The sequence below is a fragment of the Adiantum capillus-veneris genome, chromosome 8, assembly GCF_014529385.1.
Source record: "Adiantum capillus-veneris isolate H3 chromosome 8, ASM1452938v2, whole genome shotgun sequence".
NCBI lineage: Eukaryota > Viridiplantae > Streptophyta > Polypodiopsida > Polypodiales > Pteridaceae > Adiantum > Adiantum capillus-veneris.
The window spans coordinates 140,424,937-140,497,025 of NC_140938.1; the positions used below are offsets into that span (position 1 = coordinate 140,424,937).

Sequence of the window (72,089 nt, forward strand, 5' to 3'; positions counted from 1 at the left end):
AATGGGCAAACGGAGGTAGCCATATACCACTACCTAGCCTTGAGGGTGGATCTGTATGAACAAGATCAGGCAAACCAAGGTAGCCACAAACCACTACATGACCTTGAGGATAGCTATGAATAAACAAAGATCTGTAGAGGGACATAAGCGTTCAAGTAGATACGGATCATTCTCAATGTGAACAAGGGTGGAGCAAACAAAGGTAGCCATAGACCAATGTGTGGCCTTGAGGACAGGTAAAGACCGAGGGACATAGGCATTCAAGTAGACAAGGATGGGCATGCGAGTGCTGCTAAGTAGACACGGATGGGCTTGAGCCATGGACACCTAGACATGGGCCACTCCAACAAAATAGACAAGGATAGACAAACACGGGCAACAAATGAGCAAAGATAGACGGATGTGGTCGTTAATGGTCACATGGATCACCCCGATCATTCTGAGGAAATAAACAAGGGCAAGTAAACGGGGCCATCGAGAGACACAAGCACGGGAACAAGGGCAGCCACGGATAAGTAGACACCAGTAGGCAAATGCTGGCAATGAATAAGGGAGAGGCAAGCAATTAGGCATCCATGGACCACTTTGAGAACATGAGGAAAACTTTGAACCAGCAAAGACGTCTGAGATGGACATAAATGGTCAAGTAAAACAACATGCAAACAAGGAAACCTAGAAGCAAGCAAAGTAGCCCTATAGCAAACACGAGAAGTATGCATAATCCACAATAGCTCAAGGCAAACAAACACACCATATGCAAACACAAAATTATACATGTCAAACTACGAAATTGACCTAGGTGAATCCAGGATATGTTGGGATTCACCTTTAAAGAAGGGAAGTGCAAAGTGTGAACCCCTGGTAGTCATACACAAGTCAATGTAGCCATTGGCTCTATCTTGTGTAGTTTGACTAAATACCACAACAACCATTAATCTAGCATCATCTTGGCCCAATAGTTGGTGTAGAACTAGGTATTAACATATAGGCGAGCATACATCAATATAAAGATCTGCATACTAAGTTTTAGTCATGGCTCTAGACATGCAAGCTAGACTCAGCCAGGATGAAGGGGATCACTAAAAGAGACATGAAAGTTAGCACAAAGATAGGGTAGTTGATAGGGCATGCGTACCTTGTATGGTAGAAGAATTAATGCATTTTCAACTGATCATAACTCGAGCAAAAACCTCACAATGTGAAGTGTGCATGTTTGCAGGGTCTAGGAAATAAACCTAGGTGAATCCAACAAATGTTTAGTGTTGCAAAAAACCATTTTCTTGACCATATATTTCAAGGAAACACAAGGCAAACAAGCAGAGATTGTGTCAAAATCTAGGGTATTCACCAAAAATTACCCGATTTTCGACATTGAAAATCAAGCCCCATGCTTACATTCACCATTAAAGGAAAGTGCAAGAAGGTATAGAATCATGGTAGTCATCCACATGTCCATATGACCATCAACTTCATCATGCATGGTATTTACTAAATACTACGACATCTCCTCTAACATTTCCAAGTACTCAATAGCGGGTGTATAACTAGGTTTGAATATTTTCTCCATCATGCATGGTATTTACTAAATACTATGACATCTCCACTAACATTTCCAAGTGCTCAATAGTGGGTGTATAACTAGGTTCCAATATATGCTCTCTCAAACGCACACTAAGCATGCATGGACACACACACACATGATTATACATCCATACAAAAATTTGCATGCCGTGTTTTTGTCATAGCTCTAGTTAGATTCTATCACAATGCAGCCTAGCACTGAAAGAAGCATAAAATAGATGTATGTCTAGAGGAGAGAGCCAGAGAGAGAACTCCAACTAGAGTTCCTAGTGGGGATTATGATGCTAGAAATGCCCTCCATAGGAACCATCTAGTGGGGCTACTAATGAGCTCTCGCCGATGCTTAACTTTCTCTTTAGTTCTATGACTAAGCCACAAAGTTTGGGGACCTGCGCAATAGATACAACACCCCTTCTAGATACTAGGATAATAGGCATATGAGGCCCAAGATTTGAAGACAAATCTGTCATGCTCCATGGAAATCCCTGAGCAGGCAATGTCCTTACAAGTGTCCTTCCACTTGTCGCTTTAGAATCCTCCTCTTGGAATCGTCTAAAAGCTTCTAGAACCTTCCTTCTTTGGAAAACTCCTAGCAAAAATAAATATCAATATGGGTATCAAATGAAAGTTCTTTCCGAGCACAACATGATTCTAGCTTTAGAATATCAATCCAAGATGCTCATAGTGGGCATAAAGTGAGTTGCTATTAGAGGTTATAGCCACTAAACCCAAACACGTGTGAAAGTGATGATGGTTCCTTTTCCTGTTTGGGGAATAATTTCGAAATGGTTTCAAAAATCTCATGTGGAAGTATTCTAACCTTGGAAAGTCCTTTTAGACATGAACTAGGGTCGTGTCATACAAGATAAACAATCACCACAATGCAACTAGGCACTAATGAAGCAAATGGTTACCTTCAAATTTTGATCATCCATTCCCATTTTATATATTAGATACCATGGGAAGACCTAACAACATAGAAGGTTCTCTAGATTTAATGGCTTGGCATATCTTCTACTTTCGCATGTGTAGCATGCCTTTGGGACTTCTCACCTTGTTTACAAGGTAATTGTTGGCACCATAACTCCACATCCCATTACAACAGTTTATGGCTCACAAGAGCGCGTAATTAGTTAACATACACTAGCTCACATGGCCATCTAGTACAGATAACAAAAATGAGGTAGTTGATAGGGCATGTGCACCATAGAAGATAGAAAGACTTAACACAATATTATCTGGAAACACAATTGCAAACTTTGTATGTGAAGCCTACGACTGTTATACAACCAATAAATATATCTAGTTGAATCCAAGACATGCCTAGATTCTCCTTTAAGGGGAAGTGAGGAAAGGGAAATGCAAGGTATAGACTAATGATAGTCATCCACATGTTGATATAACCATAAGATCCATCATGCACTGTATTCAATAAACACTACAACATTGTCAATTTCCCTATAGTGTGTGTTAAACTAGGTTCCAATATATACTCTTACACAACCACACCACACGCATGCATGCATGCATGCACACACACACACACAAGCATACGTAGATACAAAGGTCTGCATATTAATTTTTTATGATAGCGCTAGAGATGCACAGCAAACTTAGCCACAATGAAGCCTAGGACAAAAAATGAAAACAAAGTACAATGAGGTGCTATGCCCACAAAAAAGGAGTAGTGATAGGCAAACATAAACAAAAGAAATAAGCCAAACAACAAAATTGGAGAAAGAGTTGTAGAGCAATTTACATGCTTCTCATACCTTCGTCGGTTTGCTTTTGGCTGCGGGCAAGGCGTTGCAACACTGGAATGGTAGGCTTTCATGCTGTCCTCCACAATCTTGTTAACAAATTCATCTTGGGGCATTGTTCTAAACTCAGCATTCAACTTATCCCATTTTTTCTCCACTGGCAAGGGATGGAGTTTCTCAGACGTCTGCACATTCAATGACCATTTTCTTTCTTTGTTTGCAAAACATGCCTCCGTGCTCTTTTATCGTTGATGCTTGTCATGCCGTGTTTCGGGTGCTTTGCCTCTTGAACCCATTGGCACATTCAAATCACGGCCTGCCTTTTGTAATGGGATCTGTACATCCAAGCCTTGCTCTCTTTTGAGGTGCCTCTCTATCCGCCACCTAACAAGCTCAAAATGGAAGTGATTTGGGCACTCCTTGCTCGCTCTACATTGTCATGCAAGCTGTCCATCCGGCAAAAAACCTCCACATATGGCAATGGCAGTATATTTTCATGGCTTGCTTGAAATGTTTTCCCATTTCCGCCTTCATTCACAACAAAATTATCTTTTTGTGCATCTCAATTGTTGGGCTTCACACCATGACTTTCATAGGGATTCTTGTCTTCCTCCAAGAGTTGCTAGGATTTTTCCAAGGGTCAATCTCCTCCCCTTCATCCATCAAGCCCTCCTTGAAAAGGCCCTCTAGCTTTTCGCAAGGCTAGACATTGGTTGTAGACTTAGACAAATTTTTGTCACGCAACCGCAGGCTGCTTCTTGTGGTCGATGGAGAGGACATACCATGAGGATGTAGCCTTGGTCTGCTTTGAGTGATCTATGCCTTGGGATATAGCCCTTCCATTCTTGGATCTATGCTCCTTGCTCAATTGTGATAGGCTTTGAGCTCATCATCTCTACTCATCTTGCAAGCTTCACTTTTTGCTCTCCGTCAAGTGTCACAAGCCACCCTGCCATATTGCTCTCTTCCTACTCTCGGCACCTAGCTTCACCTACATCCCCGACTGCCTGTGCAACCACCACCCAATTCTTCACTATTGAACCTACAATGAACAAGCCGTATATTCTTGTCTGCTCACCAATACGGCGCCCTTAGGTTGCTGGAGGAAGCCCACCTTGCCTGGTCCAAATCCTATTAAACCTCAACTCTCGCATAAGGCTCGTATTCAAAAAGGCATCCAATCCCTCTTAGATTGTTGGTACAAAACAACCCGTGCTTCTCAAGTGATTGTCTTCCAAGCAATCACCACTTTGACTTGATTCGAAATTTCTTTTTACCGCCTCTCACCTCCAAATTCGTAAGGGTACTTTCACATGAAATTTTAGAAAAAAGCTTTATTTTCTTTGTGCAAACCAATATTGTATGCTCTATTTCTAGAGCCTTAATCCTTGCCAAGTACATCATGAACACTACAGAACTTATAAGCCTTGTAACGCAATTACATGCTATGTATGCTCTCCTATTTCAAGTTGATGTTGTAATTGTATGCCTCGGAGATTTAGACATTGCCCTGCAAGATTCAAGTAAGACCTTTCTTGAGGATATTAACACACAAGACAAGACCACCAAATCCCATTCCGCTATGCAGGGCATGATATGCCTATTAAGGCACTAGCACTCACTAGAAGGTGATTTTATCATGAGCTAACTCCGAGGCCAAGCTCAAGGGGAGGAGATTTAGGGAGGACTAAAAGGGTTATGTCAAACTACGGCCATGAACGATAAGATCAAATGACCAAGACAACCATGAAGATGCTACATCAACATAAAGAGAACCACAAAGATCAAGATTAAGATGATGACGACAAGGATGAATCAAGACTCCAAGACAACAACACGAAGAAGGTCAATCAAACATGAAGATCCAAGCACAATCAAATGAATGATTAAGTGTACAATTAGGCATTAGTTGAACCTAGGCACTAAGTAATCACCTTGTGAACCTAGAGAGGTGAATCAAAAGAGCATCCTAGATGTATCAGTGAATCACATCCTAGATGAATCATAATCCTAGCCATGGGTACTCACTTTAACTCCGAACACATGATACATGCACCACATATTAATGAGGTCAACACCATGATCCATGTGAGTCTAGGAACATGAGGATGGCCCATCAACACTTGTGAGACATCATAGATGATACATGCACCACATATTAATGAGGTCAACACCATGATCCATGTGAGTCTAGGAACATGAGGATGGGCCATCAACGCTTGTGAGACATCATAGATGACGTCACTCAAAACCTCTCAAGCTCTATACAAGGGCTACGTCACTCAAAACCTCTCCCAAGCTCTATACAAGGGCTAGCTTGTATGCACTTCCATGAGTTGAGTTAATCAAAGTCTACTTTGCGTTCCAGATCTTGTAAAGTGTATTAGTGTTATTACATCTAGTATGACTAATCATGAATGCATCTAACCCTAATCCACCCTAGCCTTATCTTTAAAACCTAAAATTGAAACCCATTTATAATTTTTTCATGAATAAAACACCCCCTTCCCTATTCAATCTATAACTACACCCTTTCAATGAATCCCTCTTGTATATTAAAACACTACATAATATGGAATTAAAAAAACTCCTCTCCTATTCAATCTATAACTACACCCTTTAGATGAATCCCTTTTGTATATTAAAAGACTACATAATAAGAATTTTAAAAATTCCTTTTGCTGAACTCTCATGTCGTATTTACATATTAAAATGATCCCCCCTCCCCTCTTGCAATAATGTAGATACAAGAGCATGAAAATTGTTTTCTCTATACCACAAGTTTGATGAGAATTTCGCAACCAATCAAGAATAGTCTCCATATGTGAATTGTTGTCGTCCTCTTGTATAATCTTCAATTCTAACTTCTTATGCCGATAAGCTACTTTGACCTCCTCGTGGCTTGCGACAAAACAGCTACTACATCCCATTATTATTTTGTTATTTTTTTTGAGAGAGTGTAAGAAGTGTTAGAACGCTTAAAACACAATCAATGCATGAGCATGCACTTATCTCCTATCCCAATCATGTCTACACAAAAGTGGACACTATCATCAATAGACTCAATATCCATAGAAGTTGAATGTGCCCTTGCACAATGTTCCATACCCCATTTGGAACAAGTACATGTTGATCATATAATCTTACGGTGCGTAGTTATCCTTATTTAATATGTCCTCAATAGACAATATGCAAAAAATTGTATTGTTGTCATCCATGGCACCAACTCCAATGATGCAAAAGTTGCTTTGTGTAGGAAAAAAAACACACAAAACCAACATCTACTATATAGCAGAACTTATAAAAGAATACAAAACCCCATTTTGTAGATCTTTGCAGTGTCACAAACCTACACAAAAGGATCAAATTGCTTACACGATATTGTATGGAGTGGAAATGGAGGTCAAAATGAGCCCAAATCACAATCCAAAACCCACTCCACCAGTTTTCTTGAAGGATGTGTCCCCTTGCAAATGCTCACCAAATATTACCTCAATCTAGACTTTTGCCATTGTTTATTTGTTCTCTCTCTCTCTCTCTCTCTCTCTCTCTCTCTCTCTCTATATATATATATATATATATATATATATATATATATATATATATTGTCTCTCTAGTTTTGAGGAGAGAATCATTCTTGAAATGGAGGGGAAACCATTTTCAAGATATCTTGATAGCACACCTAGCAACCCATTTGATGCAAGAGTATTTAGTGGACATTTGTCTCTAGGTGGGGTAGCTACCTGTTCGTAAAGCCTAAACTATAGATTATGTTCATTGTGAGTTTAAAGAAAATTCTTTCAAAAATGTACTTCATTGGAGATTCCTACGAATTATGATTCATAGTATAAGTTTCAAATTATGAGCTATGATACATTGACCCTTGTTTGTCGTAAAGTACAAGATGCTTGGTTTTGATCGAAATTGTATGGTATGTACCTTTGTAATGTGGTCATTCATTAAGTATATGGCTAAAGGAGAAGGCATAAGCCAAGATGCTTGGTTTAATCAAAATTGTATGGTATGTACCTTCGTAATGTGGTCACTTATTAGGCATATGGATAAAGGAGAAGGCCCAAGCCAAAAGACATATGGTGCACAAGATTGCATATGGATGTATTTCAGTGATCTCAAAAACATTCATGAGATAAAGTCCCTAAATGTTGTGCCTTGTAGCCATTTCCCAAGAAAATCTATAATCACAAAGAAAAAAAATTACAATATGTTTTGACCTCAAATGTTTAAGACAGGGGTTATTTCATGACGCATGTAACAATGCACATTTGCTGGTTCTAGTTGTATTAGAACTCGATCAAACATTAAGAGCACACAATAGAGATTGGGTGTTGATAGAGGTAAGGGCACACATAATAGATTATCATAGGTGATTAGGCTAGTGTGAATAGGTAGGCCACAATTGTAAAGACAAGCCATGAGAAGTTCTTCTCACGAGATTCCCTCTACAATCGGATAGCATCATGGTGTCTAGGATGTCAAGAATAAAACAATTGCACATGGTAGCTATGATCAATCAAATGGGCATATTGTGTATTAATGATATAAACAATAAGTATAATTCTAGACATTCTAGTAATATGCATTGGAGTGTAATGATCTTTTGGAAAAACAAAAACAAGAAGCTCCTGATAAGGACATAGCGAAAGTGGCCATAATTGACAAACCTTCTTAATTGGTAGTGATCACCCGGACATAGGTTTGAAGAAGAAACTTTTAAATAGGGGCCGACTTGCTAATGTATACATAGGATAAGAAAATTGACTAGTAACATAGGATAAGAAAATTTTCTTGAATCCGTCATGATATGTATGTGGGATGGCTTTTGTGAGAGTAGTTTTTGTGAGGACATGAGATTTGAGAAGCACCAATGGTATTAGCTCCATGTAGCTTTAGTGACTAGTCTTAAAAAAGGATATCTGGTTATCTAATGTGTTAATGATGAAGACAGTGTTAGTGTCAATGAATAGATGAAGGTGAAAGCTCGGTTTCTTTTGCAAGAGGCTAGTGGGGTTGGATTAGCTTCTTGGAGTTTTCTTTAGGGGTATGAGGATTGTTTGTCAAACATCTAGAAGACTTAAAAGGTGCTTTGTGTGAATTTGAGTGATGGGTGGTCGAAAAGATGGAGGGACAAGAGAGGTACCATGATTCCCTGATTGAGCTTCCATATTGCACATTCACGCCTTTTTTTGCCTCCCTGTTCTTTATGGAAGCCAAATGTGTGTTTTAACATATGTTCTTTGTGAGAGAAAAGAGTCTTTAAGAGATAGCTCTTTCTTTCCGATACTAATGCCAAATAGGAGAGGGCATGAAGAGTAGGGTAATAGGAAGAAGTGTTTTGATTAGGTTGAGAGCTCCTCAACTAAAGAGTAATAATTCTCTATCTATCCCTTAGGGTTCTCAATTTACTTGAGTGAGAGCATTGGTGCAGTCCCAAGTCACAATAAATGTTAAGGATTGTGAGTTTGTTATCAGGACTTGGCTATCTTCCAGATGGAGCACTTTTGAGTCTTTCTCATAATGTAAATATGTTATAATAACAAGAATTTTCAAGTGAAAATAAATCATATGTTAAAATATCGATGATAAATTAAATTGATTGAATTTTTCACATTTACCTGCAACTTTTTTAACCTTTTCTTTTCACTCTATAAAGAGAGATTGATATTCAAATATATAAAGACCATATTCCTAGTTTTCGTGCACATCACAACCCATAAGCAAAAAGTAGTTGCCATGAAAACGCCAACAAGTAGGCAAACTTTATTTGTTATTAATTTAATCCCATTTATTATTTTTTTATGCATAACTAGACGAGACTTTCCAAATCTCTTTATGCTGTTGTGAAGAGAAATTATACGTGACATTGTGTCCTTGTGAAGGGATTAGCAATGATTCATTTATAATCACAAAAAATCCTCGAGCTAAATAGCTATGCGATAGATGACAGCTCTCAAATATGAAGGACAAGTTTTTAAGATGTAGAATTATATTCAAGCAGCTCAAATCATCCATCTAAAGAACAGTTTTCTCTTTTGTTATGACACAATGCTGAAATCTGCATATCAGACCCACATATCGGACGTTATTTGATATATTCTCAATACAGTTTTACGTTATTCACTATTCTTTGCTGGCAAAGAGGCAACCTTGCACATTGATTCCTTCAATTTGGCCCCGTCTTTGTGATCTTTATTGTCGTTGCATCGCTTTTCTTGTTTTATTTTTTTCCTTTTCTACTTCCAACAAGTCTTCCTAGTGTGGCTAGTTTTCAAGAAACGTATCTCGGCTTGCTTAGCCTTCAACCGGTTGACAAATTAAAACAGGCAATTGGGAGCAGAGGGAGAAAGGAAAAATTTTGGACGAAAATTCAAACAAATATATTCTTACCAGGAAAATGGTTTCTTTTGCAAAATATTACCATCCACAAAATGCCTTCGTTTACCACAAGCATGTGCTGCTTACCGTCAAGCTGGGTGATTAGACCGCTGTTGACATTTTGGTGATGACATGATGGACTTCATAGCCATGCAAAAAAAGGCAGCGAGTTGGTGGACCCGCATTGTTACACCATGGTCATGCCATTACTGAAGTTCACCATGGCCATTGGAGAACAGATAGTGCATCTCACAATCATAAATAATGAAGATAAAACAAGACCTGGTTATCCTCGCTACAACCCGGGCACGATCACCTCTAAACCCCTAGTTATTCATCAGTCATCTTTTTCAATCTACAATTGGGACCATGTGCATAAGGTCTCCCATAAATCAGACTTGTAAATCTCCTCGCCATACTGAGACCAAGAATCCAGCACCTGGCCTCCAAACATATGCATGTCATACAAATAAGTTCATAGAGATTCACCTGTATGTACATTAATCCAACACATATACGTATTAATCTCAAGTACATCTTTGCTGGAGGATAGATCCTTTCGTAGTAGTACTATACACATCCTGTGTATACAACAAAAAAGCCTGTCAACCCATTCGGTAAAATCACCTAGACATCCCAAATCCAACGATTGCAATGCGCCTGCTGGAGATACCATATATACAAAAAAGTATCTGGAAACATTGCAGACTACAAAACCATTACCCATTCCATGAGCAAAAAAACAAGATTCTTAACAATCTGTAATACTAGTGTGTTACAATTGTGCGCCCATTCATGCTATAATGAGGGAAAAATGTTCTCAAATATACAAAACTGCCCGTATAGATGGGAGCCACTATAAGCAGCATCACAAAGATGAATGCATCACGTGTCCTTAATCCACGCTCAGATTGTCAGTCCTTTTCGTAACACGTCCTTAATCCACACTCAAATTGTCAGTCCTTTAAGGGCTGCACAAGCACAAATCCTAGACTGAAGATCGGCAGCCAGGTTGTCTCTTCTCACCTCTTCCTCCTGCTTTGCTGCCATATCTCTAAGTTTGACTATCCCCTGATTTAACTCATCTTGCCCAACCAAAACCACCCATGGTATGCCATCCTTCTCTGACGCATCTGAAAGCTGTTTTTTAATCTTTCCTGGAGCCACGCATCTAAATTCAGTTGCTATTTCCAGTTCCCATAGCTCGCTAGCAATGCCAATGGCCACATTCCAAAGTGATTTCCCAATTCCAAGCACCAAAACTTGCGTTTGAGTCTTCCGAACAGTAAGCTGTAAAAGCAAACAATGTCCGGCTAAGAGAATACTTGGACAACAACTGAAATCACAAAGCTTAAAGACACTGCCAGGAAAAAATGCATGTTCCTTAAGAATCCTCACCTGGCCAGCTTGCCCCTCCATGATTGCAAATACTCGTTCAATACCCAAACTCATCCCAACAGATGGCACTTGCACTCCGCTGAACATGCCCACCAAGTCATCATACCTACCCCCAGCAGCAATCGATCCCATCTGCAGTCTCGAAGGTAACAACTTATGAGTGCCGTTGAGTGTTTTTACTAGAAGAAAAAAAGCAGAACCAAAGAGCATTTAATTTGTGTTACTATCTATATGTACTTGTGGAACTTAATGCAAGCACATAGGAACAAACAATTAATTATGTATTACTATGTGTAAACGCGTGCGTGTGTGTGTGCGTGTGTGTGTGTGTCACGAGGACGTGGCAATTGCTAACTCGAGTTATTGGTTTCTTTCCGATAATTTTTGTTTAATTTTTGGGACCTCTTTTTGAAGTTGCAAATGGTCGGACATTGTATGGCCAATGTGAACAATAGTTTCACCCGCAGATGGGAAGTTGGTCGGCACTCAAATTCTAGTAGTAAAAGGGTGTCTAGGCTCAATTCAAAGTCATCTAGGTCCCCTCCCCGCACTTAATTAGTTGGTGGATACTAGGAAATTAACTCCATAGAGACACAGTGACAAGGTGGGGTCACCCAAAGAAAATCACCTGAGAACTGGGTTACATTGCATTTTTGGACATGGTCCCAGTGGTGAAAGATGGCCAGATGACCAATGAGAGTCCAATGGAAGCATTTCCTAAAATTTAGGGAACTACTATTTTGGGCCACAAAATCTGTTCGTGTCATTAGCTTCAAAATGACAAGGGGAACATTTTATTACTCTGTTGCAAAGTCAACTAATGCACCAATTGAGAGATTTTTAAGGAGTCGTCCCAATGCGAGAAAATTGCATGCATGAGTGCCAAGTGGGACTTTTTGGCCAATTTACCAAATCTAGGAGAACAAAACTCGTAACTGACTTTTTGGAGCAGTTTTGGAGGTTGATAACTCTAATTTCAACCATTTCTCTCCATTTTTGAGCTTCTCATGACTTTTACCTAGGACCAAGGAGCTCATTTTCAGCATTGGAAGGCATTAGATGCATGTTTACGAGGCTGTTTTGCTGCGTTTTCAGCGATACGCAAGTTTTGGCAGCAATGGAACTCTTCCCCTTTTGCATCTATTTGTTCACAGATGGATTACAGGTCAAGCACATAAGAGGGGACGTGTAACAGACTTGGAAACTCCAAGTCAAGGATCAACCGCAACACGACAAGGATTTGCTTCAAAACAGTTCACAATTTGATTCGACACCAACCCGACAGAGTTCCGTGCCAAGAGGTATTGGCCCCAAAGACTTGCGCTTCTTTCGGTATTTCTTTTTATAGTAAATCTGTTACACAAAGTACAAGGGAGTGGGTGGGTCTCACTCTCAGACTCTCCGTCCAGATGCTCTGAGAAGTGGGAGCCCAATCCACACTTATAAAGGTTTACAAGGGATACCAAAAGCAGAGCCCCAAAAGCTGCCAATTTAAAAGCATACAAAAATAAAGCAAATCCTCTCACAAGCTTGCTTAGTAAAATAAAGCAACTTGCGTAGATTTTCAGCCAGCTTTGTGTAGAAAATTCCTTGCATTGCTTTTTCTCTCGCCAGCCAGCCGCGTCAGCATTCCGTACGGTTTTCCGTGTTTTCCGCCGTGAAGTGCGCCACAAACTGCGGGGGTCCGTACGCTGCTGCCATGTCAGCCCTAACAACGGATTTTCCGGGAGCTGTCACCACCAAAAGGGAGGGTGAGTGTGTGAATACAGGATGCCACGTCACTAGACTGTGACATACCCCCCTATTGAAAGCATTGTAATCGCCCTCAATTACGCCTGCAAAACAAACAGAGACCATAAACTGTCTTAGCAGACACTGACTGCTAGTACCAACGCACTAGGAACAACACATCTAGCACATGTACCAATCGACACACATCACAAGACATCACTTGACATCACATGACAAATCACATTCAAAAATTCAGTCGGATCTCAGACCATGATTAATCGGCAACGTATTTAGCAATCGCATCTAGATCCACTCGGGACCTCATAGATGCCCGATTGACTAATCCTTTTTGTAACCATGTCTATCGAGATCTTTCAAACCGAAATGTTGCAGTCATTTCGTCTATCAGTTCCTGCACTTAAACAAGTCCAGAACAAATCAGTATCCTATTATCGGGAATTCCAGTTCATAAAGTCATACAGCAGAGTACTATCAGCTCACAGTGTCCCTGAAACTCAAAAGAGACATCAATATCTTTAGTATCAAAATGAGGGCAATCTGTTGACAAAGAAGTGGAGCGACTCCCCTCTTGTACATATCCACTGCACCAAATTCCGCCCAAGCTGAGTTCGGGGTTCCATTTGGAATAGACTATGCTAAACCACATGCTTCGAGGTAAAGATTCACAATGCGAGGAGTATTTGCCAGGTCCTCCTCCTCCATTCACTTCGCATCCAATGCGGAGTAGGTCTTGAATTTAACCAATAACCGTCTTATCGCTTTACCTTTTATCTTTCTATCTTTCTGTGCCACTATCTGTTCTGGAACGAGTATCTGCTCGGTTTCCTCCAATTCGGGTTGCTCATCTAGCTCCCCATCATCGGGCACATCGCCTTTTAAAAGGCTTCAAGAGACTCGCATGAAAACATTGTGAAGTCTCCAAGTGTCAGGCAGCTTCAGTCTAAAGGAGACATCATTTATCTTTTCGGAAATCTGGAAAGGTCCATAGTATCTCATGCTAAGCTTTCGAGAAAGCCGCTCCTTTCCCTTTTTCTTTCTCAGGCGTGCCTTCTCAAAATGTAATAGCACCCAATCATTCTCCTTCAATTTCAAATCGCGACGATGTCGATCTGCCGCCTTTTTTTGAGATTTCTGCAATGCCTTCCGGACCAAGTCGAAGTCCTTTGTGAACTGGTCGGCTTCAAAGAAAAATCTTATATTTCGTGCTAAGGAAGGGTGGAACCTTCGTAGCAAATTCAATAATCTCAAATGGCACCTTCCCCATCAAAGAGTTGATCGTGTTTCTGTAGGCATATTCCACCAAAGGTAAAGACCCTTTTCCCATGAAGTCTTAAGATTCTAAGAAGAAGACTTCAACAAATCCAGTACCACTGAATTAGCAATCTTTGATTGCCCGTCAGTCTGCGGGTGGAACGATGACGACAACTGCAACCGCATGCCAATGTTCTCCCAACTAGCCTTCCAAAACATACTCGTGAATCTGCCATGTAATCTAAATATCTAAGCAATAAACAATCGTGCCCACGATGTGTTTTCAAGAGATCAAAAATGAAATCCATTGCAATCTTTTCCAGGGGCGGTTGGGTATGGGTAAAGGCTGTAACAATCCCTGTGCTTTATGCCTGTCAAAACTTGACCTTCTGGCATACCAAGCAACTGCGTACAAAATCGTCCACGCCCTTCTTGAGTCTCGGCCAAACAAAAGTATCTCTGCACACCTTTCAAGGTGGTAGCAATGCCGCTGTGACCCATAAAAGGTGGACAATGGCATTCGGTTCGAACCTTTTCCTTCAACGGCTGTGTAACACACAACATCGTTTTCTTCATCAAGTAGCCATCCCGAATGGAATATTCCGCTACTACCTCCCCATTCCGTATAAAATTGAATATATCCGCAAAAATCGGTATCTGTGGCGTATTGACCGACCATATCCTCGAAGCTTCTATGATGTATCGTGGAAATAGCGAGAACCAACGGCTTCCGGGACAAAGTATCTCCCACCAATTTCTTATGTCACTGCATTATGTCCCTACACATGGACAATCCGGAAGTAAAAGTGTGACCAGATGTTTGCCCACCGCATCTGCTTTTTCGATAGCTGCTTCTGTGACAAGAAGTAGCGTAAACTCCAACCATCTGTGAAAACCGTAAAATTGGCTCCGAGTAGGTAATGTCGCCACTGAGTAAGAGCATGGATAACCACCAAAAGCTCTCTCTCATATCTGTACTGTCAATTCCAACCTTGAAAACAATCGGCTCTCATAGGCAATGACAAGGCCTTCATGCATTAAGACCACATCCAAACTACGACCTCAAGTATCACAATATACTTCAAACGACTTCTGCAAATCCGGCAAAGTCAAAATTGGTCCTGTAGTCAAATTATGTTTCAATTTCTGAAAGGCAGTCACCTTTGTGGGTCCCCACGAGAAAGGGACTCCTTTCTGTGTCCACATAGGCAAAGGGGTAAGCAACCTCTGCAAACTTTCTGATGAACCGACGATAACTAAGAACATAAGCCCAAGAAGCTTCGAGCTTCATGGACATTCTTCAAATCGAGCCAATCACGGATAGTCTCTATCTTGGCCGGGTCCATCTGCACTCCTGCTGCTAAGACAATGTGTCCCAAAAAGTGTATCTGTGGGCTTGGCTCACACGGTAAGGTGGCCGGTTCGGTGGTGTGGTTCTAGGTATCAAATTAATGGTATGATCCTCAAAACGAGCTGGTGGCAACTCGCCTGGCAAGCCCTCTGAAAAGCAATCTGCATGAGTATGAACAAAAATCGTGGCGTTCTTCATTCAGGTCAAAACATATTCGACCTTCAATCATCATTCACTTCTCTCCATAAAATCAAGGAAAGAGGCTGAAATTTATCAAGTACAATCTCTGTGCCCTTCATTTTTCAAAGTCACTTTCTCAACGCGCTAGTCAAACATGGCGTTGTTCTTGTGGTGCCAAGGGATTTCGAGTAGGACGTCACAACCTCCCAGGAAATTACGTAGAAATCCTCGTACCCTAAACACCCCTGACATTGCAAACGAAGTTTGCCAATGATCGCTGTAGTAGCAACATCCCGTCCGAATGTCGCTAAAACTATCTCCACGTGTGGCCTCAATCTGTCGAACGTAATTCCAAATCGAGCCGCCAATTCAAGTGAAAAGAAGTCGGCCTTGGCTCCTTCATCCAAGAAAAAGAGGGCTTCTTGTTCTTTCACTTTACCCTAAAAGCGGGAAAATTTTGTACTTTCATTCATTTGATTCTATTCGAGCCCCACGCAGTGTGGTACCAGTTGTGCTCTCATTTGCCTTTTATGCCACGTTCCTCAGTTGCTTTCGAACTCTCTGGCCTTTCTTCGTCCTATTCTTTCGGTGCCTTTTTAGGGCACTTCGCGCAGATATGCCCAGTTTCCCCGTATTCAAAACACTTCCCCTCTCTGATGTAGCTGATCCTCTGTCGAAGAGTGAGCTGGGGTCGTGCATCCTTTTCTTTCTTTTCTAGGGTGCTCTTCTTCTTTTCTACTTTCATTTTTAGAAGTCTGTTCGGTTCTCTGCGTCATGATCTCATCTGTGGGGTAAGTCAAATTGCCTGAATGAATGGCAAAACCCCGTTTCGCATGACTCATCAGTTCTTGAATAGAATCTAACTTTTGTTCTAAGCAGTGATCCCGGATCTCTGTAGGAAGTGCAAAGGTAACCCGCTCAATCTGTTCTTTGAACGAGATCTTCTTAAATGAAGAAGCTTGTAGAAAAGAGCTACAGAATCTCTCGCAATATGCGTCCAATGTATCTTTCTTGGTCATCCGAAGATGGTTCCAAACAATTCATATGTCGTGACCATACTCTCGAGTCAGCCATGAAGAAATAAAAAGCCTTTTAAATTTCGGCCATTTAAGTGGCGCTTTCTTGTTCAATAGAAAAGTGGACCACCAAGTTCGAGCATTTCCCTTGAAGTAAGAGGTAGCCCTCCGAATCTTGGAGTGCTCTAAGTAATGTCCTCCAGAGAAAGCTATGTCAAACTGTTGTATGAAGGCCAACGCCTTCGAAGCATCTCGAAGGCCAAAAAATGTGTCAAATTTAATTGATTGTCCACCCTCTTTAAATTCTCAGACTTTCTTGCTTTTATCTTCCAGAAAGTCATACTGGTTGGCTTTATAAAAATTCTTCTTCCTTGCATAAAATCTGCTGTTGTCGGAGTCCGAACTAAGGCAAGATTTAGACTTCTTTGCCTTTTTCTTGCCCTTTCCAAAGCGTTGCTCTTTGCTTCGCTTTTTCCCTTTTCTGTCTTCTTCGCTTCGGAAGAGCTAGAAGAACTGTCAGAAGAAGAAGAAGAGCTAGGTACGCGCTTCTTTTGCTTTCTTCCCAAGGCAAAAGTAGATTGACGACCCAAATAACCCGGGAAATCAGTGCCTTTCTTTTGCTTTTTGTCATGCTTTTTGGCTTTGTTCTGCGCGTCAAAAAGAAGGCCAATCCGTGTATCAACCATCTCTTTCAATTCTTGCTCTGTAAACATCCTCGGAGTAGAACGTTGTTTGAGCGCCAATTTGAGGGGTGGCTCCGTGGTTTGCCGCCACTATGAGTACACCTCGTCGAAGGAGGTGTGGGTGAAAAATTTTGCAAGTTTAGGGTCCTTCGCAAAATTCATCATCAACTTTGTCGCATCATCGACCAATCTCCGATGTTCCATCTCTTCAAGCTCCGCCTGAGTAGATCGAGGCAGGCCGTACTCGCATGAATCGTCTTCGTAATTTCTTCCCGCATCTCCGGATGCAGAGGAAGTCGTCTGTCCTTCGCTTGAATCCATAAGTGCCGCGTAAAAAGGATCGGATTTCCCGGTAGAAGAGAAATCTGCCGTGCTCTGATACCATTGTAACAGACTTGGACACTCCAAGTCAAGAATCAACCGCGACACGCCAAGAATTAACTTCAAAACAGTTCACAATTTGATTCGACACCGGCTCGACGGAGTTCCGTGCCAAGAGGTATTGGCCCCAAAGACTGGTGCCCCTTTCAGTATTTCTTTTTATATTAAATTTGTAGCACAAAGTACAAGGGAGTGAGTGGGTCTCACTCTCAGACTCTGCGTCCAGATGCTCTGAGAAATCCACACTTATAAAGGTTTACAAGGGATGCCAAAAGCAGAGCCCCAAAAGCTGCCAATTTAAAAGCATACAAAAATAAAGCAAATCCTCTCACAAGCTTGCTTAGTAAAATAAAATAACTTGTGTAGATTTTCAACCAGCTTTGCGTAGAAAATTTCTTGCCCTGTTTTTCTCACGTGAGCCAGCCACATCAGCATTCTGTACGGCTTTCCGCGTTTTCCGCCGAGAAGTGAGCCGCAAATTGCGGGGGTACGTACGTTGCTGCCACGTCAGCCCTAACAGCGATTTTCCGTGAGCTGTCACCACCAAAAGGGAGGGGGGGTGTGTGAACACGGACTGCCACATCACTGGATTGTGACAAGGCACTCAATTTATGCTAGAGGGATGCTTCATTGAGAACCTATCACAGGTTACGAGCTATTGTGTGCAAGCTTTCCCTCTCATGTACAGTGTAGTGCAAGAAGTGATGTCTTGCACTCTACACTGCTCTCTCTCTCTCCCCTACGTACAGTGACGTGATGCCCCACAAGAGGGCTCTTCATTTAACCTATGTACAGTTGTGTGGTCTTATGCTTTTGTGCCTAGGCAAGAGCCTCTTTGAGCAAGAAGAGGAGTAGCTAACTATTACTCCAAAAGCAGGCACTGGTGAGGGTGATAACCTCATCTTACAGGTGCATTTTCAACGCTGGTTATGCACTGTTTTTGGACTGTTTTGCAGCCGTATGGATGCCAAAAGCATTGGGGACAGTGCCCCACTGTTAGAGGACAGTTTCGAGACTGTTTAAAAACCAGTAAATACAGCGAGCTGTAATTTCTGTTTTTGGGCTGAAAACAGAGGGTTTACGTCCTTGGAAGTGAGTTCCAATAGGGGGGTTTGTTGAGGGCGAGTTTTGGGGCCGCTAAGTTGCCGAAATTTTGCCAGAACAGGTGTAATCTAGTTGGATACAGGTGAAGATCTCCAGGACTCTAGTTTTGTAACTTTACCCTCTAAAGGAATAAAGAAATACCGAAAGGGACGCCAATATTTGGAGCCTACAGGTTGTCGACGTCTGCTCCGAGCATTCTAGCTTCCAAGTGTTGTGTGTGCTTTGAAGTGTTAATTCCCGTTACAAGTTCCTTCTGCAAGGTTTCTCTGTGTTAAAGCTTAAAGTAAAGTTTTCAGTGAAAGCCAAAGTCTACCGCCCTACGGTCTGGTTTCATAGTTCTGTTGCCGAGACAGAATCACTTTTTCCTCAAGAAGTGAACCTTGGTTGGTTCGGTGAAGACACAGAGTACAAGAACGTGGGATTACACTATGACCGACAAAGCGAAGGGCATTATGGAAGAGGGTTCCTCTTCACAGGAAAGACAAGAAATTCCTCATATTCCTACATAACCTTTTCACCGTTCGCCCAGCCAAAACGTGGTCACATTAGGGTTGATTTTTTGCTGCATTTTTAGGGTTTGCAAGTATGAACCAAGATGAGATAGGGAGAGGTCTCACGGTGGTAGACTGGCCACTAGATCTCCTACGAGAGTGATGTGGGTCTCCTAGGTGGCACGCTGCTCGCCGATTCTCTGAGGCAATTGTTTGAATTCTTCAGAGTTGCTTACACTCACCCTCCGTAACCTTACAGCAGACTTTTCCCCGACCTGGACAATAGGCCACTCCCAACTCATTCACATTAAGAGCCACACCCAGTTGCGGTTTGGTGGCTTTGTTGGCACGGATTATGTTTAGGTTGACACCGGAGGATTGGAGGCAGGAGATACAAGCAAGACGGCACAAACATCTTAGCCTGGCCTTTCCTCTTCTCAGAGAAACTTCATAGCGCAGACTGCTCAGTCTAGCTTCCCTACTTCTACAGGATGATTACGGTGCAGACAGCTTGGTCTGACCATACCTCTTCTCATAGGCCCTTCACAGCGCAGCCTGTTGAATCTAGCTTTCCCCTCATCTTAGATTACCCTACCTACTGACAAGACACCATCCGATGGTGGTCCGTACGGGGTCTATCAATGACTGTTGCAACTTCAGTAGCTTCTACAATGCAGACTGCTTAGTTTGGCTTTCCTTGATTCGGAGAGAGTTTATGGCACAGATTACTACATCTAGCCTTCCTGGAGTTTTACAGAGCTTAGCCACCTAGCCACATTGGGTTGCAGGTTCATGCATTGATAGGCTTCACTGCATTCTCATGACGTGTCACGTGACACATCCAACCCTATGTGTCCGTAGACAAGCTACACCATAACAGGGCTTCCGTCAGTCCAGCAAGTCTACATTAGAAGTGATCTGGCACTTTTTGTGAGTCTATTCGTAGACCGTGCATGCCCAGTCACTTAGTGTAGATGCATATCCTCTGGTTGCACACAGCATGATCATCAGTATTCCCATCAAAATCCATCAGATTCCATCGGGGGAATTTTCCACTGATTTTAGCCTATTTTCCCTATTTTTGACATTTTTCACTTATTAATTTAAGTGACTTTCCAACAAAAGTAGGTAGGGCAATTTGGGTAAGAAAATATATAAGCAAACCAAAGTTAGCACTAAATGGCAGAAGAGGCAACAGGAGCCAAGCTCAACAGGCAACTTCTCAGCAAGACCAAGCCTTGGTGGACCTTCTCTCCAAGCAGCAGACCCCCATTGCCTAGCGTTTCCAACAAAGATCGCCAACAGAAGACCCCAACCATCCCAACGTTTTTGCATCAGCATTGGCGTTTTTGTATCAGCCTTCATCGCCACAAGATTCAGCTAGCAATCTAGCGTTTTTTGGAAAACCAACAAGCTAGCGTTTTTTATCTGCATCAACGACGTTTTTCAGCATGGAGAACTTGCAAGTACAGCCTTAAGAACCTCAGTTTTCAACCCTAAACCTACAGATTTTCAGCAACAAAGACCCACAGAAACAGCCCCCAAATCAGCGTTTTTGGACTAGTTGCAGATTTCAGCCCATAGCGTTTTTGGACAGCAATAGAAAGATTACAGATTTCAGCCCTTGGGTCGACTTCGTCATCCCCGTTGTCATCGTCGACATAGCCTAGACTTGCATCAGTCTCATGCATACCGTTTGTACCAAATTGTGCAATCAATAGTAGACGACTCTCGCCGAGGAGAGTGGGGCCTTCGGAGGAGGGTTTTATAACGTCTCTGGTGTCGTATCTCTCTTCTCTCTCTATCTCTCACTCTCATTCACTTGCACACACAATGTCTATTCACTTTGTTTGTGATCATAGCATTCTCTCATTAAGAACGGAAGGCTCTCCCTTCCATAAGAACAAAAGGAACCTTGAGCACAGTTCGAAGCACTCATCTTGAGCAAAACGCAAACATTCATTCCGCTACACCTTACATGACGGTTCCTGGGGTTCTCCATTTTCTCCAAACGGTTTTACTACAAACACCACAGACCCTATTTGGCAAGACACTTGCAGGTATATTGGCACTTCTTTCACGACAAGGAGTTGTTTTCACTCTCAATTTGTGACCTTCACGCAGTATCTTCACCCTGTATCGACAGAGTACAACAGTTTGCTACACTACTCGTGACGGCACTTTATCATGGAGACCTCACCACGGTTGGGACACCCCACATTGCTTCTACACTCATGGAGTATTGTCCTTCAATGGACATTGCAACAGACATCTTCATCATTTGCCTCACATCTTCGACTTCATGCGGTTTATTCAACATCCGGTGTTGAGAGGGGGTGCTAGATTTACACCACTCTGCTGCTTCACAGGTCTAGGCATACTTGTACGGCTAGTATGTCTCCGGGCTGGCCACCCCTAGTCTAGGTTGTACTTGGTTCGGCCGCCCGAGTTTGGGACTAGCCGCTCTCTTTTGTCCCGGCACCCACATATATTTCCATATATCATTTTTCTATTGGGTCGTGGGGATTTTTATCAGGCCTTGCCCTACCTCCCCTTGGGCACCTATTTATGGAGCAAGGGGGGTACCCACTTCCACATCTCACAGAGATCACACATCTGATTATATTGGGTCTTCTGCTCATGGTAGTGGGGCTAATCGCCCCCTCTTCACCATACCTTCTCTCTCTCTCTCTCTCTCTCTCTCTCTCTCTCTCTCTCTCTCTCTCTCTCTCTCTCTCTCTCTCTCTCTCTCTCTCTCTCTCTCTCTCTCTCTTGCTACTTAAGGTACATGGGAAGATCTTCGATGCTAATGAGTATAGCAGAGACCTACAAGAATCTTTCCAAAAGATTCAGGAGGCTATATCCATCTCTCAACAAACGCACAGAGTTGCTAACAAGCACGGAAGGGCCTTAGCTTTCAAGGAAAATGATTGGGTCCTACTCAAGAGTCACGTGACACATCCCAACCCTATGTGTCCGTGGACAAGCTACACCACAGCAAGGTTCAGTCGATTCAGTCAGTTAGATTAGCAGTGATCTGGCACTTTTGTGAGTCTATTCGTAGACCGTGCATGCCCAGTCACTTAGCATAGATGCATATCCTCCGGTTGCACACAGCATGATCATCGGAATTCCCATCAGAATCCATTAGCATCAGTTAGGGGAATTTTCCAGTGCATTTAGCCTATTTTCCTATTTATTGGGATTTTCACTAATTATTTTTAAGTGACTTTCCTACAAAAGTAGGTAGGGCAATTTTGCTGAGTTAATATATAAGCAAACCCAAGTTAGCACTTTCTGGCACAAGAGGCAACAAGAGCTTCCCGCTCAACAGGCAACTTCTCAGCAGTACCCCCTCCGACACTCAGACCCTCTAGCGTTTTTGGGATCGCCCTCTCTTGCAGAACTTGGCGTTTCCATCAGCCATCGCCAGTACCCTCCAGTCCTTGGCGTTTCCCCACTAGCATCAAGGCAACCAGTTCAGCCCAATCACTAACGTCAGCTACAGAAGTTTTCTTTGTAAAAACGCCAGCCAAATTGGAAGCAAATGCATTAGCGTTTTGTGTTATTCATCAGCAATTACAGCCAGTAGCTTCAGCGTTTTTGGTTTCAGCCCTAACCGCCGCAGATACACGCAATTTTCAGCCTAGACACAGAAGCAGATCAGCTCCCAAGTTGGGAGCAGATGTTCCCCCATTTTCAGCCATAAAAACGCAGCCAAAACAGTCCCCGAATTCAGCGATTAGAAGATCTCAGATTTCAGCCATCAAGTCGTCGTCATCATCGGCATAGTCCCATTGCATCAAGTCCACTGATTCGCATTGTACACCTTTGTGCAATCAAAGTAGACCACTCTCGCCGACGAGAGTGAGGCCTTCGGAGGAGGGTTTTACAACCTCTCGGGTGTCGTATCTCTTCTCTCTCCTTCTCTCAGTCTCATTCACTTGCACGCACAATCCACTAACTTTGTTCGTGACCACAGCACTCTACATGACGGAAAGCTCTCTCTTTCCCTAAAGAACTAAAAGGAACCTTGAGCAATAAAGATCACTAATCTTGAGAAAATACAACATTCATTCCGCTGCACCTAACATTGGTATCAGAGCTTTGGAAGTGTTCTGCATTACTCAAGGAAAGAACCACAAGAACCACAAGAATTTTTTTACTTGTTGCGATCGCACGAACCCAAGTTTACTTGGGCGTGGCGATTCCTAATCGTGTTTTGTTGAAGAGTAACAAGAATCCCAAGAAAGAAGGCCTTGTCCAGCCTCCCCTTGTGTCTCTTTTCACTCATTGAGAGCGGACCGTGCACTTAGCGGCCGGCCAATCGACGTGAGGTGGGAAAAAGCAACCTTGGTGTGAGTGCAAGGCCGCCAAGGGATGCGCCCGCAAACAGGAGTAGAACTCGGGTGAAGAGAAGTTCCTTCTCAACGCGATTTGCAAGCGAAAGAAAACCTCAAGAACCTCAAGAACCCCAAGAACCAAGACCCGCAAGAACCCAAGTTCCTCGTGAACTTAAGAACCCAAGACCCACAAGAACCCAAGTCCCTCGTGGACTTAAGAACACAAGAACCCACAAGAACCCACGATTGCAGAATGGTCATCACTCAAAGCGGAATGGATACTTCGCTTGGAGGTGATGAGCATGAGAGAGGCGAAGAAGAATTTTTCCCACCAGGAGGTTTTCCCGACCCTCCCCCTTTTCCATCTACGACAAAGATTGCACTAACTCCTATGGAGGAGTTGGACCAAGAAAGAGAAGCAGAAAGAAAAGCCTACGAAGAAGATATGGCAGCCATCGAGCGTAAGTACCAAGACAGAATGGCAGCCATAGCGCGTGAGACCAAAGCACTACAAGAACAGAGCGACCGACAAAACAAAGAGTTCTTGCGACTTTTTTCTCAGGTACAAGCGTACTTTGCACAGAATCACGGAAAGGAGACTGTCTCAGTCTCTTCTTCTCCAAAGCAGGATACACAGGATTTGCATGATTGTTTGAAGCATGATGATGATTTGAATGATATTGCTAAGCATGATGATTTGAATGACAATGATAAGCATGATGATTTGGATGCCAATGATTTGCATAATGATTTGGATGACAATGACAAGCATGATGATTTGCATGATCAAGATGTGATTTCTCACAAGCATGATGATTTGCATGATCAAGATGTGATTTCTCACAAGCATGATGAGTTGCATGAACATGATGTGATTGTTCACAAGGATGATGTGTTAGTGGATGCTTTTTCTAGCGAAGCTAACCTCGTTGTAGATTCGAGCAGTCACGAAGATCTGATCTTGGCTTTCGAGTCGAGGTCCAAAGAAACCCCACAAGACGATTCGATCATTCAAGAAGGCGATCTTGGCTCTCGAGCCTTGGTCCAAAGAACCCTCACAGGAAGTATTGTGTGTTCGCATGAGTGATACGCACGCATTGTTCGAGAGTTTCATTCGTGAAGGTTTCCTGTATTTTAGTCAGCATCGTTATGTGATCCCTTTTCCTAGGCATGACATACTGTATGTTGAGCACGTTTCTATCATGGATGAGCACGAATGTATACGGAATTTTTATGAAAAGTTGAAAAGTTTGTATGTAAGGAAGTCGCATTCCATGTCTCTTCCTTGGCATGACACGGTTTCTGAACGAGCACATGATTGTATGAGTACCAAGCATGGGCATTTCCATGGTAATTTGCCACAATTGATTGATTTCGATCAAATAGAAAGGATTCGGACGCATTGTTTGCATGTGTTTGATGAACGGGTTGTAACTCCGTCTCTATGTTCATCTACATTGCATACACAGTCTTTAGAGAAGACAATATTTTATTCCTTCACTTTACATGGAATGGGTATGTTCATGATTTTGTGTTGGAGATGGTTTCAGGAATTTTCAACCATGGAGATTCTTGAAGACGAAAGAAACAGGTCTCTAGACGAAGTTGAAGCATCAAAGGAGCCACATCAGACTGTGAGTCGCTTTCGGCACGGCCCAAAGAAGCAAGCGTTGCAGACCTTTATGAAGTTCAAGTACCGCACGACCCACACACCAGAGTGGGCCGGCGAAGAGTCCCTTCCAGGATTCCGGATGCTGTTGGCGATCTCCCTCGACGCAATACAGTTCGGTACCAGTACCTCACTTTGAAAAGGAGGAGATGTCACGTGACACATCCCAACCCTATGTGTCACCACAGCAGGGTTCAATCAGTTCAGTCAGTTAGATTAGCAGTGATCTGGCACTTTTGTGAGTCTATTCGTAGACCGTGCATGCCCAGTCACTTAGCATAGATGCATATCCTCCGATTGCACACAGCATGATCATCAGAATTTCCATCAGAATTCATTAGCATCAGTTAGGGAAATTTTCCAGTGCATTTAGCCTGTTTTCCTATTTATTGGGATTTTCACTTATTATTTTTAAGTGACTTTCCTACAAAAGTAGGTAGGGCAATTTTGTTGAGTTAATATATAAGCAAACCCAAGTTAGCACTTTCTGGCAGAAGAGGCAGCAGGAGCTTCCCGCTCAACAGGCAACTTCTCAGCAGTACCCCCTCCGACACTCACACCCTCTAGCGTTTTTGGGATCGCCCTCTCTTGCAGAACCTGGCGTTTCCATCAGCCATCGCCAGTACCCTCTAGTCCTTGGCGTTTCCCCACTAGCATCAAGGCAACCAGTTCAGCCCAATCACTAACGCCAGCTACAGAACCAGCCAGCGTTTTCTTTGCAAAAACGCCAACCAAATTGGAAGCAAATGCATTAGCGTTTTGTGTTTTTCATCAACAATTACAGCTAGTAGCTTCAGCGTTTTTGGTTTCAGCCCTAACCGCCGCAGATACACGCAGTTTTCAGCCTAGACACAGAAGCAGATCAGCCCCCAAGTTAGTTGCAGATGTTCCCCCATTTTCAGCCATAAAAACGCAGCCAAAACAGTCCCAGAATTCAGCGATTAGAAGATCTCAGATTTCAGCCATCAAGTCGTCGTCATCATCACCGCCGTCGTCATCGGCATAGTCCTATTGCATCAGTCCACTGCATTCGCATTGTACACCTTTGTGCAATCAAAGTAGACCACTCTCGCCGACGAGAGTGGGACCTTCAAAGGAGGGTTTTACAACCTCTCGGGTGTCGTATCTCTTCTCTCTCCTTCTCTCAGTCTCATTCACTTGCACGCACAATCCACTCACTTTGTTCGTGACCACAGCACTCTACATGACGGAAAGCTCTCTCTTTCCCTAAAGAACTAAAAGGAACCTTGAGCAATAAAGATCACTAATCTTGAGAAAATACAACATTCATTCCGCTGCACCTAACATCAAGTTTCTCAAGGCTCGATTGAGGCAAACTACGGGCAAAAATCCTAAGGGCTGAAATCGGCTCGTATGGCGGTAGACGTAGGCTTTCATCCGAAACTTTACTTTAGACTTTAGGACACAGAGAAACTTTGCAAAAGAAAACCTGTAACGGGAAATGATACTTCAAACACACACGGCTTGGAAGCTAGAGCGCTACCAAGCAGACGCCGACACCTGTTGGCCCTTAAGATTGGCGCCCCTTTCGGTATTTCTTTATTGTATTAACAGAGGGAATAAAACCTATGATTTCCTATGAATTGTCCTGCATAATCCTAGCTGAAAACCACCTGTTCTGGCCCGATTTCGACAACATAACTATACTAGGACGCTTCACAAACAATATTCCCACGCAATGGATGACTTTCCCGAGGCATACGGACACTTCGCAAAACCTGGCGAGAATCTACAGCACGATGAATTCTCTGTTTTCTGCCCTAAAAATGCACCAAACCACCTCTACAACGGTCCCCTCGCATCCCCGCACCTCTGGGGGTATTAGGGACCGTTTAGGGCCAAAACCCTAAACCTGCAAAAATACACAGCAGGCTGTATCTCCCTGTTTTGGGCTCCGTTTCGCAAGAAGGTCACATCCGTAGCAATTCCTCGAGCTCCCGCACCTGTAGGGCTACTTGCCCTCTGAATCGGACGAGGTTTCTCACATGAAACCTCTTCGAATTCACATGTACTTGCGAGGGAGCTAATCCAGTACCTGTGCAAAAGGCTCTAGCCTCGGCAATTGCGCATGAACCCAAACAATTGTACATAGGTCAAATGAAAAGCCCTCTTGTGGGGCATCACATAACTGCACGGAGGGGAGAGAGAGAGAGCAATGAATGTGTGCAAGGCCTCAGTTCTTGCACTTCACTGTACATAGAGGGTAGGCAAGCACACAACACCTTTGGTACCTGCAACAATCCACCATACGGCTGAAAAATGCAGCCCACGTTTTGTTTTAATGCTTCTCTCTCTTAAGTTGAAAAAATGCCCAAAAATGTGCCAAGTGGCACTCATGCATTGATTCCCCGCTTTAGACCTTTTGGTCTAAAAATACATGGATAACCGCCAAAAGCTCTTTCTCATAAATCTGTGCTGTCAATTCCGGCCTTGAGAACAATCGGCTCTCGTAAGCAATGACATGGCCTTCTTGTATTAAGACCGCACCGAGACTACGACCACAAGCACCACAATATACTTCAAGTGACTTCTGCAAGTCCGGCAAAGTCAAAATTGGTCCCGTAGTCAACTTCTCTTTCAAAATCTGAAAGGCAGACACCTTTGTGGGTCCCCACGAGAAAGGGACTCCTTTTTGTGTCAAGATATGCCTAACACTCAAGAAGGATGTGGAAGAGTTTGTGCGCAGTTGCTTGGTATGCCAGAAGGTCAAGTTTGACAAGCATAAAGCACAGGGATTGTTATAGCCTTTGCCCATACCCACCCGCCCCTGCGAAAGTATTGCAATGGATTTCATTTTTGATCTCCCGAGAAAACAGAGTGGTCACGATGGTATCTGGACTGTCATTGACAGATTCAGCAAGCAAGCTCATTTCATTCCAGTAAAGAAAACAGTCAAGCTGGATCACTTAGAGAGACTGTTTATCTTCAGATTACATGTCATGCATGAGATGATTGTCTCTGACGGGGACCCCAGATTTACGAGTTTGTTTTGGAAGGCAATTTGAGAGAACATTGGCACGCGGTTGCAGTTCTCGTCGTCTTTCCACCCACAGATTGACGGGCAATCTAAGATTGCGAATTCAGTGGTTTTAGATTTATTGAAGTCTTATATCTCGGATCAGAAGACTCAATGGGAAAAGTATCTACCGTTGGTGGAATTTGCCTACAATAATACGATACACTCTTCGACGAGGAAGGCGCCATTTGAGATTATTGAAGGTGTTGCGAAGGTTCCACCCTTCTTCGGCACGAAAAATAAGATTTTTGAAGCGGATGAATACACGCGCGACTTAGATACGGCTTTTGCCAAGGTCCACGAGGTTTTGCAAAAATCTCAAAAACGACAAAAAAAGGCAACGGATCGCCATCGTCGCGATTTGAAATTGAAGGAGGATTATTGGGTGCTCTTACGTTTTGAGAAGGCACGCGTGAGAAAGAAGAAGGGAAAGGAGAGGCTTTTTCCACAGCTTAGCATGAGATACTACGGACCTTTCCAGATCTCTAAAAAAATCAATGATGTCTCCTTCCAACTGAAACTACCTGACACTTGGAGGATTCACAATGCATTTTATGTGAGTCTCTTGAAACCTTTTAAAGGTGATGTGCTCGATGATGGGGAGCCCGATGAGCAACATGAAGTGGAGGAAAACGAGGAGATCCTTGTTCCTAAACAGATTTTGGCACACAAGGACACAAAGAATAAAGGTAAAGTAAGAAGGCGGTTCTTGGTTAAGTTCAAGAACTATCCTGCATTGGATGCGAAGTGGATGGAGGAGGAGGACCTAGCAGATACTCCTCAGATTGTGAAACTTTACCTCGAAGCTTTTGGTTTAGCATAGTCTATTCCAAATGGAACCCAGAATTCAGCTTGGTCGGAGATCTGGTGCAGTGGGATGCACAAGAGGGGAGCTACTCCGCTCCTTTGTCAACAGATGCCTTGATTTTAGAATACTAGAGTCATTGATGTCTCTTTGAGCTTCAGGGATAATGAGAGCTGACAGTATTTTGCTGTATGACTTTATGAAATGGAATTCCTGAATATGAAACTGATTTGTTCTTGACTTGTTTTAAAGTGCAGGAACTGGTAGACGAAATGACTGCAACATTTTGGTCTAATTGATCTCGAATAGACATGGTTGCAATAGGGTTTAGTCAATCGGCCATCGATGAGGTCCCGATTGGATCTAGATGCGATTGCTAGCTACATTGCCAATAAATCATGGTCTAAGATCCGCATGAATGTTGAATGTCACGTGATATCTTGTGATGTCTTATCGTGTGATGTGACTGTCGATTGGTACATTGCTAGATGTGTGTTCCTAGTACGTAGGTACTAACAGTCAGTGTCTGAGAAGACAGTTTATGGTCTCTGTCTCTTTTGTACGCATAATCGAGGGCGATTACTATGACGTGGCACTGAAACCCTAACCCTAAAAGGTTGCAAAAACCCTAACCCTAAAAGGCTACAAAAAATGACACGTGGCAAGTTGTACGGATGTCAACGCAAATTGAGGGATTCCGTACAACTGACGTGGCAATGATTGTACGGCAATTTTTCAGCTTTTGGGCGATGTTTGCTGGCTGCTTTTCCCCACGCTTTGGAGAGAGAAAAAGGCCTCTTTCCTTTATTTTAGCAAGAGAGAGTGTCACCAGCGTGTGACTACTATCTATCCTTTTTGTTGATTTCTTTCTTATTATCTATTTACTTTCACTTTTTGGAAACACCCCTCGGGAAATCTAACTGCCCTGCATTGCATAGCTAGTGTGGAACTGTCCAGAGGGATTCCGGGCCTGAGGGCAAGAGAGCACTAAGGTTGGACAAGGACTATGGTTAGCCAAGTGGGGTCATTGACTAGCCAAAGTGGAATCCTTTGCTACAGAGGCTACATTTCAGTTCTGGATGTGGCCGCAGTGTACAAAGAGGGTCGGATGACCTAGAAAGATACAATGGCAGCATCTCCTAAAATTTAGGGAACTGCTATTTTGGGACCTGAAAATGTCTTCGCGTCATTACGTGCAGTTTGACATGGGGATCATTTTGTTACTCTGTGGCCAAGTCAACAGAGGCTGTAGGTGAGATATTTTTAGACCCGAGGGTCTAAAGCGGGAAAATGCACAAATGAGTGACACTTGGCACTTTGAGGCCAGTTTACTACTTATAGAGAAGGCAAAAACGTGATTTATAGTGGGGAGGCTCATTTTGCAAGTCTCTGTCACAGGTTAAGAGCTATGGAGTGCTTGCTTTCCCTCTTATGTACAGTGCGGTGCCAGGAGTGATGCCCTGCACGCTACGCACTGCCCTCTCTCTCCCCTTTGGCAGTATGTTATGCCCCTCTAGTGGGCTCTTCATTTGACCAATGTACAGTTGTGTGGGTTCATGCGCGATTGCCGAGGCAAGAGCCTCTTGCACAGGTACTGGATTAGCTAGCGGCTAATCCCCCCGCAGGTACAGGTGAATTCGGAGAGGTTTCACGCCAGAAATCTCGTCCGATTCAAAGGGCAAGTAGCCCTACAGGTGCGGGAGCTCGAGGACTTGCTAGGGATGCGACCGGCACGCGAAACGGAGCCCGAAACAGTGAATTACAGCCTGCTGTGTATTTTTGCAGGTTTAGGGTTTTGGCCCTAAACGGACCCTAATACCCCCACGAGGTTCGGGGATGCAAGGGGACCGCTGTACAGGTGATCTGGCGCATTTTCAGGGCTGAAAACAGAGAATTCAGCGTGCTGCAGATTCTCGCCAGGTTTTGCAAAGTGCCCGTATGCGTCGGGAAAGTCAGTCAATGCGTGGGAATATTGACCGTGAAGGGTTCTAGTACAGTTATGCTGCCGAAATCGGGCTGGAACAGAGGAAATTCAGCCGAGTTTGTGCGGGGCAGCTTGTAGGAATCACAGCGTTTATTCCCTCTTTTGAACAATAAAGAAATACCGAAAGGGGCGCCTAAGTTAGGGGCCAATCTGGTGTCCGTCTACTCATACAGGTGCAATCTAGCCGCCTGTATCCCTCTCCCCTTTGTTGTGTCTTGAAAGTACAGGTAAAATAGACGACTAATAATGGGTGAAAGCTAAATCAAGGTTTAAAGTAAAGTCTACCGCCCTTTTTGGATTGAACAGGCCGGTTTCATGGTTCCATCGACGGGATTAAATCACTTTTTCCCATAGAAGTGAGCCTTGGTCAGTTTTGGGCTTGAAGACACAGGGGATCATAGACCAAACACAGGGAATTGCAATTATGGCTGACAGACCAGATGATGTGACTGAAGAGGTTTCCTCTTCACAGGGTCAACAGACACATGAAGTGGGTGAGTCGTCAAGACCACCACAGACAGATGACGATATATTCAGGACCCAGTTGGTTACTGCTGTGGCTATGTTCACACAAGTAATGCAGAATCCGAGGTTTTTAGCCTTTCTGCAACCTCCGGTTCCGTCTCAGCAAGTTGGGTCACTGGATCATATTCAAAAGCCTGTTAAGGCTCGAACACAGGTGATTCATACCGCACAGTCAATGGAAACACCTGTACACTTGATGGAGAACATGCAGTCTCCACAACGTATGCCTAAGGTGCAAGAACAGGTGGCTGAGATGCCAGTCTTTCAAGCTGTACCAATTCAGCCCGCCACCTTTCAACAACCTATAGCTGGTTCTAATGGGCAGGGAAGCAACCTACAGGCTATGCAACAGGTCTTCCCACCACCTTCAGTACACCCTGGCTATTTTGGAGGTGGATCGGTATTCCAGAGCATGGCTGGTCATGCACCTGGAAATCAGTTTTACACGCCAGGAACAGTGTTTGGGGGTGCTCAGACGATGATGCCTAACCCCATGTACAGTGTCATGGGTATGCAACCAGGGTTTCAAAGCACTCAGGGACAATTTGGGATGCCACAAGCAAATTTTGGTATGGCTGGAATTACAAATCAGCAGCCAAATATGGCATTTCCAGGTCAAGTTAATAGCGGCCAAGGAACACAGATGAACCTTAATAGTGTTCCCATGTTTCAGTCACTTCCATATGACAATTTAACGCCGCTGGAGAGGCCAACTCCGTACAAAGAAGGTGGCAAAGGTGTGTCATTCACGACCTTTACAGGGTTTGATGACAGGAAGAAGGCTCTTTCATTCCTCCAACAGTTTGACAAGGCCTATGCAGGGGGAAACTTTACAGAGGCTTCAAAGGTCCGCAAGGCAGCCACTTTCTTGACAGGGAATGCGGGACAATGGTGGACAACTTTATTGCTTCAAGGGCAAGCTCCGTCCACATGGATTTACTTCAAGCAGATTTTTGCAGCAGCATGGTTATCTGACGATTTCGAAGCAGATGTCATGACAGAATGGCACCAGCTTAATGCTGCCACTTGCAGAAATCTGGATGATTACAATCGGAAGTTTTGGAAAGCTCTACTTCCAGTAACTTCCTATAGGTTTGTGCCATTGACAGAACAAATTGAAAAATACTGTTGTGGCCTACCCAAAGGATTGAGAAAATACTGCACGAAGACAAAAGTCACTACTTTGACGCAGCTCATCGAGGTAGCAAACACTGGCAATGGTTTGCTCAAGGGAGAAGATTGTGAATTTAACACTGGCGTCAAGGCAGGATCAGGCAAGAAAAATTCAGCCAAGAAGCACGTTCCCAATGAGGCTCCTAAAGGGACTCAGGAGTCAGCCAACGCAGGGAAAGACAAAGCTACGGCTGAATCAGAAAAAGGACCAGCAAAGAAATGGAAAAGACGTTTTCCTCGCAAGTCAGAAGAGCAAAAGAAGGTCCTGAGGACAGAGAACAAATGCTTTATATGTGAGCAGCCTGGCCACATTGCTTACAATTGTCCTACAAAGAAAAGGCCAGCTGATTCTGAAGACAAGGAAGACAAGAAAGGAAAGAAGCCCATGGCTGGTCTAGTGCCAGATATGGTGGGCGACAAGCCAAATTCAGATGCAAGTGAGCTTTGCAGAGCATGGGGAAAGGTTAGGGATCAAACAGTGCTTATCTTCTTTGATCCAGGTGCCAAAGCCAACTTCATTTCCCCAGAATTGGCTTCAAAGTTGGGAATTAGACCTGAAGAGATGGGGTATACAGTAGAGGCAGGTTTGGCATGTCCTGGCCATACAGAGGCTGTGACACCCATCATTGGAAAGTTGCGTCTACATATCCAGTCCTATGTAGATGCTGAAGAATTTTACATCATGCCACTGGACGGATGTGATGTGTTGTTAGGTATTCCTTGGTTGTTTCGTGTACAGGGAATCATGGATGCCTACAACAAAAAGATCACTGTACAGAGCAGGGGAAAGACTCACATTCTGGATGTAAAGCTTAAAGGGGAGTCTATTCCTACTGTATCAGCTTCTGCTATTACTTCTGTAATAAAAAAGCATCTTTCTGCGTACTTGGTTTTTGCACGTGAAGTGTCAGATTGTGATGAATCAAATTTATCTGTGCTAGATAAAGAAAGGTCAATGTTTTTACAACAGTATAGTGACTGTTTTTCCGATTCATTACCGTCTCAATTACCGCCAGAGAGACCCGAGGACCATGCGATAGATTTGGTGCCAGGCTGTAGCCCACCAAATAAGCCTCCGTATAGGGTTAGTGCGGCTCAGCAGAAAGAGATAATGAGCCAAGTACAGGAGTTGTTAGAAAAGGGGCTGATTCAGCCCAGTTCATCTCCATTCTGTTCTCCAGTGTTGTTGGTGCAGAAAAAGGATGGCTCATGGCGTATGTGCATCGACTACCGTGCACTGAACAAGAATACCATCAAGAATAGGTTTCCTATACCTAGAATTGATGATATTATGGACAAATTAGAAGGAGCAGCTATGTTTAGCAGGATAGATCTAAAGAGTGGGTACCATCAGATCCGCATTAGATCAGAGGATGTGCACAAGACTGCTTTTAGAACGACGTTTGGTCTTTACGAATTTTTAGTGATGCCCTTTGGTCTCACAAATGCTCCTGCTACGTTCAATAGGATGATGGACAGAATTTTCCGTCCACACCAGCAGTTTGTTGGTACATTCTTTGATGACATGATAGTCTACTCAAAGAATGAAGAGGAGCATAGGCATCACTTGGCCATTGTGTTCAAAGAGCTACGCAGTCATAGGTTGCTCATCAATGCAAAGAAAAGTGAGTTTTTTCTGGAAGAGATTCACTTTCTGGGACACATTGTCTCAAAGGACGGTGTCAGAATGGATCCTGCAAAAGTTGAAGCGATCAAGTCATGGCCAAATTTGAAGACGGTGCATGATGTCCGAAGCTTTTTGGGACTATGCTCCTATTACAGAAGGTTTATCCGAAATTTCGCTGAGATTGCTTCACCTTTACATGCTCTTCAAAAGAAGGCAGTCACCTTTAGATGGACACAGAAAGAGATTTCAGCTTTTAATCTCTTAAAGGAAAAGATGACTTCAGATCCAGTCATTGTGTTGCCAGATCTTAGGAAGTCATTTGTGGTCCAGTGCGACGCCTGCGGTAGTAGCATTGGTGCTGTGCTAATGCAAGATGGCAGGGTAGTAGCCTATGAGAGCAGAATTTTGCAAGGGCCAGAGATGACCATGCAGGTCTATGAGAAAGAGTTACTGGCTGTGATTCATGCGCTCTTAAGTTGGAAACACTACCTGCTAGGTGCAGACTTTGTTGTCCAAACGGACCATCAAACCTTGCGATACTTCTTGACACAGACAAAGTTATCTGAGAAGCATATGCGATGGGCAAATATCTTGTCCATGTTCCATTTTCAGATTGTGCATGTGGAAGGCAAGAAGAACGTTGTGGCTGATGCCTTGTCAAGGAAGCCACAAATTTCAGCTGTGTCGATTCCTTATCATCATGAACTTGATGATATGAGAGAACAGTATGCAAATGATGAAGATTTTGCAAGGGTCTTCGAGCAACTAATGGATGGACAACGTCATGAACACTATCTTCTTAAAGACGGGTTCATGATGATGCATGGCAGATTGTGTGTCACAAAGCCATTGCGACGCAAAGTTATGGAAGAGAGTCATGTCCCACCGTATGCAGGGCATCGTGGTATCGATGCTACAGTTAAAGCGGTAGAGACATTCTTCTATTGGCCTACATTGAGAAGGGATGTGGATGCCTTTGTGCGAGAATGCCTAATATGCCAAAAGGTCAAGTTTGACAGGCAAAAGGCACCAGGGTTATTGCAACCACTACCTATTCCAGATAAACCATGGGAAAGTATTGCTATGGATTTTATCTTTGATCTTCCGAGAACGCAGACAGGAAATGATGGTATTTGGACCATTATTTGCAGATTTAGCAAACAGGCTCATTTTATTCCTGTCAGGAAGAAGATAAAGCCAGATCAGATGGCACGCTTGTTTATGAGCAATATTTTCAAGTATCATGGCATGCCACAGTCGATTATTAGCGACCGTGATCCACGCATGACTAGTTTGTTCTGGAGAGGCTTGTTTGAGAATATGGGTACCACGCTCAAATTCTCTTCGTCATTTCATCCTCAAACAGATGGGCAGTCAGAAGAAGCAAATTCTACTGTCCTAGATCTGCTGAAGTGCTATGTGTCAGAGCATAAAGGAAAGTGGGAGCAGTATTTGCCATTGGTGGAGTATGCATACAATAATACAGTACATTCATCAACTGGCAAGGCACCTTTTGAGATAGTTGAAGGTGGCAAGAAAGTTCCTCCCATACTGCATACAAAGGACAAGATATTTGAAGCAGATAAGTATGTTCAAGACATGGATGAAATGTACCAGAAGGTCAAAGTGGCCTTAGAAAGGACTCAAGCAAAGCAAAAGAAAGCAGCTAATCGTCACCGTCGTGAAGTAGTATATTCACTTGGTGATTGGGTGCTTTTACGCTTTGAAAAGGCAAGGTTAAAGAAGATGAAGGGCAAGGAAAGACTGTTTCCAAAGCTCAGCATGCGTTACTATGGGCCTTTTCAAGTATGCGACATAATCAGTGATGTTGCATATAGGCTGAAATTGCCTGACAGTTGGAAGATTCACAATGCGTTTCATGTGAGTCTTCTCAGACCCTATGTGGGTGATGTGCCAGAAGATATGCCAGCTGAAGATCAGCCGGAAGTCGAGGAACTTGACGAGATCTTGGTCCCTGAACAGATTTTGGCACACAAAGAAAGAAAAGTGAAAGGCAAGGTTGCTAGGCGTTACTTGGTAAAGTTCAGAAACTATCCACCAATGGATGCTAAGTGGATGGAAGAAGGTGAACTTGCAGAGTCACCAACTGTGTTATCACTTTACCTGGAAGCCTTCAATTTACAACCTACCTTGACCCCTTGAGTTTCAAAGCTACATGGATTGTCAGTGTGACAATGGCTTCTGAAACAAATGATGTACATGGTATTTAAAGTGAGCTCAAATCAAATACCTGTTACATGAATGTTAGAGCTGTACAGATTGTCAGTTTGGCAATTGCTCTTATGGAATGTCCAAAAGTTTGATTAGTGCTATAGAAGTGAGTATTTCTTGTCAGTTTGTCAAGGATACAGTGATTGCTTCTATTGAAGAGTACATGTGTAACTGCATTCTTAAACTGTCGGTTTGGGTATGCTCGAAAGTGTTACGGGATCCAACGTGTACTATAAGACAGTGGCAAAATGTGCAGCTACCATTTTGTCATTGGAAAGTTAGTGACTCAAAGCAATGGCAGAGTGCGAAGCTACCACTATGTCATTGGGACAGGGTTCACACGCAGGCAATACATGAGTCGACGAGGTGTTGAATACACCAGGGTTGACAATGAGCATGTATGTGTCGTACATGTGTCGACCGGTGTTGAATACATCAATGTTGACTAGGAGCTTATACGACATAGATGCAAACGAGGACGTTTGAGATTTCAAGAGGGGGGTATGTCACCAGCGTGTGACTACTATCTATCCTTTTTGTTGATTTCTTTCTTATTATCTATTTACTTTCACTTTTTGGAAACACCCCTCGGGAAATCTAACCGCCCTGCATTGCATAGCTAGTGTGGAACTGTCCAGAGGGAGTCCGGGCCTGAGGGCAAGAGAGCACTAAGGTTGGACAAGGACTATGGTTAGCCAAGTGGGGTCATTGACTAGCCAAAGTGGAATCCTTTGCTACAGAGGCTACATTTCAGTTCTGGATGTGGCCGCAGTGTACAAAGAGGGTCGGATGACCTAGAAAGATACAATGGCAGCATCTCCTAAAATTTAGGGAACTGCTATTTTGGGACCTGAAAATGTCTTCGCGTCATTACGTGCAGTTTGACATGGGGATCATTTTGTTACTCTGTGGCCAAGTCAACAGAGGCTGCAGGTGAGATATTTTTAGACCCGAGGGTCTAAAGCGGGAAAATGCACAAATGAGTGACACTTGGCACTTTGAGGCCAGTTTACTACTTATAGAGAAGGCAAAAACGTGATTTATAGTGGGGAGGCTCATTTTGCAAGTCTCTGTCACAGGTTAAGAGCTATGGAGTGCTTGCTTTCCCTCTTATGTACAGTGCGGTGCCAGGAGTGATGCCCTGCACGCTACGCACTGCCCTCTCTCTCCCCTTTGGCAGTATGTTATGCCCCTCTAGTGGGCTCTTCATTTGACCAATGTGCAGTTGTGTGGGTTCATGCGCGATTGCCGAGGCAAGAGCCTCTTGCACAGGTACTGGATTAGCTAGCGGCTAATCCCCCCGCAGGTACAGGTGAATTCGGAGAGGTTTCACGCCAGAAATCTCGTCCGATTCAAAGGGCAAGTAGCCCTACAGGTGCGGGAGCTCGAGGACTTGCTAGGGATGCGACCGGCACGCGAAACGGAGCCCGAAACAGTGAATTACAGCCTGCTGTGTATTTTTGCAGGTTTAGGGTTTTGGCCCTAAACGGACCCTAATACCCCCAGGAGGTTCGGGGATGCAAGGGGACCGCTGTACAGGTGATCTGGCGCATTTTCAGGGCTGAAAACAGAGAATTCAGCGTGCTGCAGATTCTCGCCAGGTTTTGCAAAGTGCCCGTATGCGTCGGGAAAGTCAGTCAATGCGTGGGAATATTGACCGTGAAGGGTTCTAGTTCAGTTATGCTGCCGAAATCGGGCTGGAACAGAGGAAATTCAGCCGAGTTTGTGCGGGGCAGCTTGTAGGAATCACAGCGTTTATTCCCTCTTTTGAACAATAAAGAAATACCGAAAGGGGCGCCTAAGTTAGGGGCCAATCTGGTGTCCGTCTACTCATACAGGTGCAATCTAGCCGCCTGTATCCCTCTCCCCTTTGTTGTGTCTTGAAAGTACAGGTAAAATAGACGACTAATAACGGGTGAAAGCTAAATCAAGGTTTAAAGTAAAGTCTACCGCCCTTTTTGGATTGAACAGGCCGGTTTCAGAGAGAGAAAGAAAAAGCCTCTCTGCTTTGTTTATTAAAAGAAAGAGAGAGAGAGAACTTTTGATTTATTTTCAAAGCTTTTACTTGAAACTTTTGATTTCAGCTTTTGGAACTCTACTTTTAGCAACCCTTGTACCTTTAAATATGTGAGCAAGCCTCTCACAACTCAGAGCATCTGGACGTAGAGTCTTGAGTGTGAGCGCCTGCCCGCACTCTTGTACTTTGAACTCAGATTAATACAAAAAGAAATACCGAAAGGGGCGCCAATCTTTGGGGCCAATATCTCTAGGCACGGGGCCAGTGTTGAATCAATTGTGAACTGTGAATTGTTTTGAAGTGGTTATTTGGTGCTGTCGTGGTAGATTCTTGACTTGGAGTGTCCAAGTCTGTTACACACGTCCTCGTGACACTCTTCATTTGACCTATGTACAGTTGTGTGGTCTTATGCTTCTGTGCCGAGGCAAGAGCCTCTTTGAGCAGGAACAGGAGTAGCTAACTACTACTCCAAAAGCAGGCACCGATGAGGGTGATAACCTCATCGTTGGTTATGCGCTGGTTTTGGATTGTTTTGCAACCGTATGGATGCCAAAAGCATTGGGAACAGTGCCCCACTGTCAAGAGGACAGTTCCGAGACTATTTAGGGCTGAAAACAAGGTAAAAACCAATAAATACAACAAGCTGTAATTGTTGATTTTGGGTTGAAAACAGAGGGTTTATGTCATTGGAAACGAATTCTGGCATGGGGGATTGTTCAGAGTAAGTTTTGGAGCCGTTATGCTAAGAAATTTGCTAGAATAGGTGTTATCTAGTTTGATACGGGTGAAAGATCCCCAGGACTCCAGTTTTGTAATTTTACCCTCTAGAGTAATAAAGTAATACCGAAAGGGACTCCAGTCTTTGGGGCCTACAGGTTGTCGAGGTCTGCTCATAGCATTCTAGCTTCCGAGCCATGTGTGCTTTGAAGTGTTAATTCCCGTTACAGTTTTTTTATTTGAAAAGTTTCTCTGTGTATTGAAGTAAAGTTTCGCGTGAACCTACGTCTAGCGCTCTGCGGGCCAGTTTCATCGCCTTACTACTCTTCAGTTTTACAGGTGCAGAAGAAAGATGGCACGATTCAAATGTGCATAGACTACGATCTTTAAACAATATCACTATCAAGAATCGATTTCCGATTCCTCCGATTGATGAAATTCTTGATAAGTTGCAGGGTGCAAGCATCTTTAGTCGCATTGACTTAAAGAGCAGGTATGACTTAAAGAGCGGGTATCATCAGATACGCATAGCCCCTGACGATGTCCATAAGACTACCTTTCACACAACCTTTGGACTTTATGAATTTTTGGTAATGCCTTTTGGCTTGACCAATGATCTTGCCACATTCAATCGAATGATGAATCTTAAACGGCCCATAATAACGATTGAAAAGTTTTACTACTTTCCCTTTATGAGTCGATTGTTTCTTTAGTCGTGCTTTCTCAAACTTACGTAAGATCAATTGACCGACTGTTAAGTCTAGATTCTTTCTGTGCTTGTCCGCAACTTTCTTATGTTTTTCTTGAGAGCACAAAATGGCTCTCTTAACTTACCCATACACCGTGTCCAAATCTTGAACAAATTCCTCTGTTGCAAAAATGTTATCCTTAGTGACAAGGATCAATGGAAGCAAAGGCATACCATAAAGAATCTCAAAAGGTGCTTTTCTCGTAGAGAAACGTACAATATTGTTATACACGTACTTGACAAGGGGCAAATACTTCTCTTAGTCAGATTGTCTTTCTGACACAAAAGATTTTAACATATCCAATACTGTGAAATTGGCGATCTCAGTTTGTATATCCGTTTTGAAGATGATATGCAGAAGAAAATTTCAACTTCGTGCCAAGGTTATCAAACAAAGCACGCCCAAAATTTCCTATCATTCAAGGATCTTGATTAGACTTGGGCATCCCATGATGCTTAAAGATCTGTGCTAGAAAAATCCTAGCAATTTGATCCATTTTGATCGTTTTCTTGACTCGAATAAAGTGAGTTTGCTTGCTAAATCTGTCCACAATGGTCCAGATCGCATCACTTCCGGTCTGAGTTTTTGGGAGATTCATAATAAGGCAATACTCTCCTAGGGTTAATCAAGCATAGACAAACGTTAAGAGTAACCCATGCGTCTTATGCCGATCGTACTTTACCTTTTGGCAAACCAAATATTTCGTGACATATTGATCGATGTCTGCTTTAAGGCTTGGCCAAAAGAAATACCTTTCCAATGCTAAAGTCGTGGGGACAATACCCCGATGACCCGCATAAGGCGAAGCATCGGCTTATGCCATGATTTTCTTCCTCAATGGTACTGCCATGCAGGCGTGAATCACAACCATAAATTCCTTCTCGTAGATCGAGGCATGCAATTTAGCATCCTTAAGCCGTCTACTTTCATAAGCCACTGCATTGGCTTCTTGGTTAAATACTGCACCAATGCAATCTTCTGAAGCATCGCAATGAACCTCAAATGGTTTCCTTAAGTTTGACACTATCAAAATAGGTCCATGGTTTAATAGATACTCTAGCCTATCAAATGATATATATCTGGAGCCGACGATGAAAAGCAATGGGAGCACTCGATGCATCGAGGGAATGGCCGAGAAGAGGCTCAATGGACTTGGTTGTCTAAGTGCCGAGTGGCAATACGGAAGACAATATTTGTAGATCCATGCACTCACTGACGAGGACGAGACTGAAAACTGAAAACGCTACCAAAAACAAATGAGAGAGAGAGAGAGACAAAGAGAGAAGCAACTTGTAGAAACGTTGGGCTGATCTGCGAGGTTGAGCAAATACGCCAGACATGTTAATTTGAAAACGCTAGGGATAGATCTCTACTAGCACTTTATGCAAAACCGTTGGGCAATGTGCTCTCTTTGTAGGACTTTTAAGTAAGATCGCAAATTTTAGACCATCACGACATGATTCTTCACACTATTATCCATCTTGGTGAGGAGAATACGAAGTAAAGATTTAAGAGAGTCGATATTGGATATCCTTCTTGCAAAAAATGGTAAATTGTGTTAGAAAACCTTACATTTGCAAGATCATGCAATCTTCACTTTATAATTGATCGTCCACAAAATAAAACATTCTTATACTTGTTGAATGTATGAACCTATCATCCCTAAAAGTCATCCATCAAGAGCATTAAGTATTTACTTCCTCCGGGAGACATGGGAGTAAAAGATTGTGAATGGAATAAAAGACCTCCATGGCTCGACATTCAACATAACGTATAAAGGGTGACAATTTCAATGTTATTTCAAGGCGAGCAAAATGGCATTTCACGCGACTACTTACATCATGACAACTCGCCTCCTAGTTTTTTGAAGAAGGCAATTTGTTGTGGATCTTTGTAAAGTTTTTGAAATGTCTAACTAGCTAGCATTCATCCAATCATTGGACTATCACAAAGGTATCTTTCATTGGCCTTACATGAACAGATGAGCCTACAGATCTCTTCCTTCGTTTTGATGATTTTGATAATCACTGGATCCGAAAAAAGCTCATTGCTCCTTATACCTTTGCTATGCATTGTTTCTCCCGCTCATTAGCTTACCACATGCTTACAATACATTGTTGTTTACATGGCTACTTAACATAAATTGAAAAAAAACAGTGTGTGCAGATACCTTTACTGTTCCAGTGAAGACAGCCTCAAATATCACACCCGTGTAGTAATCGAGGCCACGCGCTAGACTGAGATCAAACACAAAGCGATTGATGCATTTTCCTACATCCATGAATGTGAACAGCTGTTTCAACTCTGCAAGTGCCTGTTGTGATGCAGCGTTTCCACAAAAGGGGCTATCCTCTTTCATTAGTTCATCCAGTAGCTCCATGGGTTTCCCTCTCATTTTAACAAGACTCCCAATCTTGTCAGCAACATCTTCTGTCAACCCTTTATCGAGCACCTGACAAAGCCACCAACAGAGGGTAAGAGTTCAACTATTGACAATTACCTAGAAAAACATGAGGAAAGACACCCTTGTAACTACCATTTCTTTTCTAACATCCTCCCAGGCTAGCTTATCTAGCTTATCAATGGCAGAGCAGATAGTTCTAAACTTTTCAGCTGGCACCCCACAAAGCTCTAGCATGCCATCCAAAAGCCGCCTATGATTGAGCTTCACCTGACCACAAGATCCAAATCCATTAAGATGAGAACACAAGAGTTATTAGCACAATTGTCACACGCTACATGATTGCAAAGATGAAAAATGTCTTCCAGGAAGATTGTGCTTCAATGAACAGAACTCATGTGTTGCTTCCATTGATCAACTCATACAGCGACTTTGAATACGCATCAAATTAGTTCTTTCAAGTGTATCAGAGAAAAATTCTCTATCTTTATTACACTTACAGAAAATCAAACTTCAACAGAGAATTACCTCATAGAATTACCTCATAGTCTCCAATATTCAGCTTGTCAAGGATCTCTGCCAACACTTTCAGTATCTCAAAATCAGGAACCATTGATTCATACTGCCCAGCAATATCAAAATCACACTGGTAGAACTCCCGATATCTTCCCCTGGCTGGATTATCTCGTCTATAAACCTTCGCTATGTGGTACCTCCTCATACTTGTCAACTTCTTGGTGGCCAGGTAGCGTGCAAACGGCACAGTTAGGTCATACCGAAGAGATGACAATTCACCCCCCTGTTACAAAAGAAGAAACACTACATTGTTGATAAAGGTGGATAAATTTGCAGAAAAAATAGCATCCCACTGTTTCCCACATCTAAAAAATCAACAGTAGACTCTCACCTGGTCTGCTAGATCGTATATCAATTTTGAATCTTCACCATACTTTCCCATGAGTGTTTCTTTCAGCTCAAACACGGGAGTATCAAGGGCCACACCACCATGACGTTTGAAAACACCAGTTACAATCCCAAAGACTTTCTCTCTGATAGCCATTTGCAAAGGGTCGAAATCTCTCGTGCCCTACAAAACACCACTTTGGGATTAAAGCATGACGACCATTTGGGTGTGTATTCACCCCATGACAACGTCTTAGGTGACAGTTATGGTGAATGCATCATAACTGTTAATAATATATTGATCCACAAGCAAGGACTCATATACAGGCCGATGGAAAACGTGGAAACAAGACTAGGAAAGCCAACCTTGGGGACTTTAACTTCACGGCGAGAAGCTTTGGTGTCATTGGCGCCAGCAGGCTTCGCCTTGGCTGTCACTTCGGTTGAGGCAGATGAGAGATCGGTCGCCATGGATGCAGCTACTATACTCTTGCCACTGCAGCCTCAGGGTGTTCATACACCGTCTAAACACCGAATCGGGACGCCCAAGATATAGCGTGACCTTCAGGATAGCGGGCAAGCATTTGGCCAGGTAGGGTTACAGACAACCATCACAAAGCGCTGCACAGTGGGAAGTTTGAGGACGAGTAGCAGTCAATGCAGACGGAGCTGATTGGTTTTAGGTCATGGACTCATGGCCCAATAACAATAAACGAGTCATGGTGACTTTGTAAAACAACAATAAGAAAGTGATAAAATTATTAGGCTGAGTTTACTGGAAATTTCAGTGTTCGGTAAAGGATTGCCTCGGCTTAGCCTTGCACCGGTTGAAAATCGAGACTAGTTGACTGGAAACCATGGTAAAGGGAAGAAAAATCGATGACATATGTGAGAAAATAATTCAAAAATCTTGCAAATTTCAAAATTTCTACTAGTATTTTTGGTATGTTTCTTTGGGAGGAGAAAACTTGGTTGGCGGTCGCTTAATGAAAGAGACTTTCTCGAATACTGACTAGAATTAAGCTATAGAATGCAAGAAAAGTCAAGCCATGTAAGGCTATGAAATGAAAAGTGAAATAAAAAGAACTCATTAATATGTGTGTGAGTGTGTATATATGTATGTACGTATAAAAGTTACTAGAATTATGCACGGTGAAGCTTCGCTTTTGTATTCTAAAATAATAGAATGCAAGAAAAGTGGAGACATGTTAGGATGTGAAATGAAAGGTGAGATAAAAAGATCCATTAAATATTTTAAAATCGAAATAACAACGAAGATAAGTCTCAGTCATCACTGAAAACATTGAAAGTATGCTTAACTCAACTCTCCTCTAAGGCTTCTTGTAGAAAGCCAAAAAACGGGTACATGTAGAGGGACCCAGGTACTCTTAGTACTGAATTAGTACGACACCAGTTGTAGGACACAAACGGGCTATTGGTTGGGTGGTTAACGCAACTGAGGTGAAATCGTCACCATGTGATCGAAGGTCAAGCATTGCTAGCGCATCGTCCCATAACTCCCGCGACCACGACTTCGCATCCATCCCTCCTTTTGTTACATAGGAAAAATGTATTTCCCTCGTTTATCGCTTGTGTACCTTCACGCGAGCTATGGCTTTTCTTGCTAGTACATTTGGTGCTCAGCTTTCGAACGTGACCCTTCATGCGGCAAACGGTGCATCACATCGCCTGCAATTCAGTGCGTAGCTTAGGTGGCCCATCATTGGAGGTTTTACCCTAGAGAAATGATTGTGTGTGTTGGAGAGAGGGGGGGGTTACCAGTTTATGACACGGTATATTAAAGGAAGCCCAGGTAGTGAGATCAATGCATGGGAAGTCAGGTGTGGATTCCAAAACGATCTCAGCCATCCATGCAAGCAGAAAATGTAAACATGGGCATAAAAAGTAAACATGGCGGCCTATGTGGAGATGGTGGGCGAGGGAATTGAGCCTCGCTAGCAAAAATGTGTTGAGGTGGAATGTGAGTGGCGAGGAATTTTGAAATTGCCCTGCGGGTGGAGCTGGCAGGTGAGGCAATTGGGCCACGCTGGCAAAAATGTGTTGAGGTGCAATCTGAGTGGCGAGGAATTTTGAAATTGCCCTGTGGTGGGCGGCTCGAAGGTAAAATTTGAACTTGCGGGTAAGACATCAATGAATCAGGAGGGAGGGGACAAGCGAGTGGGTATCTTGGGCAACCTAACACAACACAAGATGTCCCTTGGAGTAAGTGTTCAAGAGTGCAAGGCTTTCCGAGCAAGGGGCAAGAAAGGCAATTGTGTAAAGATTCCATCAGTTAAACGAGGGAACAAGGTACATTCTATGTTGAAGGTAGCTCTCTTTGTTGTTTCTTTTTGTTTGTGTAGTGTAACATTTAATGGCCTAAAATCTTTTGTGTAGCGGAATTTAGCATGAACATAGTGGGCATTTCATTAGAGTTGATTCCTAATGAGATTTACAAGAGTGCTTGGGTGGAGAGAGCAACAAAAAGCATAACACCTAGTTAGATAGCATCGACAATACTTTCAAAAGAGAGAGAAATTAAGCTATTGACAACAGTTGAGGACCGGATTTGCATGGAGCCGGTCCCCCCTCCAAAAGGCTTTGTATTATGGTTTCTCCCATCAAGAGAGACATTGTACAATACAATTCTTTGTGTTCCTTCGAGACTAGCTAGTGCAATGAAGATGGAAGCTTCATGCACCAAGCAAAACACTTAATCAAACACAACTTGAATTATCCCCGTTCTCAGACCCAAGACCTCACACACCTTCGAAGATGGTGAGAGCTAGCAGGGTATGAGAGTAGATTGAGAAGAAAAAGAAGTATCTTACGAGAAAGAAGTACATCTCCTCACATAATCACTCATATTAGCATAGCTTAGCTTAGTAATTAGCTTGGTAGAGAAGATGAGCATGCATTGAAGCTTGGCTCTTGGTTGGATTTGCATCCACATGCCAAGAGAGTGTTGATGTAGGCTTCTATCTCACAAGCTTGGAGTAGGTGATGAGCTCTCCATTAAAGCTTGGGAGGAGATAGAGTATTTTCCCTTCACACATGGTCAAGTGTGAGAGTGTGTGTGTCAATGCCAAGCAAAAATCAGCCCCTCCTCTCTCTTGGGCGAGCCCTAGCTGCTAAATAAGTCTGGCCTTTGCCTCATTGGACCTCCCCAGGTCAAGCCAATAGGAATTAAGCAGCATAAGTGATAGCCTTTAGACATGTGTCCCCCTTTCCCCTTTTGTGAGAGCTTTAGGTAATTAAATAATTAAACTAAACTCTCATTGGACCCCTTTGCCTCCTGGCCAATAGGAATCAGGCAAGCCATGGGGCTCCTGAATGCTCATTGGACCCCTTGGGAGACTGCCCAATAGTCTTCTAGGAGACTTAATTCTTATTGGTTTCTTTTATTAAATGTTTTTAAATTAATTAAACTAGATTTACTCTAGCTTAATTCTTATTGGTCCACTTCAAGGGTTTTCCAATAGGAATTGGGCACACCTTGTGGGCATCTGGCCTAGGGAGCTGACATGTGTCCCTCATTCCCTTTGTGTAAAGGGAGCCTGTGTGTGTGTGTGTGGCTTTCTCTCTCATCCCCTAGCTTTGGGGCTCGCCCCCTCCCATGTAGGGATGTAGAAAGACTTTTTGGGCACACACTAAGCATCCAATTTTTCCTAGGATTGACCTTTGGACACAACCTTTGAATTTTGGAACCTTAGCATTTTGGAAGTCTTAATGGGCTGAACCTTAGGGTCTTTTTGGCCCATTGTTTCACATGGCTCTTTTGCAGATGGCCCCCCCTTTGGATCCCTATTTTCCCTCCTTTGGATCCCTACTGTGGCCGGTCTGCTAACTTAACCAATATTCTAGCTTTTTCTCCCTTGGCACTTCCCCACATTAAATGATCAGTTTAATATGAGAAAATCATTTAGGAGAATTAGATATTGATTATTATGACATTACCTCTCTCTTGAAATCATAGTCGTCCTCGACTATGGTGTAGAGAAGATAAAGCATATGCATGAGTCCTTTTCTTAGCGGGTAGAGGATCCCTATGTTACCCTACGACATCATTCCATAATGGATGACTAGTCCATTTGGCGCTTGAGAGCCTGAGGCTGCCGCAAGCATGTCTGCACATTAGTCCTATCAGTCTTCCATAGTAGAGTGACAAGCTCTACTTGGTGTTTGGGAGACGTCGTCTCCGCAAACTTGATCTAAGCATGCATACTACTTCATTTTTGTGCACAAATAAAGAAAAAGAGAGTCTTATAAGACAAAAATCTTGTTCATTTTTAACAATTTGTACATTTGCTTACTCTTGGGAAGCATTGTAAGCATTGACAAGGTTTAGGTTATCCTTTAATTGTATGCCTTGCATCCATCTAGCATCTTCAAAAGGATAATTCTTAAACTTAATAAGATATCGTCTGATAGTCTTACCGCCTCTTAATACCTTGTCTTCATGTCGGAGAATGGACTCGGGCTGCAGCACCTCCTCGTGGTCCTCGATCTCCGGTGGGTCTTCAATAGTTGGTTCTTGAGGTGGCTCTCCTTTGTAAGGCTTTAAGAGGCTCACATGAAAAGCATTGTGTATGAGCCAATGATTGGGCAACTTAAGTTGATAGGCCATCTCATTGATTGGCCTAAGAATCTGGAAGGGACCATAGTACCTTTTTGCTAGTTTAGCATAGTACTTTTGGTGGCCCGTAGGATTCTTGCCCGTAGTGTGCCTTAATCGAGCCTTGGGAAACTTTAACAAGACCCAATCGTTTTCTTTAAAGGCTTGGGCTCTTCTGTGCTTGTCAGCAGCAGCCTTTTGCCTTTGCTGTGAGATAGAGATAGCATCCTTAATCTTTTGGAAAGATTCTTGTAGGTCTCGGCTATACTCATCTGCAGCGAAGATCTTCCCATGTACCTTAAGTAGCAAGGGACTTTTTGATCTTCCCTCAATTACCTCGAAAGGTGCTTTTCCTGTAGAAGTATGTACAGTGTTATTGTAAGCATACTCTACTAAGGGTAAGTACTTCTCCCATTGGGATCTTTGATCTACTTCCGTTACATAGGCTTTTAGTAGATCGAGAATAGTTAGGTTAGCTATTTCACTTTGGCCATCAGTTTGTGGATGATAGGCCGAAGAGAAGTTTAGCCTTGTTCCTAAATTCTCAAAGAGACCCTTCCAGAAATTACTGGTCATTCTAGGATCTCTATCCGACACTATGGACATTGGCAAGCCATGGTACTTGAAAATTTGTGAAATGAAGAGGGTTGCCATTTGATGGGCTTTGATAGTCTTTTTGACAGGTATAAAATGAGCTTGTTTACTGAACCTGTCTACTATCGTCCATATTCCCGTATTCCCATGGATAGACTTAGGCAATCCAAAGATAAAATCCATGGATATGCTCTCCCACGGTGAATTAGGGATTGGCAAGGGTTGAAGCAATCCAAGTTGCTTCCCTCTATCAAATTTTGTCTTTTGACATACCACACATTTGGAAACATACTCATGTATGTTCACTTTCATGGTAGGCCAATAGAAATATGTTTCAATTCCCTTTAGGGTAGACTGAATCCCTCTATGCCCCGCATATGGGGGAGCATGAGATTCATACATTACTTTCTCACGTAGTGAGTTAGTAACGCATAGTCTATTGCCATAGAGAAGATAACCATCTTGTAAAGTAAATGGTTCTTCTTTCTTCCCTAATGCAAGGGCTGAAATCACATCTCTAAAATCGGGATCAATAGCATACTCATCTATCATTGAAGATAGATCATTGTGAGTTGCTATGGAAACCGCATTCACTCTCGGGCATCTTGAGAGTGCATCGGCTACTTGATTATGCTTGCCAGCAATGTGAGCAATATGAAAATGAAATTGCGAAAGGAAATTTGCCCACCTCATTTGTTTGTCGGAGAGCTTGGTCTGTGTCATGAAGTACTTAAGACTTTGGTGATCCGTTCGCAGAATGAAAGGAGTCCCCAATAAATAGTGCTTCCGTGAGTCTAAGGCATGTAGAACTGCAAGGAGTTCTTTTTCGTATATGCCTAGAGCTTGCTCAACAGGGTCGAGCCTTCGACTCTCATAGCCTATGGCGTGCCCTTCTTGGAGCAGAACAGCCCCAAGGCAATCACCACAAGCATCACATTGGACCTCAAATGGTTTTGAGAGATCCGGTAGTGTAAGCACAGGTTGAGAGATAAGCTTTTCTTTAAGCTTTTCAAAAGCATTGTTCTACCTAAATATTGAATCTCTTGCAAGAAAAATTCACTTTTCTTTCGATTAACATAAAGTTTATTCTCTCTTAAAACTTGAAATATTACTTGGAGGTGTTGCTTGTGTTCCTCTAATGAATTAGAGTAGATGATAATATCATCAAAGAACACTCCAGTGAAGGTTCGATGAGGTCTGAACAGCTTCTCCATCAAGCGGTTAAATGTGGCTGGTGCATTAGTCAAGCCAAAAGGCATGACAATGTATTCGTAAAGACCAAATGTAGTACGAAATGCGGTCTTTACAATGTCTTGATCAACTATCCTTATTTGATGATAGCCACTTTTTAGGTCAATCCTACTGAAGTAGGTCGATCCTTGTAGCTTATCAAATAGGTCTTCTACCCGTGGAACGGGAAACCTATTCTTGATAGTGATCCTATTTAGTGCTCTATAGTCGACACACATACGATATGTGCCGTCTTTCTTTTGCACTAATAGCACAGGTGAGCAAAATGGAGATGAGCTAGGCCTAACCATGCCCTTCTCAATTAACTCATGCACTTGCCGCATAATCTCCTCTTGTTGAGCTTGAGAAACTCTATAAGGAGGTTTGTTAGGCGGTGAACTTCCTGGAAGATGTAACATTTAATAGCCTAAAATCTTATGTGTAGCGGAAATTAGCATGAACATAGTGAGCATTTCATTAGAGTTGATTCCTAATGAGAATTACAAGAGTGCTTGGGTGGAGAGAGCAACAAAAAACATAACACCTAGTTAGATAGCATCGACAATACTTTCAAAAGAGAGAGCAATTAAGCTATTGACAACAGTTGAGGACCGGATTTGCATGGAGCCGGTCCCCCCTCCAAAAGGCTTTGTATTATGGTTTCTCCCATCAAGAGAGACATTGTACAATACAATTCTTTGTGTTCCTTCAAGACGAGCTAGTGCAATGAAGATGGAAGCTTCATACACCAAGCAAAACACTTAATCAAACACAACTTGAATTATCCCCGTTCTCAGACCCAAGACCTCACACACCTTCGAAGATGGTGAGAGCTAGCAGGGTATGAGAGTAGATTGAGAGGAAAAAGAAGTATCTTACGAGAAAGAAGTACATCTCCTCACATAATCACTCATATTAGCATAGCTTAGCTTAGTAATTAGCTTGGTAGAGAAGATGAGCATGCATTGAAGCTTGGCTCTTGGTTGGATTTGCATCCACATGCCAAGAGAGTGTTGATGTAGGCTTCTATCTCACAAGCTTGGTGTAGGTGATGAGCTCTCCATTAAAGCTTGGGAGGAGATAGAGTATTCTCCCCTTCACACATGGTCAAGTGTGAGAGTGTGTGTGTCAATACCAAGCAAAAATCAGCCCCCTCTCTCTCTTGGGCGAGCCCTAGCTGCTAAGTTAGTCTGGCTTTTGCCTCATTGGACCTCCCCAGGTCAAGCCAATAGGGATTAAGCAGCATAAGTGATAGCCTTCTGACATGTGTCCCCCTTTCCCCTTTTGTGAGAGCTTTAGATAATTAAATAATTAAACTAAACTCTCATTGGACCCCTTTGCCTCCTGGCCAATAGGAATCAGGCAAGCCATGGGGCTCCTGAATGCTCATTGGACCCCTTGAGAGACTGCCCAATAGTCTTCTAGGACACTTAATTCTTATTGGTTTCTTTTATTAAATGTTTTTAAATTAATTAAACTAGATTTACTCTAGCCTAATTCTCATTGGTCCACTTCAAGGGTCTTCCAATAGGAATTGGGCACACCTTGTGGGCATCTGGCCTAGGGAGCTGACATGTGTCCCTCATTCCCTTTGTGTAAAGGGAGCCTGTGTGTGTGTGTGTGGCTTTCTGTCTCATCCCCTAGCTTTGGGGCTCGCCCCCTCCCATGTAGGGATGTAGAAAGACTTTTTGGGGCACACACTAAGCATCCAATTTTCCCTAAGGTTGACCTTTGGACACAACCTTTGAATTTTGGAACCTTAGCATTTTGGAAGTCTTAATGGGCTGAACCTTAGGGTCTTTTTAGCCCGTTATTTCACATGGCTCTTTTGCAGATGGCCCCCCCTTTGGATCCCTATTTTCCCTCCTTTGGATCCCTACTGTGGCCGGTCTGCTAACTTAACCAATATTCTAGCTTTTTCTCCCTTGGCACTTCCCCACATTAAATGATCAGTTTAATATGAGAAAATCATTTAGGAGAATTAGATATTGATTATTATGACAGAAGAAGTTCAATTGCATGGTCGTCATTACCTCGTTTAGGAGGTAGCTCACAAGGGATGTCGTCAATAAAGACATCTTGAAACCCCTTGAGAAAATTGGATAACTCTAATTCCTTTTGTGTGCTTTTATTTTCTTTTGCTAAAGCATTAGGTTCATTTTGAGAATCTTTAACAAAAATCATGTACACGGAAATAGAGCTCTTTATTGACTTGTTGAAAGCTGGTGTATGTACAATGGGGATGGTATTACCCATCTCCCTAGCATCTATATACATGTCCTTTTCCCTGAACTTAAAGGAGATTCTCCTTTCAGGAAATTTAACATGGGCAGCCAGACGGTCAAACCATGGTGCCCCTAGGATTACATCCTCATGCTTGAGAGGGGAGATAAAGAAGTCCTCTTTGTCCACATAGCCTTGGACATGAAGCCTCAATTTCCTGATTAAGGGAGTGACTGAAGCTTCTTGCCCCTTGAAGGCACTGTCTGCGGGTAGGATATCTCCCATCTCGTAGGATTGTATGCCTAGCTTGGTTGCTAACTCCATAGATATGAAATTGTGAGTAGAACCAGGGTCAAAGAGAATAAAAGCATCATGTTCTCTTACCTTTCCCCAAGCATGGCATAGAGGAGATCCTTTGTGGTGAGTTTGGTGAATCTCCTCCTCTTGGATTTCAACCAAAGAAGCTCTAGGAGGATCTTGGCGGTTGTTCTTTTGGGGACAAGCGCGGTATGCATGCCCTTGTTCGCCGCACTTGAAACACCGGTTATCTTTACGATAACGCTCAAGCTCTTCAGGAGAGAGTTTATTCTTTCCTTTGTAAACTCCCTTCTCTTTGGCTTTGTTGGAATTGCCCTTAGGAGACTTTTGGACATTGTCCTTCCCCTTAGGCTCATAGGAACCCTTGTTTTCCGGGGGCTTATTATTTCTTTTACCCCCCGTTTGGAAATTGATTCGCGAGGCCACCATAGTATGGTGTATTACCGCCGATATGGTACGTGGCCTTTGGGAGTTGACATACTCCGCCATTTCTTCGGTTAAGCCCGCACAAAATTGTTGCTTTTGCTCTCCAAAATCCAACTTTTTGAAGACAGTGGCTTTGAGTTGTAGGTCCCAAAACTTGTCTACATATTTGTGGATGGATTCATTTGGAGAGAGCTTTAAGCTTCGCCATTCGGTGAGTACTTTGTCTTTGGCATCGGTGGCCAAAAACTGCTTCATAATGGAAGCTCTTAAAGCCTTCCATGTTTGTGGAGCTTCACCGTTGGCTCGTAGGCTAGACCACCATTGTCTGGCGGACTTTTGAAAGTGCATAGCTACATGGCGTAGCTTAGAGGACTCCATGAAGCCCTCATCTCCAAACGCCGCATCGAATTGCTGGATAAAGGCCAAAACTTTGTCTGTAGCACCGAAGGTGCCATCAGAGGTAAGGAAAGAGATGCTCTTCCCTCCCTCTTTGAATTTCTTCAGCTTGGACGACCTCTTCCATGCGGCATAGGATTTTCTATGGCCTCTTCTTTTTGATGGTTCAAAAGTTGCACCATCACTTTCTTCAGAAGATGAAGAATTTGAAGAAGGTGGAGAAGAGGGTGACCTCTTTCTCGCCTTTTTCTTGTCTTGATCTTTGTCGTCTTCACCATAGCTTTCATAAGAGGAAGAGGATGAAGAAGATGGAGAAGAGGGTGTCCTCTTTCTCGCCTTTTTCTTCTCTTGCTTTTTATCATCCCTCTTTGAATTATGGCGTGGAGAAGAGTGTGATGGTCTTCTCCGCTTTGGTGGTGATGGAGAGCGTTTAGCCCGCCGTCTTCGTGGAGCCATCTCCGCCGAGGTGACGGGAGACTCGCTTCTTTCTCGTTCCTTCGGTGGAGGCTCTTGAGTTCTCCTTTGGGAAGGAGATGCATCATCAAGAAGTAAGTTCTTGAGCCCTTCATATGGATTCTCTTCTTCTTCCCGAATCGGAGAGAGACCTCTTTTGGTAGTCTCACAAGGAGGCTTCCTAGGTGTTCTCTCGTCATGGTGATGAGCTTGGAGAATCCCGTGAGCACGGAGCTGCCGTTGCACTTCACTTTGGAGAGATGGATTGCCCATGGCTTGTTGAAGCCTAGAAACTAGATAGTTAACAAGCATTGAAGCATCATTAGTAGCTTGCTCATGAGCAAAATCAAAGTTATCAACATTAATTTCACTCTCTTTACTATTGTCAGCCATTCTAACAACTTTTAGGTGTAAACTTTTTATGTATACTTTGGCACTTCAAGCCCTAGTTGCTACTCCTCTTTACCCCTTTAGAAAAAGCACTCAAGCTACTGTACCCGCGGCTCGAATACCATTAATTGCAAGGAATAGAAGAGAGGGTCTTTCGACACCAAAATAGCACCGGCTCCTGTCAAGCTTCTAATAGCTCAATAGTGGTTAAGCCGTAGGCAAGCCCCGTAGGACTCCACTATTAAGACCATAGCTCTCGACGGTGATGCCCAGTTAACTGCACAAAGGCAGGCGCACTGCAAGGCTGAAAAATCCCTATTCTACTTACTCACAGGCAATTAAGAATACCAACCATTTGTAGCTAGCTTGAGGACCTCCCTTCTTGAGCAAGAAAAGAGAAACCTTGAGCTCTGATACCAATGTAACATTTAATGGCCTAAAATCTTTTGTGTAGCGGAATTTAGCATGAACATAGTGGGCATTTCATTAGAGTTGATTCCTAATGAGATTTACAAGAGTGCTTGGGTGGAGAGAGCAACAAAAAGCATAACACCTAGTTAGATAGCATCGACAATACTTTCAAAAGAGAGAGAAATTAAGCTATTGACAACAGTTGAGGACCGGATTTGCATGGAGCCGGTCCCCCCTCCAAAAGGCTTTGTATTATGGTTTCTCCCATCAAGAGAGACATTGTACAATACAATTCTTTGTGTTCCTTCAAGACGAGCTAGTGCAATGAAGATGGAAGCTTCATGCACCAAGCAAAACACTTAATCAAACACAACTTGAATTATCCCCGTTCTCAGACCCAAGACCTCACACACCTTCGAAGATGGTGAGAGCTAGCAGGGTATGAGAGTAGATTGGGAAGAAAAAGAAGTATCTTACGAGAAAGAAGTACATCTCCTCACATAATCACTCATATTAGCATAGCTTAGCTTAGTAATTAGCTTGGTAGAGAAGATGAGCATGCATTGAAGCTTGGCTCTTGGTTGGATTTGCATCCACATGCCAAGAGAGTGTTGATGTAGGCTTCTATCTCACAAGCTTGGAGTAGGTGATGAGCTCTCCATTAAAGCTTGGGAGGAGATAGAGTATTTTCCCTTCACACATGGTCAAGTGTGAGAGTGTGTGTGTCAATGCCAAGCAAAAATCAGCCCCTCCTCTCTCTTGGGCGAGCCCTAGCTGCTAAATAAGTCTGGCCTTTGCCTCATTGGACCTCCCCAGGTCAAGCCAATAGGAATTAAGCAGCATAAGTGATAGCCTTTAGACATGTGTCCCCCTTTCCCCTTTTGTGAGAGCTTTAGGTAATTAAATAATTAAACTAAACTCTCATTGGACCCCTTTGCCTCCTGGCCAATAGGAATCAGGCAAGCCATGGGGCTCCTGAATGCTCATTGGACCCCTTGGGAGACTGCCCAATAGTCTTCTAGGAGACTTAATTCTTATTGGTTTCTTTTATTAAATGTTTTTAAATTAATTAAACTAGATTTACTCTAGCTTAATTCTTATTGGTCCACTTCAAGGGTTTTCCAATAGGAATTGGGCACACCTTGTGGGCATCTGGCCTAGGGAGCTGACATGTGTCCCTCATTCCCTTTGTGTAAAGGGAGCCTGTGTGTGTGTGTGTGGCTTTCTCTCTCATCCCCTAGCTTTGGGGCTCGCCTCCTCCCATGTAGGGATGTAGAAAGACTTTTTGGGCACACACTAAGCATCCAATTTTTCCTAGGATTGACCTTTGGACACAACCTTTGAATTTTGGAACCTTAGCATTTTGGAAGTCTTAGTGGGTTGAACCTTAGGGTCTTTTTGGCCCATTGTTTCACATGGCTCTTTTGCAGATGGCCCCCCCTTTGGATCCCTATTTTCCCTCCTTTGGATCCCTACTGTGGCCGGTCTGCTAACTTAACCAATATTCTAGCTTTTTCTCCCTTGGCACTTCCCCACATTAAATGATCAGTTTAATATGAGAAAATCATTTAGGAGAATTAGATATTGATTATTATGACATGTAGCCAAATGCATGAGGGGAGAAATGTGCTTTGCTACTAGACCAAGATAACGTTGTGGGGATGTGTTGGTATTTACTCAATGCGATGCACGATGGAGTTGATGGTTATATCAACTTGTGGATAATAGCCATGGGTCCACCTTGCACTTCCCTTAAAGGTGAGTCCACCATATCCTCAAAGCCATCATGTGTTGGAGGCCTAGATTGCGCTAAAGGAGGGTGCTACCAGAGAAGCTCAAGCTATACTCACATGTCCACATATCTACTTCATGGTTGTACCATCTAGAGATAAAAATTCTATTAGAGTTGAGCTGATAATAATCTGCCCAGATCTCAAACTTTACCAAGCATTTTGAGAAATTTAAAATTGTTTGAAAAAGGTTAACTGCTTTGTCCAATCTTAATTTCTTGTCATTTTGGTAATTACAAAAGAATATAGCCTCTGCTATACGGCTCTGTTTTCTGGCCCATTGAATACTCATGGTTGTCCCCTGCCTCGACATTCCTTTTCTGTGATGTTGAATGATTACTAATTTTTCCTACATTTTTCTTCACCCATAAAAGGAATTTTTTTTATGCCTGATTAATTTGTCTCCACTTATAATTCTACCAATTGTATGTACAAAAATATGACCCGTGTGTGTGTGTGTGTGTGTGTGTGTGTGTGAGAGAGAGAGAGAGAGAGAGAGAGAGAGAGAGAGATGGCTACAAAAGGGTGCAAAAGGAAGAGCCATGTTGTGATTCCACAGAGAGGGTGGATGGATCAGCTCCTCAATGTTGCTTTTCATGAAGATATCACTTGTAGGACATCTATTGAGGGTGAATTGAGTAAGGATCTTGAGATGTACGACTCTCCGAAGCCAAAAGTGTCGAGGTTGAGGTCAATGAAGATCCCTTTGGTTTGATGAGAAGTTGTACTCATTGATGTTGGTAGATTTGTGGGGCACAATTAGGGTGTCACTCGATGTGCTTAAGTCATATGATGCATGAGGAGTGATAGACCTAAAGAAATAGAACAAGGTTAGATAAGATTTGAGGCTTAGCATACAAGGAGGCTCCCAACAAAGCCACATGTGCTTTAAATCATCTAGCTTGAAAATACTCTACATTGAAGGATGGGAGCATAAAGTCCATGCAGCCTATTGTCCTTCAAGGGATGGAAGACACTTGGGAGTGGTTGCCACCATCAGTGCCATCCAAGCAAAATGGTGCACGGACCAAAGAAAGCATGGCATCTCTCTTGAATACATAAGGGACTCAATTGTTGCTTGTGCTACGTCACGGAAATGGGTGTCATGCCAAGGGTAGGACTAGACGGGCACGGCCCGGGCAATGTGCCGGACACACATGCAGTAAAGGGGTCTATATATGGAAGAGGGCCAGGGGCCTATATATAGGATGGTTGGGAGGTTATTCGCATGTCTGTCTACCTGCTTGCCTCACACTGGTATCAGAGCAAGGTGGAGGGGAGGGTGAAGAGCGAGCTATGGATGAAGGTTGTGGCTCGCATGGCTTTTCTCCCTTTCGTTCTCTCTCTCTCTCTCTCTCTCTCTCTCTCTCTCTCTCTCTCTCTCTCTCTCTCTCTCTCTCTCTCTCTCTCTCTCTCTCTCTCTCTCGATCTCTCTAGTGAAGGATGGACTCTCTTTCATGGCAAGCCTGAATCAGAACGCAGAAAAACCGAATCAAAGAAGAAGAAGATTGGATGGATTGCATGCAAGCATGCATGCATGGTTAAAGAATTTGCTGCCGCTCGGACAAGCAAGCCGTGGGGAGCAACCCGTGTGTTGGGAGTAGAAGTCGACAGAGGACGCGGGAACGGTTTCTTCCTTGAGGACATGCATGGATTCGGTTTGCACAAAAATTTCCGATTTCGGCCTTGTTGGAAGCGCCCCAAGCTCTAGAGGGTTTTTCGTCACTTGATGGAAGTGATTGGAGCAGCATATGAGTCGGCATGTTGGAAAATTACCTTGCGCAGAGTCGCCAAAATTGCCATAGCATGTGCAGGTTTATTTTTTTACAGAAAATTGAAAATATTTTGACCTTTTGGGCGCCCTATTTTGGGCACCCATCTCTTTTAAGGGCTTGAACCCATAGCGAACTAGATTACGCCTGCGTAACTGGCATCCGAGGCATAGCCATGCACATGGTGGTCTTGCTGAGGAACACGGAGTCTATGCAAATGGTGGTCTTGCTGAGGAACACAGAGTCTATACACATGGTGGTCTTGCCTCAAGGGGGCACTATAGACGGCTCAAGGGTTTTTCGGACATAGTCACAGACTGCTCAAGGAGCCATGCAAATTTCGATATTCCGCTTACGGAGATATCCCCATTTTCGCATTTTCGTCGGTTACCAACGTGGTTTTCGATAGGGAAAGCTTGGCAGAGATGATTATGCGGCATGCAAGCTGTTTCTCGCAAAGGAATCACAAAGATGAGGATATGCTTGCCACGTCCACGGATGAACGCCATGCTCATCAGGTTTGCTTTTTCATCATTCCACGGATTTTCTTAATCCGTATGTGATGTTACTTTGTAGACTCATACAGAACGAATTTCCAAGCTTGATCTTTGATGCATCGGCAAGGCCGGTGGCTACTTCGGCTCATGCGTGCACAGTTGTTTTGCATGGTAGTTTGGGCTTGCAGTGAAGCAAGGCTTCCATACATATACATCAGTCAACCACACCATGTGGTGATTATCACGAACCATGGCACTCAAACCTAACAGGTAAGAGCATGGAAGTTCTCACACGATTCCACCTTGGTTGCAAATTGGGCAAGGCCCTTGACAGCATGCAGTAGAGTAGTTATTGAGCATGTGCTTGATAACTCTGGTATGCATGGGACTGAATGATCACGGCTATCATTCATAAAGTCACACAGGTACGAGATGCATCATTTGCACATATGATATTGCTTTTTCACTAGATTTATCATTCGACAAGGTCAATTTTTTGTGCATGATCGACAAGGTCGACTTTCTTTGATATGACGACTTGTTGCACTTTTCTTGTTTGATTCATTCTCAGTGTACATCTGCTAATTGTATGCTCGAGCACGGCTCACTTGGTCTTCAACATGTTGTTATGATCATTGAGCAAGGCTCATTAAGTGCATACACCACTGTGGTGTTGAGTAAACCACTCCAAAGTTAACCCTTGCGACTTTTTATCATGCATGGCATGTATCTACTTACAAGGGCAATGTCCGAAGAAAAGCTTTCATTTTTGTCCTGCTAACATTTGGAGTATGCTAGGAGCATATTCATTGGGGAAATTTTACAACTGTATGGTATGACCATTTCATGGGGGTACATAGGACAATTGGACAAGGTCCATTATCTGTGCATGATCGACACAGTTGACTCTATTCGCTTATGACTCTATTCGCTATGACATCTGCCGTCAATAGCATTTATTGGCAATGAGGCCAGACGTAGTTATGTGAAACATGGCTTCTCCTGAGTACCTTGATAGCACACACTCGTCACAAATTACATTTTCTTTGAAATGCAAGGCCAAGGGCCAATTTTTCAGTATCTCAAGGAGATCGACATGGCCTATTACTGGACTTGTTGAAGGCAGCAAGTTGCTCGCCACATCCGTTGGCTATTAGCACTACCAGATTTAGGTGAAGCAAGGCTTCTATTTATGCATCTTGCATAGTGACTCACCACGTTTGGCATATGCTATGAGCATACAAACTTGGGAAGGCTTTGGCAAACTGTTTACAAATTATTTCATTATGTATACGACGGATGTATATGATACAAGAGGGCGTATATCCATATGCGACAACTCTCTCTTGCACGGCAGATTTGGCTATGAGCCACCACTTCATGCATTATGCTTCCACTATCACACTCGCAACTCTGTCAAGGACAACATACGTGATGGATTACTTCACAGCAATGTTTAACGTGATTGTTGGTTGCTATTAACACGCACCAACACTAAGGACTTATTTTATGGGCAAAGTGCCACAGCTCAGTCATACTCATACAATCACGACCCCTACAAGGTAGGTGGGTCGGAGTGAGTTTCGTGCTTTTTTGTTACCTCTCTCGCTGAGAGCGTCATATTGGAAAAACTGTGGAATGCTTATACGATAAGCTACAAGTTAGGCATAAGATGCTTAAAAGCACACAGCTTGGGCACACACTCTACAACCTTAAGAAAAGTTGCTCAGCCCAGCATGCTCTTCTTCTCTAGTTCTCTCTCTCTTTAACGGAAAAAATGAAAAATCTTCTCAAATTAGTCTTCATCGGTTCGTCCACTGAACACTAATTTGCACAAGGGCTACGAGCCACACAGGCTAAGAGCCATTGTCAGGCCAAGGGTAAGACCCAACTATTGGCATTCTTTGGGTGATTGTTCTCAAGATTGAACAGATCTACCTAGGGGAGTACACATCGACGTTAATAGACAAGCAAGAGTCTTGTCATTACGGATGTTAGGGTGTCATTTTTGCCAACACTCAAGTTGAGTTTTTGATAATCTTCAACCCACAGCCGCTGATCTCTACAAGGAAGTATAGATGCAGCAATCAGTTCCGACAGCATGGCTATCCATAAGAGCTAGGCCGTTCACTTGTGTGGATGCTCTGCTCTCTCTATAGCACTACGAGTGTCTATGGAAGCACAGATTTGGGGGTACGACCCGACGTGTGAATGCTACATCACTCCATAGGCATTGAGGATCACAGTTGATCTGCTTCAGGATCACAGTTTGACCTCTTCCAATCAGACTTTCAAGGAAATAATTCCACAATCTACCACGCGGTAGCGGACAAACTCAACTTTTCAAGCTGATTTCAATCATTATGTACACGGTTAACTATGTTGGTTACCGTTACCTGCTAGTTGAGTAGTTTCTACAAAGGGTCTTACCAAGGGGTTTGACTACATAGATTTTAACCAAAGGGGTTGGATTGCGTAGGCAACACCCACGGTTTCCAGTGCAAGTCGTATAAATACGCTTGAATGTTTCAAAGCCATGCCAAGGGCATGTTGGAATAGAGTATTTTGGACCGTAGTGTCCACTATACATTACGATGTTACGAACCTAGTGTAGGGTTCGATTTGGCACATGTTGTCACATGGGATACAACATGGTCTAGGAACTCAAGGAGTTCAGTTTAGCCAGTGTGGAGCAAGATAATGAGGGTCCCTCTCACTCTTGTCACAGAGTGTTTGTAGTTACCTCCACACACAAGTACCAGCTCGTACTTGATGGATGTCTCTTTTCTTGATATCCTTGTTTGAAACATATTCCACATGTGGAGAATATGAGTCTCTCGGACTGACGCTAGCGCCAACTATCTAACAATGTGTCGCGACGGAGTCCCTAGGTGATGGTCGCATCCATGGATTCGACCATTTTGAGCACACAGTATCAGGAGCAATTTCAGTGGCCAGAAATTGTTGGGTACTAAGCGCAAACTTGTTACGATTACAAGTGTTGTGAAACCACCTTAACGGAGGGTTTTTTCTACATATAGCAAAGTATGCTATGTTCATGAGAATGTCTCATGGTTGGTACCTAGGTGTGACCGGGTTGTCACATTCTATTATGGTCCAAAGTCTCGTCATGGAATTGCGGTTCGGATATGTTTGTGTTAAATGCATGCACACTAGGTGTTATGGGCCCTAGTGTTTAACACAAATTTATTCGGAGCGGCATGCAAATTCATGGACATTATTGTTTCTGCAATTTTTTACACTGCCAGTGCAATCTCTCTTGGCAGATTTAGTATGAGTTTACACCGTGCCATACAAGGTGATGGCTGAGTATGGGTATTCGTGATTGGCTGCTTGAAACTCCAATCTGTTTTCAACCTAGTTGGTTGTCTCCATTCCATATCGAGTATATGGCTGGATACTCAATGATTGAGTCATAGTTTGTCATCAGTCGTGGGCGACTCTCTGTAAGTGGTTGAGGAAAGCACCTCACTCTTACTGCTGCTATTCATCCCGCATAGGATGGGCAACTTACGAGCATTCTGTTTAGTACTAAAGGATATGCAAAGTGCATACATTAGTATACCATGCTAAAGGATATGCTAAGTGCATACGTTAGCAAGAGGTGAAACAACTGGATCGGTTACCTTTCTGGTTTGGAGTTTACTTCATATGATGAAAGGCATGTTACGGCTAGTTTTAGTCTCCGCCTATTATTCTCAAGTTATCAACCTTAATCATCAGTTTGGATGAGGTTGACTATTGGCAAGAAACCACAGCAAGTCAAGGACTTGGTTGTTGCTGATGAGTATGTCAGCATAGTACTTTCATGGAAAGATGAGCCGAGGTTATATTGCACATTCCAGTACCTTCATAAAGTCTGAAACCTGGGTATGCATTTAAACACCTCTTAGTTGTGATAACTCGTTTAGCATTCTCAAGTGAGTTTTAAATGGAGCCTTCACTCTCTTTTTATTATGCGTCGGTTAACCAAGACGGTTGCACAGGGACAAGAATGTAGAAAATCAAGATGCTACTCTTGATTTCATTGAACCTCCCAATGAACCGGGTTCCAATTCAACGAACCGTTGGATCCATGCGGGATGCCACGGAGGAAAACATTAGTGTTCTTATGAAGATACCACCACTTGTGTTTTCGAGGACGAAAACGCTTCTCCAAGGGGGGAGTAATGTCATGCCAAGGGTAGGACTAGACGGGCATGGCCCGGGAAATGTGTCGTACACACATGCAGTAAAGGGGTCTATATATGGAAGAGGGCCAGGGGCCTATATATAGGATGGTTGGGAGTTTATTCGCATGTCTGTCTACCTGCTTGCCTCACAATGGGGAAGGCCCTACAAAATACGGAAAACAATATGTGGCAGCATATGAAACAGACAAACCTGTAACCTGTATACGTGATGAATCCCATAGCACATAATCAAGACTGCACGCGAAGAGAGAGAGAGAGAGAGAGAGAGAGAGAGAGAGAGAGAGAGAGAGAGAGAGAGAGAGAGAGAGAGAGCATTGGGTACAATCATCCCCCCGGGCCTAGAGTGAGTTAGCTTCCTCTAGGCATGTATTTATATATTTATCGCTAAAAAGGGTCATCTCATAAATCAACCTATTTACATTTCACTTTTGGATAAGGGGACTTTATTGAACTTATAGACATGTAGTAGTGTTAGTGTGTATACGCGCTTCACCAGGGGCACTTTTCTCCCACTGGGTTTTTCCCCCTGGACATTTGGTGTGAAAGGACACCTTATCTCTTAGGGTCTCATATAAGCTTTGTAGCTCTGAGTTTGTATATACTCTATTATTCAAATACAGAGAGATAGACTACAGAGATCTCGTACGCAAGCTCTGTGTCTTCTCCTTCTCCATCTTCTTCCTACTATGAGTTTCTATCTTCCTTTTGTTTCCTGTTTCATCATCTTTAACAATTGGTATCATAGCAAGGTGATTTCCAGAGCCTCTACTTGCGTTTTCGCGTCCGCACATGCAATCGCAGTTTTCAGGCAGTTTTCGGAAAATTTGCTCATGGGAGCATCCTCGACGTTCCGGGAGTATTCTCAGCAGGTGACCTGCGGTTTTACCTCCCTTTTGAAGCCGTTCGAGCCCTCAAAATTTTGTTCTGAGCAACGTACCATAAGTTACTTTTCGTAGGCGTTTAGATAAAGAGGGTGTTCTTTTGAACAGATTTTCTTCAGGTAAACAGTTCTTTTGGGAAGCAGCTTGTCTTAGCTTTGTGCTGAGATTTTGTGTAGAGTTTTGCTTGCATTGGAGAGGAGATTTGTGAATCTCTTGGAGGTTCTTTTTCTCTCTTGTGTGCATCCACAGTATGGCTCAATCTACGGAGAAAGAGATTTTTGGTGCGTTTACATCTGAAGACAAATTGGATGGTACCAACTATTCTCTTTGGTCTTTTATGGCAAAAAATGTTTTGGTTGGTAAAGGATTGTGGGATTATGTATCTGGAGATGAAGTTCATCCAGGTAGCATTGCACTTGCCACGCTTGGTCGTGGTGCAGCTGTTGGTGCAGGACCCTCACAAGTCACTCCAAAGCAAAAGAAATGGGATACTAAAGATGCACAAGCTATGGCTGTGATTGCCTTAACCATAAAGAGGATAATCACACCACATATCAGATCTTGCAGAACTTCTGAGGATGCTTGGAACACTCTGCAAGCTATGTTTGGAGGAAGAAACGCTGCCAGAATAGAGTTTTTGAGGAAACAACTTGACAAAATACAGATGGACGAAGGTGACGATATCGTCGAGCATCTTACAAAAATCAGGGATCTTAAAGAGCAATTGCTTAGTATTGATGAAGTGATTCCAGAGAAGGACTTGGTTTCCAAAACACTCAATTCACTACCACCATCTTATTTGACTTTTCAGACTTCTTTGACTCTATCTTTGCGAGCTAATCCTGAGCCTCTTCGTTTTGAAGAGTTAGTGGCTTTGCTATTGCAGGAGGATCAATCACGTAAGAACAAGTCTTTACAGGTGGATGGTATGGATCATGCTCTTGTTGTACGGAACAAAAACAAGGGTAAAGAGAGTGCTCATCACTCCAAGTCTGGTGCAGGACAGTCTTCAGAGAAGTCTAAAGGTGATTCCGACAAGTCCAAGAAGAAAGGTAAATGTCACTACTGCAAGAAACCTGGTCACTACATTAGTGAGTGTAAAAAGCGAATTGCTAAAGAAAAGAAGAAAGAGTCAAGTTTGGTTGTTTCAACTTCTGGTGATTCTTCTACAGCTAAAGAAGAGTCTGCAAACTTTGTGTAGGATTCTTATGCTTTCTTAGTATGTTTAGATTTTTTTGCTTACAATGTTGACGAGACACAAATGATTTGGTACTTTGATAGTGGTGCATCTAGGCATATTACTTCAAGGAAGGATTTGTTTTGTTCATTGGATGCAGCTCCAGCAGGAAAGAAGGTGACATGTGCAAATAATGCTTTTATCCAATCAAAGGCGTTGGTAAGATTTTGATTACCATTTCAGATGGTTCAGATTTATGCTTGCCAGATGTCTTATATGTTCCAGGGATCAAGAAGAATTTGTTGTCTGTATCCTCTCTTGCAAAAAATGGTCTTCGGGTCATTTTTTGAGGATGATATATGTGTTGTACGAGATCGAGAGAATGGTTATTCTCTTATCACTATAGGTACGCTGGAAAATGGACTATTTGTGCTAGATCATTATGAAAAGAAAATTCAGGTATGTATTGCAGAAACAAAGACTCAGGCCATGCAGGATGTTGAGTTGTGGCATGCTAGATTTGGGCATGTTGGTTATGGCAGTTTGATGACTTTACAACGTCATAATATGGTGCATGATTTGTCTTTATTGGAGATGCCACCAAGACATGTATGTGAAGGTTGCGTTCTTGGAAAGCTGCACAGATTTGCATTTTCACAGGATGGTTCAGTTAGAGGGACACAAAAGTTGCAGCTTGTACACAGTGATGTATGTGGTCCAATGAGGACGCCATCTATGGGAAACAGCCTTTATTTTGTGACCTTCATTGATGACTTTTCCAGGTTTTGTTGGGTGTATCCACTCAAAGCAAAGTCAGATGTGTTTGCAATTTTTCAACATTATGTCACCATGGTTGAAAATGAAACAGGTTGCAAAGTACAGACTCTTCGTACAGATCGAGGAGGTGAATACATGTCAGGTGCATTTAAGGATTTTTTGGGAAAGAAAGGCATTAAACACCAATGCACTATGCCATACACACCACAACAGAATGGTGTTGCAGAAAGGAAGAACAGGTCTTTAATGGAAATGGCTAGATGTATGCTCAAGGCTAAGAGTTTGCCTCATAAGCTATGGATGGAGTCAGTTGCTTGTGCAACACATGTTTTGAACAGGTGTCCTACTCGTGCCTTGAAGACCATTACTCCATATGAAGCTTGGTATGATAGAAAACCTTCAGTCAGTTATCTTCGTGTTTTTGGTTGTCTTGCTTATGCTCACATCCCTCAGCAGTTACGTGGGAAGCTTGATGATAAGGCAATCAAATGTATATTTGTGGTATACAGTAGTGGAAGTAAAGGTTATAGACTTTACAATCCTGCTACAAACAAGATTTTTGAAAGTCGTGATGTAATTTTTGTAGAAACTACTGCTCAACCTACGGTTGCTTTTGATGTACCTCATATGCAGACACATGATGTATTTGAAGGTTTGCTTCCTTCTTTTGTGGAGAATCAAGAATCACAACAGGTTGATAATCTTGATCAATCTTTTGATCAGCATGTGACACCTCATGATGTAGAGGAAATTGTGCGTGAAGAGCAAGAAGTTCTCAGGGAAGAAAGAACCTTGCCTAAATGGGTTCAAAAAACTTTGCAGGATAGCAAGTTGGATGCACCGTTGCCACGAAAAACACGTGCTGGTACTACTTTTGGCAGAGAGTAAGTAGATTTGGCTTGTTTTAGCACTCTTTATGATGCAGATGAGCCTGATTCATTTGAACAAGCTTTAGAGTGTGTTCAGTGGAAAGATGCTATGCAGCAAGAAATTGATTCTATTCATAAGAATCATACGTGGGATCTAGTGGACTTGCCTACAGGTAAAAAGCCTATTGGTACAAAGTGGGTTTTTAAGGTAAAAAGGAAACAAGATGGTACTGTTGACAGGTACAAAGCAAGGCTTGTGGCAAAAGGCTATGCGCAACAGAAAGGTATAGATTATGATGAAACCTTTGCTCCTACTTCTCGTGCGTCCACAGTTAGATCACTAGTTGCAATTGCTGCTCATCATGGTTGGAAAGTGCATCAGTTGGATATCAAAACTGCTTTTTTGAATGGTGATTTGCAGGAAGAAGTTTATGTAAGTCAACCAAGTGGTTTTGTTGTAAAAGGTCAAGAGCAAAAGGTATGTAGATTGCGTAAAGCTTTGTATGGTCTCAAACAGGCTCCAAGAGCATGGTATGAGAAGATACATACTTATTTGATTGGCTAGGGATTTCAGAATAGTCCAACAGAAAGTACTTTGTATGTCAAAAAGAGAGATAGAGTTCTCATTATGCTAACACTTTATGTGGATGATATGCTTCTTACAGGCAATACTGCAGATGAAATTGAAGCGTTTAAAGATGCTTTGAGAAAAAACTTTGAGATGTCTGATCTTGGTTTGCTACATTATTACTTGGGTATTCAGTTTGTGCAATCAGAGGATGGCATATACATGTTGCAGGCAAAATATTTGCATAAAGGACAAGTTTGGTATGCAAAATTGTAAACCAATCTCTACACCCGTAGAAACTGGATCAAAGTTGAGTATGCACGATGCTGGAGAACCTTTTGATGTACATACTTATGCAGCAGCGGTTGGTTGCTTGATATATTTGGCAGGCAACACTCGTCCAGACATTCAATTTGGGGTTTCACAAGCAAACAGATTTATGCACAGCATAGGTATGCATCATTGGCAGGCTGTGAAGCGCATACTTCGTTACCTTTCAGGTACCCCTAATCTTTCCATGTTCTTTCCAAGGGGGGATATGTATGGAAAGCACAGTTCTATGCAGCTTCTTGGTTACAGCGATTCAGATTGGGCTGGTGATTTTGACACACGACATTCCACGAGTGAAGAAGTACGAGCGAAAGTGCGACGCGAGAGAGAGTGCGAGAAGAAGAGCACGACGATATGGTGAACTCGCTCTACTGTAATGTGTAGAGCATAGTGAGTTCTTATTAGGTTTTTACAAAAGAATATGTGTACATACCTGGCGGCCCGCCCACTTACCTGGGCGACCACATTGGGCTTTATACCCCAACAACCTCCCACTTAAAGTCCAATGTGGTACTTTAAGTGTGAGAGAAGCTACTATACAAGCTAATATACAAGAGATGTAGAGAAGTGATGTACTACCCTACACCTAACTGCTTGCGAAAATGCACAAAGCTCTCTGAGGGAAGTCCTTTTGTAAGTAGATCAACAGGATTTTCTGTGGTGTGAACTTTGACAAGCTGAAGTTGCTTATCCTCGAGCATTTCCCTGATGAAATGATACTTCACATCCACATACTTTGTCTTTGAGTGATAAACTGGATTGCGAGCCAATTGTATAGCACTTTGACTATCACAATATAACACAGGCATCTCTTCTTTGATTCCCAAATCTGTTACTAGTCGATTAAGCCAAATTGATTCTTTGCATGCCTCTGATGTTGCAACATATTCATCCTCTGTAGTAGACTGAGTAACACAATCTTGTAATCTAGAACGCCATGATACTACTCCACCAGCCAATGTAAAGACATACCCTGACGTAGACCTTCGGTTGTCTAAGTCACTTGCATAATCTGAGTCTGTAAAACCCTTTACACTTAGCTCCTGACTCCCATAGCATATACGCATACTCTTTGTAGCTTTCAGGTATCTCAATATTCCTTTCACTACCTCCCAATGTTTCTTGCCTGGGTTTGACATGTATCGACTTACTACTCCCACTGCAAATGCAATGTCTGGGCGAGTAGCAACCATTGCATACATCAAACTACCCACTGCAGACGCATATGGAATCTTATCCATTTCAGCCTGTTCTTCGTCAGACACAGGACAATCTTGTTTGCTAAGTTTCACATATGGTGGCAATGGAACACTCAATGCCTTTCCCTTCTCCATATTGAAACGTTGCAAAACCTTGTCAATATACTCTGTTTGAGATAACCAAATCAACTTCTTTGATCTGTCTCTCTCAATGCGCATACCAAGTATATGACTTGCCTCACCCATGTCTTTCATGTCAAACGATTTTGCCATCTTTGACTTCAAAGCTGAAATTTCTTCCAAGTGCTTGCCAGCAATCAACATGTCATCCACATACAAAATAAGGATCAGCCAACTACCATCCTTAGCCTTCTTTGTATATAGACAGTGATCGAACTCACTAAGTTTGTAGCCTTGAGAAAGCATAAACTTGTGGAATTTATGGTACCATGCCCTCGGTGATTGTTTTAAGCCATAAAGACTCTTTAACAACTGGCATACCCAATCTCCCTTGCCTTTCTCAACAAACCCTTCTGGCTGCTGCATGTAAATTTCCACATCTAAATCACCATGCAAGAACGCTATCTTGACATCCATTTGGTGCAACACCAAATCTAATATGGCAACCAATGCAAGAAAGCATCTCAATGTAGTCATCTTGACCACCGGAGAGAAGACTTCATCAAAGTCAATGCCTTGTTCTTGCTTAAAGCCCTTGGCAACAAGCCTTGCTTTGTACTTTGGCTGACTATCATGAGCGGTGATCTTATACCTGTAAACCCATTTACAAGGTAGAGCCTTTTTGGCCTGTGGTAATTTAACTAGCTTCCATGTCTTGTTTTTATGCAGAGCTGTCATCTGTGACTGCATGGCCAATTGCCAATTCCCGGAGTCCTTCATTTGCACTACTTCCTTGTAACATGAAGGCTCATTGCAATCAGTCAACATGACATAGTTCATAGATGGAACAAACCTATCAGGAGGTCGCGTGACACGTCCAGATCTACGCACAATAGGTGGCTCAGGCTCAGCCACAACCTGTGGTTCCACTCTATCCTGTCCTTGCTCCTCTTGAGCCCTGACATTTTGTCTTGCACGTGCAGGTCCATCTTCTTGGAAGACAACTCTTCTAATCTCCTCAACCCTCTCTGGTTTAGAATGATATTTGGATTCATTAAAGTGAACATCATTGCTGCGGACAACCTTTCTGGATTCGGGATCCCAAAGTCTGTACCCCATCTCACCAGAATTACCATAGCCTAGAAAGATGCACTTTCTACTCTTTGGCTCAAGTTTGTTCCTAAATTCCTTTGGAACGTGAGTATATGCCTCACAGCCAAAGACTCTGAGATGCTTGTATGAGGGCATTTTGCCTGACCATACCATCTCTGGCACTGAATCCTTCTGCAAAACCTTGCTAGGAGATCTATTTACAAGATGAACAGCTGTTGATACAGCTTCAGCCCAAAACCCATTTGGCAGCTGTGCATTAGACAACATACTTCCGACCTTCTCTTGTATGGTCCTATTCATCCTCTCAGCAACACCATTTTGAGGAGGATTGTAAGGAGCAGTAAGTTCACGTTTGATACCTTTTGACTCACAAAAGTCCCGAAAGGCCTTTGAAACATACTCTCCACCATTGTCAGTGCGTAAGCATTTAAGCTTCTTGACACTCTGATTCTCCACAAGTGTCACAAACGTTTTGAAAACACTAAACGCTTCATCCTTGTGCTTGAGAAAGTAAACCCATACTTTCCTCGAGTAATCATCTATAAATGTCATAAAGTAAGAAGCTCCCCCTAGAGATAGGTTAGGCATAGGTCCACACAAATCACTATGAACAAGTGCCAACTGTGTATCTCTTCTACTGCTTCTATGCTTATGTGGATGCTGTGTTTGCTTACCATACAGACAATGTTCACAGAATTCAAAATCATTAAATGAAAAGCCAGGCAAATAACCAGAACGAGACAAGATTTCCATTCCCTTCTTGGACATATGTCCTAACCGACTATGCCACAAAGAAACGTTCGGCTGCTCGGTTACATTGATTACATTTTTAGAGACATTTGATACATAAATCATGTAAAGTCCTCCAGACTTTACTCCATGTGCTACTGTCATAGAACCCTTGGATATCTTCCACATGTTCTGTCCAAAAGTGGTGACGTAGCCAGCATCATCAAGTAAACCTGTGTTGATCAAGCTCTTTGTAATTGCGGGAACATGTCTCACATTCTTCAGCGTGAAAGAAGAGCCATTCTGAAACTTCAATTGAACATCTCCAACACCTAAGATCTCACATGTTTGCCCATTGCCTAGCCGAACATGATCTTTAGTGGTCACATAAGAGGTAAACCACTCCTTGTTTGGAGACACATGAAGTGATGCCCCTGAGTCTATAATCCAGTCACTCAGTGCATTTCCATCAGATGCTGTAAGAAGAGTTGAGTCCATTGTATTCTTCAAGAAGTAGATGTCTCCTGACACTAGACTGTCATCCTCTGCAATAGTGTTTGTCACATTTATTTCTTGAATCTTCAATGAGGACTTGTTCTTCTCACCATGGTCTTCAGCTTTCTCTTTGCCTTTTTTTGCTTTCCATTCTCTGCAGTCTCTTTTCATGTGACCCTTCTTGCCACAATGGTAGCATTCTATGTCACTCTTGCCTTTAGCACTGCGGGACTTGCTACGAGACTGATTCCTCTTTCCACCTTTGTACTTTTCTTTGGTCCTTCCCCTGACAACTAAGGTTGCCTTTGTCCATTGTCTTTCTATTGGTTTCTTCAGTAAGCAGACTTCCTTCTACACCTGCTATGTTCATACCATCTGGAGGTGCAGAATTACTCAAAGCTGTGCGAAAAGTGTCCCAACTTTCCGGCAATGTGATCAACAAGAACATAGCTCTAACAGGTTCATCAAACTTGACACCTTGAGCTGACAACTGACTATAGATTGTGTTGAATTCATTCAGATGATTGGACATAGGTATCCCTTCTTTCATCTTCAAGTCAACAAGCTTCTTAAGCCAGTATACCTGTGAAGCTGCACTCTGCTTCTCATAAAGATCACTTAGCTTTAACCATGCTTGATAAGCCGACATCTCGTCTGCTACATTGAAGTAAACGCTTTCTGCCAAGGTTAGCATAATGGTAGAAAGTGCCAATTCATCCATTTCGCTCCATTCATCTTCGTCCATATCTTCTGGTTTTATCCCCTTGAGCTTTATAGGTTTTATCTGCTTCTTTTGTACCAACACGTGCCAAATCTGCTTCTTCCACAATGGGAAATTGGTTCCATCTAGCTTCGTGATATTGTAAAGAGCAGTGTCGTGTGATCCAGCCATAGCTACGCTTCACAGTGGTTTACTTTCCTGGGAAAAATTCGGCAGAGTTTCCCCTGTAAACTGACCTCTGAACCAATATCAACTTGT

The 72,089-nt window shown here is 42.9% G+C and overlaps 1 protein-coding gene across 1 annotated transcript; it reads right to left on the reverse strand.

Moving 5' to 3' along the window:
• Positions 1-10,465: 10,465 nt before the first annotated feature.
• On the reverse strand, positions 10,466-44,220 carry LOC147453068 (histidine--tRNA ligase, cytoplasmic-like). Its single transcript, XM_086518569.1, has 7 exons — positions 43,890-44,220; positions 43,528-43,707; positions 43,162-43,419; positions 42,756-42,890; positions 42,390-42,671; positions 11,133-11,264; positions 10,466-11,024 (listed from the first exon to the last, which is right to left on the reverse strand). The coding sequence occupies exons 1-7, from the start codon at positions 43,992-43,994 to the stop codon at positions 10,683-10,685; spliced, it is 1,434 nt and encodes a 477-aa protein (XP_086374695.1). The 5' UTR covers positions 43,995-44,220; the 3' UTR covers positions 10,466-10,682.
• Between the last annotated feature and the right edge of the window lie 27,869 nt (positions 44,221-72,089).

Bases quoted from the DNA above. Each gene is read 5' to 3' on its own strand.
- LOC147453068 (XM_086518569.1), bottom strand. From the start codon at position 43,994: ATGGCGACCGATCTCTCATCTGCCTCAACCGAAGTGACAGCCAAGGCG. The intron at 11,265-42,389 runs GTATCTGCACAC...TCGAGACTGCAG, and splicing joins TCTTCACTGGAACAGTAAAG to ATGGGATCGATTGCTGCTGG. The intron at 11,025-11,132 runs GTGAGGATTCTT...TTGCTTTTACAG, and splicing joins TGGAGGGGCAAGCTGGCCAG to CTTACTGTTCGGAAGACTCA.